General features: G+C 33.2%; 2 protein-coding genes and 2 pseudogenes across 2 annotated transcripts; 2 read left to right on the top strand and 2 right to left on the bottom strand.

The window, feature by feature from the left end:
• The first annotated feature begins 1,476 nt into the window (after positions 1–1,476).
• Positions 1,477–5,969, top strand: LOC142616933 (putative disease resistance RPP13-like protein 1; annotated as a pseudogene).
• Positions 5,970–16,710: 10,741 nt separating this feature from the next.
• On the bottom strand, positions 16,711–27,148 carry LOC142616932 (uncharacterized). Its single transcript, XM_075789671.1, has 4 exons — positions 26,746–27,148; positions 21,581–21,646; positions 19,689–21,056; positions 16,711–19,598 (listed from the first exon to the last, which is right to left on the bottom strand). Exons 1-4 carry the CDS (start codon positions 27,146–27,148, stop codon positions 16,711–16,713), a joined length of 4,725 nt encoding a protein of 1,574 aa, XP_075645786.1.
• A 4,643-nt stretch (positions 27,149–31,791) lies between these two features.
• Positions 31,792–36,424, top strand: LOC142616930 (putative disease resistance protein At3g14460; annotated as a pseudogene).
• Positions 36,425–50,091: 13,667 nt separating this feature from the next.
• Positions 50,092–53,092, bottom strand: LOC142616929 (uncharacterized). The gene is made up of 5 exons (XM_075789670.1): positions 52,714–53,092; positions 52,406–52,615; positions 51,474–52,072; positions 50,909–51,353; positions 50,092–50,510 (listed from the first exon to the last, which is right to left on the bottom strand). Exons 1-5 carry the CDS (start codon positions 53,090–53,092, stop codon positions 50,092–50,094), a joined length of 2,052 nt encoding a protein of 683 aa, XP_075645785.1.
• Positions 53,093–72,089: the final 18,997 nt, after the last annotated feature.

The raw sequence follows: 72,089 nt of genomic DNA, 5'->3' as shown, positions 1-72,089 counted from the left end.
GAGCACGTTCATGTTCATCCCCAGATTATATTTGATGGAGCAATTGCATTCCTGGATGAGTACCAAAGGTTAATGTCAGCTAACATTTAGTGGGAAGTCAGTGCTTAAATTCTTTTAGAGTTTTTAAATCCTTTAAAGTGACGTAGGGACAGCATAGGCGCACAAGATATTTTGCATGGGAATTGGCTTTCTTGGGAGCACTGCTACATGTAGCTAGTGGTTACCCCACGTCAATTTGCTTGTTCAGATTGACTGATACTTGTAATTCGGTCTATTATTCAGTTGAATAAAATTCTATTATCTTAGCTCAAAAAAAAAAAAAAACCTTAGGGAGTGTAACAAATTAAACCCTATAATTTTAACAATTTCAAACTAAATCTTGATGTTTCTAAAAATAATAAATTAAATCATATAGTATCAATACATAACAAATTAAACCCCAAGATTTGAAAAAGTACAAACCAAACCCTCAACTCTGGACACGCTGCTTAAATTAATTAAAATTTAATTTGTTATTTTCTGAAAATTCAATACTAGATTTGTTCCTTTTGAAACTATAAGATTAATTTGTTATACCCTTGAACTACTATAGGGTTTAAAATCTAATTTACTCAAAATTTGAAGTGTCTAAATTAAAAGGGTAAAAGGACTATCCACATGGTAAGAGGAGAATAAACCCATATATATATATATATATCTATATATTAAAAAAGAAGGTAAATACAACATATAAAACAAAATTTGTCCAACATCTCAACCAAAAATTATAATAATAATAATAATTTCCAACATTGTAAAAAGATGAAGGTCCAAAAAGAGAGATCCAAAATAATGAATTGGATATTATTCCAATGTTTGGCCGGCTCAATCTAAAGATTAATACTATTTGTTATTTTGTAAGTTTGTTTCAATGAAAGAAATATAAAATACAATACTTTTTTTAGAAATAAAAAAATTCTATAACTAGGAGATAAATTTTTTATATAAACATTATGTAAAGATAGTATTATGTGTTTTCTAGTGTTTAGGAGCATTAGAAAAAATGAGTTAAATATCTCCAAAAAAAAAAAAAAAAGAGTTAAAAGACCTTAATCCTTAAACCAAGTGAACACGGTACTATGATACATGTAGTTTCCCAGAATTTATTGAAAATAAATTCTTTAATCTTACCTATGTTTGGTCTAATTAAATACCATATGAATTGAATATTTTTTTGACTTGATCATTGGCAGCGATCAATTCGAAGCTACTATGAAGACCACATACTAAAAATCATATTGGGCGATCCAACCAAATCACTAAATAAATAAATCAAAATATAGGAATAAGAAAAGAAGGTTCCCATTAGATTCAAGGTTATATAGGAATAAGAAAAGAAGCAATTGTTACAGATTGCAGACACATTCACAAGCTCTTTTTTTCATTGTTGTTCTGGAATCCTTCCTTGACAAAGCAACAAAAAACAAAAACAAAAAAATGCTTCCCGAACTTGTGGGAGGGGCATTACTTTCTGCATTTTTTGAAGTGCTGTTTGATAGGCTGGCTTCTCCCCAGGTTATGGCCTTCTTCAGAGGCCGGGATTTTGATCAAACACTCTTTCACAAGCTAAAAACAGCTCTGCTGACTGTTAATGCAGTGGTCATTCATGCAGAGGAGAACCAGATCACGAATCTGGCAGTAAAAGAGTGGATCAATGAGCTCAAAGATGCTACCTACAATGCTGATGATTTGCTGGATGAGATTGCCACTATAGCTTTACGAGGAGAGTTGGAAGCTGAAGCTAAGGCCAATGGAAAACAGGTAGCACCTGGTCAATTCTCTGTTCTTAATCCGCGTAATCAAGAATCCATGCTGAAAAAGATAGTTGAAAGACTTGATTCTTTATCAAACCAGAAAGATCTGCTCAATCTCAATGGAATTGTAAGGGGGAAACCATCATGCATGTTTCCCACAACTTCTTTAGTTGATGAATCCAAAGTGTTAGGCAGAGAAAAGAATAAAGAAGAACTAATGGAGTTTTTGCTTGCTGGTAGTGTGCGAGAATTGGTTGTGATTGCTATAGTTGGGATTTGTGGGGTTAGCAAGACGACCATCGCTCAGCTCTTGTATAATGATTCAAAGGTGGAGGAACATTTTGAATTAAGAGCATGGGCTTATGTTTCAGAAGAATTTGATGCTTTAAACATCACAAAAACCATTTTTGAATCAATCACTCCAAGCGATTGCAATGTCAGAGACCTGAATGTTCTTCAAGTCAAACTAAAGCAGAAATTAAAGGGAAAGAGATTTCTACTTGTTCTAGATGGCATTTGGAATGTGAACTTTAGTAATTGGGATTTGCTGTCAAGACCCTTATCAGTTGGAGCCTATGGGAGAAAAATTATTGTGACAACTCGTAATCAAAGTGTTGCATCAATCATGCATGTTGTTGTTACTTATCCTTTGCCGCAGTTGTCATTTGAAGCCCGCTGGTCATTATTTGCAAAACATGCATTTAATACGAGAAACCCTGCAGAACAACCAACCTTAAAGAGAATCGGTGAGGAGACTGTCAAAAAGTGCAAAGGCCTACCTTTAGCTACAAAAACACTTGGGGCACTCTTGCACTCGAAAGTAGAAGTTGAGGAATGGCATAGAATACTGAAAAGCAAGATATGGGATCTACCTAATGACCAGAGTAACATACTTTCCGCTTTATTATTGAGCTACTATCATTTCCCTTCACATCTCAAACAATGTTTTGCTTATTGTTCAATTTTTCCTAAGGGCTATGAGTTTGAAAAGGAGAAATTGGTTTTCTTGTGGATGGCAGAAGGTTTCCTACAGCAACAAAAGGGTAATGACACAATAGAAGAGGTTGGAAATGAGTACTTTCGTGAACTATTATCGTGGTCATTTTTTCAACAATCGCCTCGCAGCAAGTTGTTCTTTGTGATGCATGACCTTGTGAATGATTTAGCTCAATTTGCATCTGGAGAATTTTGTTGCAAGTTTGAGGATGGCAAACTGCATGGAATTTCAGAAAAGGCTTGCCATTTTGCATTGTCAACCAACCGCCTCGATGGCCCTGAGAAATTCGTGGCACTTCAGGAAATGAAGTTTCTTCGAACCTTCCTTCCACTAAACTTTTCAAATCCTGCTCAATGCTCTGCCTTAAGCAAAATGGTAAGTGATTTATATTTGCCAATTCTGAAGTACTTATGTGTGCTTTCTTTTTCTGGTCAAGCGATCAGTAAGCTGCCTGACTTTTTGGGCGCATTGATTCATCTACGTTACTTGGACCTATCCCACACTTTAATCAGTGAATTGCCTAGCTCAACATGTTCTTTGTATAATTTGCAAACATTGTTGTTGTCAAGTTGTTATAATCTCAGTGTTACCAGAAAACATTGGAGACCTCATTAAATTACGCCATCTAGATGCAAGTGAAACCAACTTAGCAGAGATGCCAGTTGCATTTGGAAGATTAAAGAGTCTTCGAGTGTTGACTAATTTTGTTGTGAGCAAAGATAGTGGGTCTAGGATCAATGAATTGGGCAAGCTTTCAGATCTTCGAAGTACACTTACCACCTCAAAGCTGGAGTATGTAGTCAATGCCATAGATGCTTCAAACGCTGACTTGAAAAGTAAAAATTATCTTAATGAGTTAGTTTTCCAATGGAACTCTCGACACCCATTAAGTACAAACTGAAACAGAAGTACTGGACAATCTGCGGCCTCACAAAGATTTAAAGAAGCTAACCACTGAAAACTATGGTGGTACAAGGTTTCCCAATTGGTTAGGTGATGCCATTTTTACTAAAATGGTATTCCTACGTCTTAGCAGGTGCAAAGAATGTATGGTCTTGCCGCCACTAGGGCAGTTATCTTCTCTTCAAGAGCTCCGCATCTCAAAGATGGAAAGATTACAAAAACTGGATGCCAGATTTTATGGGAACAGCCACATGGGAGTCAAGCCATCCAGATGCATGTTTGAAAACTTTGTAGTTTGAAGATTTGCCTAATTGGGTGCATTGGATACCTTCTACAAATGAAGGCGAAGAGTTCCCTTCACTCCAAGAACTTCAAATACAAGGATGTCCTGAATTAATTGGGAGCTTACCAAAGCACCTTGGTTCCTTGACAAAATTGGTGGTTTCTGGGTGTTGGAAGCTTGAGGCTTCAGTTCCGAGGGTCCCAACGTTGAAAGAAATGAAGCTGCATTGTTTGGATGCTTTGGCATCCCTGCCTGAAGAATTGTTGGGAGGCAATTCTTGTTTCCAACAATTGGAAATAGTAAACTGCCCCTCACTCATTTCCTTTTTTGGAGGTGATTCTCTAACTACATTTAAATCACTTTCTATTTCTTATTGTAGACATTTAGAGTTCTTCCAACCTGAGCATGTGAATCACCAATTTGGAGTTCTTGAACGTTTGCATATATCAAAATAGCTGTGATTCTTTGGAATCTCTGCCATCAGGCGTATTCACCAAGCTTCAATATCTTCATATTAAGGACTGTAGGAATCTCAAGTCCCTTTCAATTCAAGATATGGTTCTCTCATTTCTTCAGGAAATTGAAATCAAGGATTGCCCAGAGCTGGAATCACTTGCTGTGGGGGGGGGTTGCATTCTTGCTTACCATGTCTTCTAAGATTGGAATTATCCAACTGTCCAAAGCTCTCTCAATTTTCACAAGGCAATTTGCCCCTTAACTTACAATCTCTGATTATTAGTAATTGCAACAATCACACACCTCGAAAGTGTACATTTTTAGATCCCTTAAAAACCAGTTATTTAACCTAGTTATTTAGCCAAGTGATTACTTAAGTAAATTATTCAAATCTAAGTTAACACAAGTAAATCATATCAAGTAAACAATGCGAAAAATAAAGAACACAACGATATGATAACCACCTAGGAAAATCAAACCGGTAAAAAACTTGGGGAGGATTTAACCTAGCTATCCTCAAGGTAAAACAAGATCCACTATGAAAGAATTGAAGTTTTATAATAGCGACTTAGGCTACTAACATCCTATTTCTACCTCGAGTAGAAAATTTACTACTACGACCTTATGATAGCTCCGAGTTAACAGATTACTTCTTTCTCAGATCCACAGCATCCACAAGTACACCCACTTGTGTTTCTCTTTAAGCTCTTAAAACAACAACTGAAGCAATCACCAAGCTCTCGACATCAATCTTGATCTTGATAACCCTAAGTATGTATGAAGTTAAATACCTCTAGATCTCATAAGAGATTTACACACACAGCATAACAACAACCTCTAAAACGTGGCTAGAGTTTTTCTATTTATATAAGACATAAAACATAAAACCCTACACGTCAAACAGACTTGGACTGAGTTAGAAAATTCTGCAGAAAAACAATCTACACGACCTTTGATCGATCGAGTCTAATTTTCAATCGATCGAGCTTTGCAAAAATTGAATAGTAATTTCCTGCAATTACGCGATTCCAACTTTACACAAACACATACTTTGAGCAGCCTAAATCTAGACAAAATATTTTGATCATGGTTTGCCAACATATACATATTGAAGTTCTAATACATTAGTTCCTAATTTCTTAGAACTTAATAGAAATGAATGGGGTTTACATGAAATGGTGTCTCTCACTTGTTTTGAGAGTGAAGGTGGCTGCAGTAATGTGAAGTTTTTTTTCCAGAAGAGGGTTTGTTGCCCAACACTCTCACTTCCCTTTGTATTAGCAAACTTCCAAACCTTGAAGTCCTCGACAAAGGCCTTCAGGACCTCACCTTGCTTGAAACATTGGAGATCAACGACTGTGAGAAGCTCAAGTCAATGCCAGCAGGGGGATTTCCCACCACTCTTACTTCACTTTTAATCACTGAATGCTTGTTGCTTGGTCCTTGTTGCCAAGAGGGAGGTGTCGAAAGGCCCAAGATTTCTCACATTTCTGGCATACACATTTTCCCGATTCCTGATCAAGTGAATGAACGCTGATGAAAGCAAAAATATGAAAACACTCAATTTTCTTGAGGTACCTTTCCTATATTGGATAGATGTTCTAGTGCATAGTTAAATTGTTTCAAAGTATTACAAATTCTTAACCATGTGAATGAATTTTTCTTTTCCTTCTCTGATCGGCAGTGGCCGTGTACAATCCATAGTAGCACATGATTCATCCTTCATTCATGGTTTGATAGATCTTCACCATGAAGCTACATATTGTGCACCGTTTTTAAGTTCAACCAGAGAAGAACAGAAAGAATACAGCTTGGACCCTTTTATCTTGGATCTATTCTTGTTTGGTGGGTATTCTCATATTTCATTTTGGAGTTTGGACTTTATGGTTATGTAATTCAATAGATTTCATGGTTATGTAATTCAGTAAGTCTAATTTATTTCCTAAGTTCTTCACAATTGTTGAAGTATGTTGTAATTCTTATTAATAAAAGTGATGTTGTAATGGGCTCATATCAAAGTGAAGTTCTAATTACAACTTGCCATGCTAGCATTTGTAAAAAAAATTGTGATTTTTAAAGGAAATTATTTTTTGTGTCCATAAAATTGCTCTATTTAACTGGTTGCGAGAAAACAATAAAGGTTCAAATTGACTTCTCATCCCTATATTTATGGGGTGTTTTCTTTTTAAATTTAACTAGTAAGTTGCTCGTGCGATGCACGGATAATGTTATAATGTTTTATGTAAAAAAATTATGAATAATTTTTTACATATATTATAGCATAATTGTTAAATAAGTTTGTTAGTATTGAGTTCATCATAAAAAGCAATAATTATAAATTGCATACACATTAATCATAATTATTTAGTTTAAGTAATGAACAATAAAAACACAACTTTGGAGGAATATTGTAAAGTAAAAGTTGATATATAATATGTCTTTTTCTTTCTCCTTAATTCTAAAACAAAATACACTTATGGATTTCTCACATCAACATCCAAATACCCATAGTCAATCACAGCTTTTAGAAAACCCTCAAGTCCACAACGTTTAACCTTAACATCAAAATCGTAATTCCAGTTGTCACTCAATATAAAATGCAAACCCCCTTCATTGGTTGTAGCCAACTTATACGGGTTAATATTAGATAGGACAACAATATTGGAGCTAGGTAAATGTCATTGAAAGATTGAAATAACATCATTTTAGTCTGTGTGTATTTAACATGGGATGACATGAAGGGCTATGTATAGATGTATATAAAGGAGTTTGGTAGGAATATATTCGAGAAAATTTTCCAAGGTGCTACTTTCTACATAAATATTTGGATAAATGAATGCTTGAAATTCAAATATTCTTATATAAATTTCACAGGTTTCTCGTTATTCTAAATAAGAAATATAGGGGAATGTGAAAGCAAATATAGATTTAAAATCTAATAATTTTCAATTGTTACAATTATATGTCCAATTTGATTGATCAATTCCCTAACAAACAAATGATAGAAAAAGGTAAAAAGGCTTCAATTTTATTCCTCAAACCTCCTCATCAGCCAAGGAAAGGATTTTTTTTTTTTTTTTCTATAGTGAAATCATAATTTCCATCACAATTGAAGGATTAAAAAACAAACATACTTTAACCATATAATCAAATGATAAAATTACAAACAAATATATATCTAAAAAATCAAAGAATTTAAATATATGAGTAACAAAACTTAGCTAGCAATGAAACAACAAAACTTCAAACAAATATATATGTGTCTAGAAAATCAAAGAATTTGAATTATATAAACAAAAAAAGATAACCTAGCGTGAATGATTTTGACGGTGATTTTCATCTCCTATTCCACTAAGCCATAGACACCCATTTTTTTTCTCAAGTTACTAAGAAAGTAGTTGAAGGAAAAAATTGGGGCTTCTAATCTGTAAAGAAGTTTGTCCTCATGTCAAACATTTGAGATTAGTGATTTTTTTTTATTAGACATACAAAAAAATATAAGAAGCCAAAATGAACCCTTTAGTATAGAGACAATAAGAATTGAGAGACGGGCACTATTGCACAAATGAAACCAAAGACATACACTTCAACAACAATAATATAATATTGGCGTAAATGCACTTTTAGTCCCTACATTTTGACGTTTTTCCATTTTAGTCCCTACATTTTAATTTTACCACTTTTAGTCTCTAAACTAATTAACGCATGTTATTTTCGTCCTTTCTGTCAGTCAACCAACGAAAATTGCTGAGGTGGCAACCAGAGACATTAAAATATTATTAAAAATGCCACATCAACATTTAATTTTTTTTAAAAATAATTTATCAATTTTAATTAAAAAAACAGAATTAAAAACAATAAGATCACAAAAACAAACCCAGATCCAACCCATAACCAAACACAAACTCAAATTTAAAAACACAAAAACAAACAAAAATGATCACAGCTCCGCACAAACCCAAAAAAATCATATAAACCCAGAAATCAAACTTTGATCCGTGCTTCTCATCCCAAAACTCTCTCCATAGCCTCTCATCCCCTCTCTCTCTCTCCATAGCTCATCTCAGACCCAGCCTCTTTCTTCCTCTCTCTCTCTCTCTGACTCCGTCTCTCATTCAGTCCTCACTCTCTATCTCACGGTGGTAGTGGTGTTTTTTTGGGTGATTTTTTGTGATGATATTGGTGTGGGTCTAGTGGTTTGCTTGCAAGATCGGCGAAGATTTGATGGTCTGGTAGTTTTGGTGATGGGTTTTGGCTATGGGATTGATGATTTGCTTGCAAGATCGGCGTGGGTCTATCGGGTTGCTTGCGAGACCGGCGTGGGGCTGATGGTCTAGTAGTTTTGGTGATGGGTTTGTGGTTGAGCTGGGTTTGTGTTGAGTTATTACAATATTCTTTTATGATTTTTCTGTGGTTGAGCTGGGTTTGTGGTTGAGTTGGGTTTGTGGTTGGTTCTGGGTTTGTGTTTGAGCTAGGTTTGTGTTGAGCAATCAAGTTTTATTACAATATTCTTTTATGATTTTTCAATGTTTGATTTATGGGTTTATATGATTTTTTTGGGTTTGGGTTTGTGCGGAGCTGCAATCATTTTTGTTTGTTTTTGTGTTTTTAAATTTGAGTTTGTGTTTGGTTCTGGGTTGGATCTAGGTTTGTTTTTGTGTTCTTATTGTTTTTAATTCTGTTTTTTATTTAATTAAAATTGATAAATTATTTTTAAAAAAAATTAAATGCTGATGTGGCATTTTTAATAATATTTTAATGTCTTTGGCTGCCACCTTAGCAATTTCCGTCAGTTGATTGACAGAAAGGACGAAAATAACACACGTTAATTGGTTTAAGGACTAAAAGTGATAAAATTAAAATGGAGGAACTAAAATGGAAAAAACCTCAAAATGTAGGAACTAAAAGTGCATTTACGCCTATAATATTTATGTAATTCTAGATTCCATCTATGCTTCTCACAATTTGGCATACCATCAGATTAAATACATTAGCATTAAAGCAGAAATAGGCATGATTGAAGCACTTACAGCATCCAAAGAAAGAAGAAATTATCAAAGCGAGACCAAAAGCGTTGACACACATATTTAGCATGGTAGGAATGATCCACAACATTGTACATGTACTTGCGAAGAGCCACTATTAAAGCTAAACATGAACAATGGATTTCAGATTAATTAATGTACTTAGTAGGAGCATTTGGATGAGGATGATACCAAACATGATAAAGCAAATCCAAACATAAGAAACAAAGGTCCAAATCATGCATGGAACGTATGTAAAGAAACATGAGGAGATAATAGCAGATTCGAGAACATTGGAAAAGGTGGCAAAAATGGAAAAAGAAAGAGTAACCTGACCTTTTGGAAATTGGAATCATAGACACACAAAGAGGTCAAGCAAGGCTTAGCTTGAGTGTGAAAGATATATAAATATTTGTAAGCGTGGAGAGCATGACTGTGGTGGATTTGAGGGATATTCAGCTTCTGCACTCATTCCTTAAAGCTTGAGACAAAACCTCTTGCATGACCAAACGGAAGGAAAAGAGGAGACATAAATACCAGAATAGCAAGAGGTGAAAACGTATTGTTGGGGTTAGTGATAAACTTTGGGAATACTATGATTTATTGAGTAATAATAAAAAGAATTTACTATGAACTATTGGGTAGAAGTTAAAAAACTTTAATGAAAAGAAGGTAAAAATACTAAACACAAAGTTAGAGTGCCACATGGCAGGAGCTCATGCACTCCCGCATGAGGTCTCTGCTTTTATATATATACTAGTGGAGTACCCGCGCAATGCGCGGATAATGTTATAAGATGCTATATAAGAAAGTTAAGTAGAATGTTAAACTTATTTGAAGTAATAACGTGAAAGAAGACATTTTTATCCATTCAAAAATATAATTGTAGATAAATTTTCAATTAGAATTTTTTTTTTTTTTTTGGGATAAGTAAATTAGAATCGCTTAATCTACTAATGGCATTCACTAATTAGTTACACGTTGCATCAATACAATTTTCCATAAACGTTACATCTATCCTTGGCTTCAGAAATTGTAGATGACTTCAATAAAGAAAAAGGGAAGCATCAACTCACTTGAAGTTATATAGGTGTAGCACTAATTGTCATTGAACCAAAAAAATTGTAGTTACATGCTGCATCGATACAATTTTCGATTAACATAACATTTATCCTTGGCTCCACAAATTGCAAATGACTCCAATAAAACAAATAAGAAGCACCAGCTCAATTGAAGTTAAATAAAGACATCACTATTTGGCACAAAGTAAAACAAAAGAAAAAATGTGTTGAACTTTGGAAGAACTGACTACTTATGCTACTTGTGATTCTCTTTCAATGTTTTAGAGCATTAAGCTCCACCACAGGAGATTTATTTGTATAGAAACAAAAGAAGACAGATCAAATGAGAATTAAAAAATAAAATACTTAGTGGAAAAATAAACACCTGGCAAATATAGTCATTTGTTCTTACTGACATAATCTTTATGGAAAATTAAACAAAAGAAATGGTCTAATAGAACCTAAATATTATCACCCAAGACAAACCCTATAGTTTAGGCCAAATGAGTTCATAGCAAAATGATCAAATGTATGGGAAAGAGTGGAGACAGAAATAGCAAATGTCAAGAGGTTAGAAGAGATTGTGTAGCATTTCAGGCATGCTAAAATATAGGTTGAAGAGAGTATACTAATGTGGCACTATATAAGAAAGTCTTACTGGCTAAAAGAATGTGGAAAGTCTTTCAATTCTGTGTGCCACTTGGAAAAGCCTGGTTTTTAAAGGAAAAATTTAAGATATTGAATTGCTATAGATACAGCAGAAATTTATTGAAAGCCAAAAGCACTTTTGCTAGCTTTAGGAACTAATATATCCTCTTGCAACAAACCTTGCATACGACCTAAGCTGCATAAAAGAGGCATATAGTATTACAGCATCAGTAGTACCTTTTTAAATGTAAAGGAAGAGCAAGTCAAACAAAAGAGCTTGACTGTCCTACACAGATTGCACTTGTAAAGCAATACCAAACCAAAAATTTTGATAACACAGTTTTATAGCCACTATGCCTGAAAAAGAAATCATTAATAACAATCATTAGTGAAACTAAATATAACAATTATTGCAATATATTTTCTTTTTCTTCAAAGTAAAATACAATCATCATATCCATATCGTTCTTAGTTTTTGTCATCCTTAGCATTAATGCACACACTTTACATTTGTCACATATATTCTTAGGTTGAAGGACATAACTCTTAAATATTCCCATCTAGGAAGTTATTTTCTGCTTAAAATAAATATTACTGGATAATATGGGGTGTCACTTTAGAGGCTTCTAAAGAAACTTGAATATAATTATTAACCCTAAGCACATCTCATTTCATAGACTTAAGATAATTTGCTTCCATCTACATGGTAAAAGTCTGCCATAAGCAAGACATATATAATATATATGCAGATTATGGAAATCGTTTTAAAAATTCACTTTACATTATCCTTAACCCTTAACAGTTAAAAAAAAAGTATTCACCTTTAAAAAAAAAACCGCTTTCTTATCCAAAGGTAAGTTAATTTGTTTCCACCTGTGTCAATTAGAGGCTGATACATCATCGGCATGAGCAACAATAAAGAAAACCCAATGAACGCAAGCTATGTATCTGTAATTGTAAGTGCTTTCGATCAACTTTTCCCAAATTTAATTGTTTCTAGTCCCAAACAAAATACTGAACAAACGAAAATAAATTATAAATTCATCAAGATAGAATATAATTAATCAATTTTCTTTCAAGCATTTTATCAAACATTATGGATTCAAAATAAAATATATACCTACTCTTGAGCTCTTTGCAATTCGAATCCACTACAAAAGTTTCACCTCCACTGGCACTTTGATCCAATCCACATAGATACATAGGTTTACGCTGTGATTGCATGTGACATGAAAGAGTTCTTCCTCACGGATCTTTCTACATGCCCAACAAAAGCAAATTATTGAATCAACCCAGTCTTAGCCTTAGGATCCAAACAGTATCAAATTTGACAATTTCCCTTAATCACGTCCCCATGTAAAATATTTAAACCACTAACCTAAAGACCAAGTTATAAATTATAAAAATGGTGTAGATCAGAAAATATCTCAACCAATAAAGATATCAAAACAACACAAATAGACCACTTTATTCAGCAAAAACCCATTACCAAACAACAGCAAAAAAAATGAACAAAACAGAGTTAGTATTTTGTACCTCTTAGATACAAATGAAGGTTTTGATATTCATTCCTTGGTGGCTGTTCCTCCTTCGGTTTAGTATTTTGTACCATAACCGGTAAAGTTGAAGCTTTGATTTTCCCGAATCTATGTTCCTATAAACATTGCAGACCAGAAACTCAATACTTGAAATAAAAAAATGAACTGAAAGAAACAGAGAGAGAGAGAGAGAGAGAGAGAGAGAGAAAAGTATGCGTTAAATTGAAGGGGAATTGAAGAGTTAAAAGAGAGAAACAGGTAGCAGTCAAGAGTGAGAGAGATAGTTGAACGTTTCAGCTTTTAAGATGAGTGAAAAGATGTGAAAGAGCTGTAACACGGTAGTTAGGTTATAATTCATTAATTGGGCTTGGGGCTTTTTAAATGTCAACCCATTTTAAAGCTACCTGCAATCTTAGAGTGCCACGTGGCAGGACTTCATGCATTCCTGCATGAGGTTTCTGCTTTTATATATATATATATATATATATATATATATATATATATATTGATATTGATATTGATTCTTGATTTTTTTTCCCCCTTGTTTCACTTTAATCCTTGAATTTCTTGAGATGGTTTTCATTTTATCAACATTGTTTGTCTAATAGAAAATGTTGACCTAACTAACATATTATTTACAAGTCACTTAATTATTATAAAAAACTAGTAAGTTGCCCATGCGATGCACGGATAATGTTGTAATAATTTATGCAATTTTTTATGAAGAGTATTATACATATATTATAACATATTTGTTATCAAACTTTGTTAGTACTGAGTTTATCATAAGAAGTAACAATTATAAATTGCAAACATATATTCATTATAATTATTTTGTTGAAGTAATCGGGAAAAAAGAATCAACTTTAGAGTAATATTGTATAATAAAAGTTGATAAAAGCATGGTAACATTCCATATTATTGATATTTATTTTGTGATGTAATAAAGAGCTTGAAAAAAGTTGATAAAAGCATGGTAATACATTCCATATTATTGATATTTATTTTGTGATGTAATAAAGAGCTTTATTGCGAAATTTTGTTTTTTTGTTTCTTGAATGCTTTGTTTTTTGAAGTATGTCGACGCTTGTAAAGCATGTTGAGGGGTATGTTATCATCATCTGTTTCTTCATCTTCAACGTTTGAAGTTTGGTCTATTTGTTCAATTTGTGAGCTTTTATCATTTTCTCCTTTTGTTGCATCATTTGTGTTGATCATTGATGAAATGACACTGGAAGATTCTTGGCTGGATATTACAAAGTTTGTGCCGGCAGATTTGTTGTCGCTAAGATTTTGCATAGGTATCTGCGTTCATATTAAATTTTAGCATGTTATTTACATCAGTATAGCGTAGAGAAAGAAATAATATAACATACTGGCTTGTGTTTTTTTTTTTGTTCCATACCTTTTTCTCATTTGAAGGTGCATCAAAAATCTTAGCAACTGTGTAATTTTCAAAACCATCCTTCAGATTGAATTCATTCAAGCGAAGTAGAAAAATGTATTTTCTTCCTAAAATTTTCTTAAGATCACATGGGATTCCATCTTCAATATCTATCTGCATATTAGGAATATTAATATATATTATAATCTATAGTTTTACAATAAATTTAATAATCTAAATAAGTTGTACCTCAGTTTGTTTTTCAGCAAGATCTTTTGCAGATTTATTTAGGATTTTCTCAGCATCTCGATCAAATATGACAAAAGTTGTCTTGTCAGTTGAATCAAAAACTTCAATTTGAATCCTGTATCTGAAGTATTTTTCAATTGTATAGTAATTATAGTAAGATGAATATGTTTATAAAAAAAATTTCAAACTTGGTAGTTAATGTGTGTGCCTCTAACCTTGGGATAGGCAAATTTGTTTTTGTTTCACATTTTGCACACCAAAATGATCCTGATTGTGGTTTGACCTTCTTTCCACATAACACGCATGAAATGTAATACCAACCCATTGTTGTATCAATGTTGCTTATTGTTGCAACACAATAGCAGTTAACATCCTGCAATGAATTTTGAAGTTAATATGTTTTTTTTTTAGTAAATGATGTATTATTATATTTTCATGTAAATGAGGAGTCTACTTTGAAATGATTAACAAACCTGTTTTGTAGGATCCCATGCAATGCATTTGAGCTCTGGTATTGTCTTCATATTGCTTGAAGAAAAATCCTCCTCTGGAAACTGTTTTGCTTGTATTTTTGGTATTTCTTGTATAGGATTGTGTTTTTTACCATTCCTATCATTGAATTTTTAAAAATGACAAAAGAATGTAAATGTTATTTTGTGAGATAAAAAATGCTATTTATCATTTTTTTTTTGTTATTAATAATTTTTAAAATATGAACCTGTCAATTATTTCAGCAACCTCAGGAATCTCAAGATTTAGATATACTTTTGTTGCACTTGTTGATGACAAAGAGAATTTGCCTGCAAAAATTGCAAAATACATTATAATAAACAAAATCGTATTGAATTGAAATTGAGAAAAAGGAAGACATGTTTTAATGAGCATGAAATTCTCTAAAAGTATTATTAGATTGATTTGAAAATGAATAAGATTGAGTATAAAAAATTTATAATTAGTGATTACATTTCCCATTGTAAAATTTATGGCCTAAGATTAGTAACTAATATACTTATTAACTTGATAACAGTACTAAGCACATTAAAATTGATAGTTGGTAACATTATTTACTTATACTTACCTCCAAATGATTTGACAATAGTTGAAGTTGCAATTAAGACAAAAGGTCCTGGATTGTTCTTATATACATCTTCATCGATTTGCCAGACAGTTGTTCCCCATAGCGAAAGCCTAATTTCTTTTCCCCTGGTATAGTTAAAATCATTAAGAATTTTTTTTTTGTTATTATTATTATTTTTTATTTATAATAGATTTTTCTATATAAACATATAATGACATCAAAAAATTTGTCTTACTCTTTCAAAAGCAATTGCAGATTGCGCAATTTTCTTGGTGCGCCATTAACTTGAGGGTCTTCAACATTTCCAACTGCTACCAACTTTCCAACAACATCTATTTATATGCAATTATCTAGTTAGGTTATTTTTAATCATTAATTTAGGATACAACTATATTAGAGGAATTGTGAAATAGTTGCAGATTTGTATTTACCTATTAAATATGTGTAGTTGTAACATTGGTTCTGGATTTGGTCATAGTCAGCAAACTCAAAGCAATATTTTTGGATTGAGCTCATATCTTCGTTGGACTCCATGATTGTAGTAATGGTCATGAACCAAATTTTGATATCATTGTGCACGGGTCGAAACTCGCCTTTAGTACTCTCCACCCTAAAATTCTTGATGGTATAAACACGGCCTTCAAGCAATTGTGGTCTAAAAGTTCGTGCTTGATTTTTCCGAACAATTGCATGTATTGTTGAGCCCTAGAATAATGAGAAATGTCAGTGTGTTCTATTATTCTTCTTGTGAATATATAAAATAGCCATGGATGTTGAATTATATGATGAGTTGGTAAAATAATTATTTAAAATAATTGAATCTACATAATAAATTGAATTAGCACAATATAAATTGAGTTCTATACTTACCTCTTCATCAATAAGTATCATATCAAGGCTTATGAACTCATTGTTCTTTGTGTTGATTGCATCCCACATACGAAGAACTCTGACCTTGATTGTCCAATTGTCTCTATCCGTTGAAATCTTGCTCAAAGGAGTCCAACACATTGCCATTTTGACTTGGTATCAGTAGTTCTGCAGCTATTCCCACAGTTGAATAGAGAAGTTGTCATAAAAAACATATATAAAAGTAAGTAAAATTATAATAATCATCAATGAAATAATTTATTTTGGTAAAATGCAGAATTGACTATGTTTTGCATTATCAAATTGAAATGTTTGTTTGTTAAAGAAGTTTGGAACATGAAATTTTTGTTTTACAAAAAGTATAAAGTAATAACTAAATGCAGTTAGAAACTTAGCAATGAATGATGAACTTTCTTCAATGAAGTTTCACATATTTATATGTATATTTCTAAAGACCTCTTTATAGACTATATTTTTAGTCGTTGAAGAGGTTTTGCCATCGTCATCAATTATCAAGAGTTTAAGACCATTCCTAGTAGTAACTCTAGAAACAGCAACATATAATTGCCCATGACTGAAAACCGGTTTAGGCAGAAAAAGTCCAACATGTTTTAGTGATTGCCCTTGGCTCTTATTTATAGTCATGGCAAAGCAAACAGAAATTGGGAATTGTCTTCTCTTTAAAACAAACGGCCATTTTGTGTCTGATGGAGAGAGTACTATTCTTGGGATGAAGACTTTGTTTCCCACATGTGATCCAGTTATAACTTTAGCTTCGATCACCCATTTGGATAATTGAGTAACTACTAATCGAGTCCCATTGCATAGGCCAGCTGATTGATTAATATTTCGGAGCAACATTATTGGAAGACCAACTTTAAGATGTAGTCTGTGATTTGGTATGCCAGGGAATTTCAAGGAGTTTAAGAATTCAACTGGGTAAAGTACATCTTCATTCTGAATGTATCTCGAAGCCTTGCAAATTGAATCTGCACTAAGATATGTCTCCTCATTTGAAGCAATCAAGTGTATGATGTAGTCATTGATTTCATTGACTACATCATTTGTTGGAGCTAGAATAGATCGCTCTTCCAAGTATTTTCCATCTGCATAGTTGTTGTGAAGATTTGGATATGTTGCAGCCACAATGCTTTGTATTGGATCATCTCCAACATCAATTAATAGGTCAGGAGGTATGACTATATTTGATTGGTTGTCAACTTCACCAAGCTCTCCGTTACCTAATTTGAGTATCCATTCTGCAAAGTTGTTGGAATCAGCATTAGGTTGTTGGAGACGCATATTCTGTGTTAGTACAAATACCTTGCAAAAGTTCCATAAATAAGATCTATTCACTGATGCATCAACAATATCTTCTCTATGGCCTTTAGCAATAACTGGCAGTATTTGTCGAAAATCACCACCTAATACAACTGTCTTTCCTCCAAAAGTTTTATTGGCACTGTTTATGTCGGTAAATCGAAGTAGATCTCTCAATGAACGGTCCACAGCCTCAAAACAATTACGATGTGCCATAGGTGCTTCATCCCATATAATAAGACTCGCTTTTGTCATTAACTCAGCAGCATGTGTTCCTTGTTTTATACCACAAGTCGATTCCTCTGTCACAATGATAGGGATTTGAAATCTGGAGTGAGCAGTCCTACCACCAGGGAGTAGCAAAGCTGCTATGCCAGAAGAAGCTACAGCAAGCACAATTTTCCCTTGTGAACGGAGGCAAGCAATTAATGTTTTCCAAAGATATGTTTTACCAGTTCCTCTATGACCATAAACAAAGTATAAACCACCACTATTGTATGCCACATCTTGAATTACAGCATCATATATTTTTCTTTGCTCAACATTTAACTCATTCAAAAGTTTTTTATGTTCTGCAGCCAATTCAAGCCTATCAAAATCCAACTCTTCTTGTAGCAATCGGTTGTTGTTTTCTCTAATTGTCGACACATTTGGATATTTGATGCCATCAAATTCTTTCAGAGATCTTCCACTTTTTACTAATATTTGTTCAATTTCAAAAAGAGCATGGTCTTGTATTTTTTCTTCTATCAAATGTAAGTTGTCATACATCAGGAGACGTTTTTGCCTATATAGTATATCATCAGACAACAACTCCCAATTAGCCATCCATAGTGCATGTGGGTCTGTCACTTCACAAAATAACAATAGCGTTGCGAACAATTCTCGTAGCTGCCTTCCTGAAGCCCAATTAGAGGCTTCTTTGATAGCATCATCCCATTCGTTGTCATCATCTAAAAGGCCATGAGCATAGCATGCTGCTCTGTATGTTGGATACACAACATGATTAATAGTCCTGATTTCCTCAAAAGACCTTGCACCTTTGACCACATTAAGGAGCATTCGAAGATAGAAGCGGTCACCACTTGCAGGATGAGCATGAAATATCCTCCCTATACATCGGCCAGATTTCCTTGGGCGCCATTCTCTTTGTTTTCTATGCCAAACCCACTTCGTAGGGAAATCACAATATGTCAAATTTCTTGCTGTATCATACATTTCATTTGCCTTCATCCATTCAGTGAACATTGTTTTTGTTATATCTGGTCTTTCTAAGACATTATCCAAGTAGTCTGAATCTTTGAATGTAACATTCTGCTCATTCTCAATATGGAAGCTTAATCTCTGTACAGCAGGCTCTCTATATTGGATATCAAACTCAAAAAGTCTCCAGCATGCTTCAGAAGCTGAGATATATCTACAATCTAGATATGTTTTGATTTCATCAATGTTTGTTATATGTTGCGCTTCACTTGTAGCACCTGTGTGTAAGTTTTCATACAAAACAAATGTTGCTCGATCAGAACCCTTGTTAACATACTTGAATAAGTATTTGATGGACTTGGAACGGTTGCACCACTCAACATTAATGTGAGCCTGGTATTTAACTAACAGGTCAATGTTGTATGGCACCACAAATCTGTTATCAAGCACAACACCATTCTTCTCAACTGTCATCCCATTATCTCTTCTCCTATAAATTGCGTAACCATCTTCATCTATCACAGTGTCACTATAAAACTTTTTTGGAAAATGCTTCCTACATTTATTGTCAACCATGCATGGAGATTTTGGGTTGGCAAAACCACAAGGTCCATGAATCATGTACTGTGAAATGACTTCATAATCCCCTGGATTTGTAATCTTATCTGGTATTTCAGCAGAAATTATCTTGTCTATATCCGCAGGCGTGGGGTGTTTGTCATCTGGGTATAGGTACAAAAGAATGTGAGCATGGGGGAGGCCTCTTTTTTGCCATTCAACTGTGTAGATAACTGTATTCACACAAAAAAAAATGTTACAATAATTAAATAGATGAAACCATTAAGAACAACAATCAAACAGTAATGAGTTGTATTTTAGACCTGCAATTACTTTTCCAAAATGCTTGCCATGTTTTAGATCACGTAGTAGTTGATCCAATTTGATCTTAAAAACTCTTGCAATGATATCTGGTCTATCTTCAGGCCGTTGAGATGGAATTAAGGAAAGGAAACTTTCAATTTCTGGCCATTTAGGGTTGCATGTGAAAGTTATAAACAAATCCGGGTACCCAGCCCATCTACAAATTGACATAGCATCTTGGTAATTTTGAATCATATATCTCGGGCTTCCAGTAAAGCTTGAAGGAAGAACAACTCTTTTCCCAATAGATGAAGGAGTAGTGTCTCCTCTAAATACAGCATCCTTTATTCCAAAGTACACCTCTGATCTCAGTTGAAGTTGATGATTCCTGACCCAAATTAGTCGGTACTCCTCAACACATGTGTAAGCATCTACTAAAAATTGTTGTCGCAACCTACGACCAAGAATCAATGTTTCACCTTCATTCTCACGTTGTTGTAATTGATATGCATAATATTCTTGCATAGTGACATATTCTTCTGTCAAAGGTGCAACACCACCAAGACCTTTTTTAAGTATTTCATTTCGAAATCCATCCTCACCATACGGAAATAACAATGGATATTGCAAGGCCATGAATTTTGGGTGTAGTTCATTTATCCGCTGTAACAATCCACTTCTTTTCTCAACAATAATATCACGATGGATATTTACATCGGTCAAATCACCTACAATTATAGCAGCAACTTCAGAGCAAGTAGGCATGTTTTGTTCCCTACCATCACTTGATCGCGATCCAATTAATCGCAAGCGTACATTGTGCATATCAGAGTCCTTGAACCTATCCCTTGCCATACGGAATGTCTTAACCAAGACATTGTTCTCATCAAGCATCTTCAATAATATTTGAACTATAGCAATGTCAAGGTCATATTCTGATTCCTGTCCAGCCAAAGCACTTAGTCTATAATGAATCTCTTTTTTTGTGTCATATATATACAGCTGTGCAAAAGATGGGTCTTTTCCAACAACTGGAAGTAAGGACCCAATTCTGTGGTGGTTTTGCCCATTCAATCGAAAGATGTAAGGGCCTCGTCCTTCATTAGCATGGACATCAACATTTCCTCCCATAGAAGTCATTGCAAACATGGAGTTGAACCTCCTTATATTAGCCTTGTAATGTTCTGAATGTTGTAGGAGTTCTTGAAGCTCAGGAGGTGGTGATTTCAACAAAGGTAGCTTCACCCTACCCTCTCGACAACATATTGAGAATTTAGGATTCTTTGTGTTTTTGGATTTACGATTCCTCTCTTCGTACCATAATATTGCATTACAATATTCACACACACAGCTTGGTGGGCCAAAGTTCCACTGCTCTGTAAATTTTCCTAGATGATAGGGAAAAATGAAGCATAATTAGATGAAATTGTGTAATTGAAATATAGAAAATACAAAAGCATATGTAAAAAATTAATATTATTTTCAATTCATTAACAACCTAGTTTAGCAATAGTTTTATTTGAAACATAGGTGCTGAAACCAACTTAAGGGGAAAACAGTTCCAAGTAATGTTGTAAAAAATGGATTTTAAAGCAAATTTTGAAGAGAAATAGAAATAAGGTAAGTTGAAAATATATGAAGGACTTTTATCAAAGTAACTTTTAGAAAATGTATACACAATTAATAAAGTATTTAATATACATGGAGACACAATTTTGAACCTATTGTTGGTATATTGTCATTGATGCTATCTTGAAATAGTATTTTAATTATTTAAAAGTATTTAATTGTTGTTTTTAATATTTAAAATTACAAATAACAGTACTTTAATGTGATTTTGCATGCATGAAAATGAGAAAAATGGAAAATAACAATGAATATAAAATTCCGAAATAGTAGTTTTTGCACTTACTTTGTGTGCTGTTTGACCTTTTACTCAGGTCTATGTCAATTGGTTTTCTATATCGCATTCCCAAACCTGAAATATAAAAGATGATATATTCAACTTATTAATATGCAATACTAATCGTAACACTTCAAGAGAATTAAGGAAACATGAGGATTGACAGCTATAAAAACTTCTGTCTAACTGCAAATGGAAGTTAAGTAGACTTAGGCTATAATTGGTGGCTCAGACAAATTCCACAAATCAAATGAGCAGGTTATACTTCAAAGCTTCTAAAGGTGGTTTTCCATGTTACAATACCTTTATGGATCTAATATTCGTGGAGTAAAGCAAGGTTTGATTTTGAATTTTTTGAATATCCAAAATTTCAAATTCTTCATCACTTATAGTTAACAGTGTTAAGGAGAATGCAAGGTATGACCAATAGACCAAAAAAATTGGTGGCTACAGAAGTTGTTTAAAAATTACACTTTTCTACGATTGGGATAACTCCATCAAAGTTTAATATAAAATGAGTATCGAGGCTAGAAAAAAATATACATATATAAATGTGTTTCAGTTGTTTATCATTTTAATAAAAATAGCAAGCAATAACAATAAATTGTCAAGGGAAATCATGGCATGAATAATAGACGACAACATGAGCTAGTTCTATAGAAGGTAGCAGGCCTTTGCGGTGAAACCTATAACCTTTATGGGCCTAATATTCATAGCTAGTAATATGCAGAGCAAGAACAACCAATTCCCCGAGTTAATAGTACACAGTCATATATAACTACACACCATAACTGCCCCAATAATAATAATAATAATAATAATAATAAACCAAGTTAAGTGTGATGCTTCTATTATGTATGGCTGTTGTAGGTGAGGTTAAGTAGTGTATTCAAATGTGAATTTCAGCAGTCACAGCACAACTATTAATAAATATTCTTATTTAATTATCTAATTATCATTGATTATAAGCAAAGTTTGATTTTGAATGTACTTCAATGTGAAAGTCATGACGATTAGCCCTACTCATTATGTAATCACCTTCAAATATATCAAACATAATATTTCTGAATCAGTATAAATTTTGCACATGTCCCAGCCATATGTTATTTTCATTGCTAATAATGAAAGATTCAATAACTTCAATGCCAAAAGACAACATAAAACATTATTAGGATCTCACATAGTATGAGGTTGCTCTAATTTTTTTTTTGATAGATCAATATAAGTTTAAAGTTTCTTATACATAAATGCCATTAATTAGAGGTGTGCTACTAAAACAACCAAAATAATTTAAACTGATAGGACTCCAACAAACCTTCCATTTTGCAAAAGTATGAAACCATCAAAAGACTTCCTATATTTTGTGATCATAACTCAAACTACCTTTCACTTTAACCCACATGAGAAGGACAACACTATTTTGCTGCAATCCAATGCCCGTGTTTGTATTCATTGTTATATCACATATCCATTCATTGAAGGTCACTATGTTGAATACATCATAGGCATGTTAAAGTATTGACTTTAGATAAAAAAATCTCTTGCTAATCAGCAAGAAAATATTGAAGGGCAAATTTTTGGACATCAACCTCATGACATGACATTAGAATGACGCAATGTTTCCTAGAGCAGTTGAAGGGAATGGTGTGAGACCAAAGACTGCAGTGCATAAAATACAAAACTAATAATCAATATATATAGTAAACTGTCAATGCATGAAGAAGGGCATCTTATACATTTGATAGAAACATTTTTCCTAGATATATATTCGATGTACAAATTAATTATTACCTTTTGCATTGGACGCATATGAAGCATGGACAACTCCTAGTAGTCTCCAACTCACTTGTTAGTCATTTACATGTATATATATGAAAAATTGTTTCCCTCAGAATGTTATGCCAAACACAATGGAAAACTCAAATTCCAATTAATGGAATGAATGCGTTGAATGATCATGAGCTGTCAGAATCTAAATTAAACCAATCCCATTGCTCATGAGATTATTAAGTGTATTTATTTATAATTGCCAAGGGGCGATCAAGAAAAGAGGCCATTAGGGCAAGAATGAGCTTCTGTTTTTGTTTCTTTTGAATGAAATTACGAACACAAGGCTGGGTGCCAAATAAAATAAATTCAATAATTTGATATTATCATGAAACAGAAAGAACACAGAAAGTTGGGAAAAAGAATTTTCTGCACATTTCAATGTCTCTCATGAATTGTACATAACAAATACCGATATATAACCTATGAACAGTTCTCCATTTGAATGGGACCTGTAACAGAGCAATCTCATGATCTACCCTAAATGATGATATCAATAGAAAGGGGAAAAAATGGGTACTAACAAAAATGAAGGCAACAAAAAGAAATGAAGGGAAAGAAGATTTCTGGGCTAAAGGGGGAGTCTATCCTAGCCTTTCTCTTCCTTGCACCAATCAACATGATGGCATTAACAACAGTACCTTCTATCTTTGTATATTTCCACCTTATTTCAGAATATGCTCTAAGAAATTAGGCAGGACTCCCCTGATGGAAAACCAATAATAGTATCCTTTTCTCAACCAAAAAATAAAGGATGGATTGCTATGTTACAGATTGAAAGAATGAATCTCATGCCGTGCTAGTGATGTTAGTCCTTATCTGCAACAGTGCAGGGGATGACAGCGAATCTGGACCTTTCAAGGTTTGTCCCTTTGACCAATTTTCTTCTTGCATTCTCAAATAAATCTCAAAAAGAATTCCGAGCCACAAAAAAACTTATATGAAACCTGTATCACTCGTGTCTTTTCTAGGCCCATCTATCTTGTTTAAACCACCTCTACCTGATAGACTACGACTCCAATATGTGACAGTTCCTTATAAAATCATTAGAGTAATTGACATACTCGGTCCAAAATGGCCGGAGATGCTCAAAGCCAATCTGCAACCATGGTTTTGACTGGCCATTGTAGTGAATAACTGCAGCCTTTTTCACACTCTCAATGTTGGTGTTGCTCTGATAGAAGTATTAATCAAGAAATATTAGGTAGAACTGTAGACGTATGCACACAATCTTAGCACAACTTAAAAACGCTTGCACAGTGACTTTAGTTTCACGAATTTGATAAAAGAAATTCACAAATTCTTAAAATTGAAACCATAAATATCAAACCATGTCTAAACCAAAGACCATCATAAACACAATTATGCAGAAAAATTACTGCAGAAAATTCAAAGTTTCTTATGCATAAATGCCATTAATTAGAGGTGTGCTACTAAAACAACCAAAATAATTTAAACTGATAGGACTCCAACAAACCTTAAAGACTTCCTATATTTTGTGATCATAACTCAAACTACCTTTCACTTTAACCCACATGAGAAGGACAACACTATTTTGCTACAATCCAATGCCCGTGTTTGTATTCATTGTTATATCACATATCCATTCATTGAAGGTCACTATGTTGAATACATCATAGGCATGTTAAAGTATTGACTTTAGATAAAAATAATTATTACATAATCAGACATAGATAGCAAAAATAAAAACCAACTATTAGGTAGAACTGTAGAAGTATGCACACAATCTTAGCACAACTTAAAAACGCTTGCACAGTGACTTTAGTTTCACGAATTTGATAAAAGAAATTCACAAATTCTTAAAATTGAAACCATAAATATCAAACCATGTCTAAACCAAAGACCATCATAAACACAATTATGCAGAAAAATTACTGCAGAAAATTCAAACACCAGGAAAAAAAATTTCAGTTTCCCTAACAACCTTTCCGCCTAATCCACATTTCAGGTTTTTTTTTCCCCCCTCATTCTCTCTTATGTATTTTCTTTTTTAACTCATAATTTTAGCTAAATTTTTAAAAAGAGGTTTTTCCTAAGGACTTTCTGCCTCTTCCACATTTAATATATATATATATATATATATATATATATAAATATTATAAAATTCTACCAAAACCCATTATGAAACACTGAAACACTACTACAATTATAAGTACCATTTTTTTTCTTTGTTCTTCATTCTACAAATCCACACGTCTCTCCCACTTTATCACTTTCTCTCTCTTCTTCAAATTACAAAAAACAAATCCACTGCTTCACATCTATTCCCAAATTCTAACCAATATTAAAGGAAGACAATCACACAAAACTTAATTACAATAGTATGAAACCATCAAAAGACTTCCTATATTTTGTGATCATAACTCAAACTACCTTTCACTTTAACCCACATGAAAAGGACAACACTATTTTGCTGCAATCCAATACCCATGTTTGTGTTCACTGTTATATCACATATCCATTCATTGAAGGTCACTATGTTGAATACATCATAGCCATGTTAAAGTATTGACTTCATGGTTGAGTCATGTGACAAACATCTAGCATTTACCGTGTCATACACTTAGCATTGAATTCTAAAACAATAGATAAAAATAATTATTATATAATCAGACATAGATAGCAAAAATAAAAACCAATTATTAGGTAGAACTGTAGAAGTATACACACAATCTTAGCACAACTTAAAAACGCTTGCACAATGACTTTAGTTTCATGAATTTGATAAAAGAAATTCACAAATTCTTAAAATTGAAACCATAAATATCAAACCATGTCTAAACCAAAGACCATCACAAACACAATTATGCAGAAAAATTACTGCAGGAAATTCAAACACCAGGAAAACAACACTAATAAATCAGAGTCACACTACGTTGTTGGAATCACACAAGATAAGACGCAGCAAGAAAATGATTTAAATTACATTTTACTATGGCTGGGATAACTCCATCACCATTTAATCTAAAATGTGTTTCGAATTTAAAAAAAAATACATATATTAAATGTGTTTTACCCCTTTATCATTTAAATTAAAATAGCAAGCAATAAGAATGAACATTATCAAGGGAAATCAATATATCCAGCCCATGAATAATAGATCACAAAGTGAGTTGGTTTTATAAAAGGTAGCTTTCATTTTAATAGATCCCTGCTAAATCACAAAATAATTTAGGCCATTTACACTACCCAGAAGACAATTAATCATGCAATAAAAAGCCTAAACGAAGATTCAATACACTTTTAGGCATGTGACAACCAAAGAAATACTCCAACCAAGCTAATTACTATATCAGTACAATTATTCCAAATTAAGAAATTAGTACCTGTAAGCTCAGTTGTAGGCAGATGCTTATCCAAGGCATTGGCATTTGTAGGCAAATGTATCCTGAATTCTTTCAAAGTAGTTGTAGTAGCAACATCACCATTAAGCCCAACAACCGAGTGAGAAAAAACATTTATAACTGAAGGGGTTGATCGCCGCAAACATTGAGCATTTGAACTACTTTCCCGAGTCCGGTTAAGGTTGAGTACCATTCGCCTGTTGAGTCTTGCTCGCTTACAACTATCTGTATCATAGATCATTGCTATGTCTTTAAGCTTTTTACTCCTATGGCTTCCACCTCCAAACTTCTTTGATGACACTATGTTGGTGGAATGCACCTTGGCCATCCTTTTCTTGTACATAATCATACGCCTTCTTTGCCGCGCAAGTCTTGCAGCCTCCATTCCCCCCAATAAATTCCTCTGCTCAAAACTGTTAAGGGGTCTCGTGGTTTTCGAAAAGGAATTTGAAATCAATTGTAAATACTTCCTTTGTTTTGTTTTATTTGTGTTTTCTTTTTTTAGTTCAACAAACAAATCAATATTGTTTCTGTGGGTTAACAACTATTGAATTATAAATACTTCTCAAAGATGGCTAAACTAAATAAACAACAAATCAATAAACAAACTATTGAAGAGAAGCATGAAATTAACAATGAATGTGAAATGAGATGTAAGATTATAGTGGCATAACAACGATCATAGTATTTTAGGATTCAAAAATAAATTAATAAACGAACTATTTAAGAGGAACATAAAATTAAGAAACTAAACATACCTGTGTGAAATGAATTGTGATAAATTATAGTGGCAAAAGTTTTGAGGCATAAGGAGACAGAGATATATAAAAGAATAGATTTTACAACATGCAAAACAAACATTAAATGAAACTAACTCTTCAATTTCATAAATCAGGTGGCATTTACCTGGTGTTAATTGCATTGTATAATTGGTTGGAAGGGGTTGCATTGAAGCACAAAATACTAAACGGTGAAATCTTTTAAGCTCCAGCATTTATGTCTTCAAATAGTCACTGAGTCGGAGTGGAAACCGTTGTTTTTAGAAGTGGAAGAGTGTTTATACAGATAATCACTGAGTTGGAAGGAAGAAGAGAAATAGATGATCGCTGTGACTGAAATTCTTCGCTGGGTTTCATCTATAGGTGGGAAGGAAGAAGAAGGTTTGTGTGTAAATTAAAGGCTTTAATCTATTGAACTGTGGGGTGGGTCTTCCTTGGTGTGGGTTACCCTTTGACTTACACGTTGGTGGGCTGTTTACAGTTGGCGTGGCTTAGCCTTTGACGGGCACATTGTTGGAAAATCAGATTGTAACCTTTCAGCTACACGTTGGTGACACCTTGGTGGGGGTTCAAAGTTGGGGAGGGTCAAACGTACAGCCTTTCAGCTACTTGTTGGCCAATATTTATGAGTTGGGCTTTTAATCTACTCTGACAGCTACATGTTATGAGTTGGGCTTTTAATCTACCTTGACTGGCCAATATTTTTCAGTTGGGCTTTTAATCTACTCTGACAGCTACATGTTGGCCAATATTTATGAGTTGGGCTTTTAATCTACCTTGACAGCGTAGTGTTTTTTTTCAGAAAAATACAATTGTGACAGTATGTGACAGTAAAAATAAATTACCTTAAATTATTGGGTTGTAGTTAAAAAATTTAATGTAAAAAAAGGTAAAAAAAACTAAATGAAAGTTTAGAGTGCCACGTGGCAGAGCCTCATGTATTTTCGCTTGAGGTCTCTGCTTTTATATATATATTGATTGATTATTTAAATAATAATATTTAAAGTGCTATGTTGGTGCTTGGATGACAAAAAATGTATTTTTTATAAAATGATAAAAATATAAAAGTACTTTTGAAAAAAATTCCTTTTCCACTATTTTCATGGTAACCAAACATAATATCTTTACTCTCCCACTTTATTGGCAATCAAACACAATACTATCAACACACACTCCTTATATGCAAATGATTTTTGGTGAAGAGAATCATCACACCTCCTCCTTATATGTAAATCCTAACACCAAAATCGTCCCTTAGAAAGAGAAATCAAACTCCGCAGGCCCAACAATGGGCAACCTAGACACGCAAACCTGTGAAAGTTTGGAACCAACCTAGACATGCCCAATTAGTTTTGTTGGGTGTGAGGGGTTTATTTATTTTTTTGGGCTTGACTCTTTTTTTCATTTTTTTTTTTTTAAATTTTTTGAGGTTTTAGCCATCATATATTAGGGCCACAAAATTTCACAAATATTAATGTGGCTTGCTATGACCACTATTACCATTACCATTACTATTACTATAGGATAAAAAATAGTGCAATCGTGTGTTTACTATTCATGTGAAAGTAATATTAATTTTATCAAAACCTATGTATTCCTACTCCTAACCTGAAACTAGTCATAGCTAAAGTAAATCAATTGCAAATTGCATGACTTGGCTGCAAACATCTTACCAGACACTCCATGTTAAGCTCAGTGTTAGCAAATTCCATGACTTTTAACCTTGTTTGAGTTGTAATATTTCAATTTCAAGCACAAGATCAATTGTTCAGGAAGCAGCTCAAAGAAAAAAAAAAAATTGACTATTTAATGTCTTTTGTGTGTGCTACCATAGAAAGGTCAAAAACCTCAATTTTACCACAACTTGTGAGTACAAAATGCGAATCTAAAGACGAAGTTCATATTTGGCAAGCAAAGCGAAAGCCACATAGCATTATCACAATACAATTTCTATGGAGTCAAACCTTCAGCATGGCCCTTGAAGTCACGAATACCGATCATGTGGAAGGTTTTAGATTAGAAGAGTTCAAGGGGCTCAGAGCATATTGATGACCTAAGTCCACAGCAAAAAAAAAAAAAATATGGTTATTGTTGATGACCTAAGTCCATAGCAAAAAACCTATAGCAACTACATCTTAACTATAAGAATTGTGTTACAACTAACCCAATATAGCGAATATAAAGTAGTTAACGCTATTGTTGTAATATTTGCACTACAAGTAAAATTATGACTATTCTATTGGTACTGGTAGATGAGGCAGCTATGATGCACGGACACGGACACGGACACGGACACGACACGGACACTGATACGGCGATACGGCAATTTTTGAAAAACAAGGACACGACACGGCATGGACACGGCAATTAAATAATTAATTAAATTTTATATTTAGGCATATTTTTAGTCATAAAATACGTTTATGTCTAGAATTTAAATTATCTAAGAACTACAAATAAGTAAACTAACACTCAAAGTAGTACAATAATACACATAAAATGTTTAAAGTACAAACCAAAAGTTTAAATAAGCTACATTCAAAAGCTATCATATTCATTTTCAATTTATACTTTCAGTATTTATTTTAGTAAAATCATCTATAATATTTAAGTTTAACTTTAATAAATTAATAAAACTATAGAAATAACAATATTATATTATAACAATTAACAACATTATATTTGGCACATAATGACAATAATAACATTACATTATATCCCACACTCACAAAGTGACAGTGATAGTGGGATTTAAAAAAAAAAAAAAAAAAAAAAAAAAAAAAAAAAAAAAAAGCAAAAGCACGTTGTGCTTATAAATAGTCACTTATAATAAGTGACTATTTATAACTGATCCGTTCACCCAATGACCCAAACGTCACCGGCCAAATATCTAAAAGAAAAGAAAAGAAAAAAAAAAACAACAACAACAGAGAGAGAGACGGGACGTTAATGGAGGTCGGGGACCTGATGTCCACGCCGAGAGAGAGAGAGAGATCGGGAGGGACTGGGCACGGCGGCGACGTCTATGGAGCTCGCCGATCGGCCCGATCTAGCTCCGGCGATGGACAGAGGGCAACGGCAGCGGCAGCGGCAGCGAGCAGAGGTCAGAGGGAGGGTGGGTGGGTTGAGAAGTGAGAAATTGAGAATCTGAGATGTGGGTTTCGGTCTGACTTGAGAATCTGTGATTTTCTTCTCTTTTTTCTTTTTTTTTTCCACTGCTGCCGTGTCGGCGCCGCGTCAGAGCCGCGTCGGCGCCGCGTCGGAGCCGTGTCGGTGCCGTGTCGGAGAAGCGAAAAAAAAAAAAAAAAAGAGACACTGCTTGGACACCGGAGTCCGGCGAATCGTACCGGTTCCGGTGTCCGATACGTGTCGGACACCGACACGATGCCAAAAATGGCGTGTCGGTGCAACCCAGTGAGGCAGTACCAATAGAAATTCCTTGAGCCTCTTGGCATTAAGGATGGAATGTTAAGGTATTGTAATAACGACCAATTTTTTGGAACCAGTGGCCAGAAAATCACAAGAATTGGTATACCATCATTGAAAACAACGATTGATTCATGATCATGGAATATTCCTTTATCAGCACAATAGAGCTTTGTCTTCTTCTTCTTTTTATACTCAAGAAATTTGCTAGCTATCACAAAGAAACAATGGTAAAGAAACAAAATAAGGATGCAATTAATATATAAGATTTCTAGTAGTTATCGCTAGTTACCTGTGGCTCTACAGCACATTGTTTACTGGTCATGAGCTTTCTTCCATCTTGATTGATTCTTGCTGCAAAAGATTTCAAAAGCTAAATCCTCTCTACAAAGGAAACTCGTTTTCAGGAAAGATGAAATGTTTTAGTATTGAAATAGCAGATAACGTTCAAAACCATCGGCCAGAAAATGATAACAACTGGTATACCATCATAAAACAACAATGGGAACATTATCATGAATAATCTCTTTGCTTACTGTACTAAGAAATTATCTTTCAAAAAAGTATATACAGGTGAAGAAAACATAAAAGGATACACAACCAGTCTATCTCATTGGCTTGTTGAAAGCCAATAACTAGATTTGATTTCTAGTATTTACCACCAATCAGCTCTGAGTTCAACCACTTTGTTAACTTGTTATTAGCTTTGTCATTCTTCTGCTTGATCTTGCTTCAAAAAGCTTTCAAAAGCCAAAGTTGATCGATCTCTTTCTTGTTTCTCTATTTGTCTATCCCTGTCTTTCTTTCATTAAAATTTGGTGGCATGGCTGACTCGTTGATGGGAGAGGCAATTCAGGTGCTATTGGATAGTTTGGCGGCTTCCAAAGAAATCATTGACTTCCTCCGAATTCATGAAGTCGACAATGGATTGCTCAAGAAGTTTAAGACAAGGTTGCAGTCTGTTACTTTGGTGCTTAATGATGCAGAGGAGAAGCAGGGCAAGAGCCAGGAAGTTAAAGCTTGGCTGGACAAACTTCAAGATGTTGTGTATCATATAGAGGATCTGGTAGATGAGATCTCCACTGAGGCTCAGCAGCATGAGTTTGATGCAGAATCCCATGGCGAGATTGGTCCAGTTGGGGGCATTCATTTATTAGGCAAGTGGGTTAAGAGCTGGGAAGCATGGATGCGGCGTTTGGGCCGCCGCACCCGCGTCTGACACGGCCCAACGCGGGGACGCGTAGGCGACGCCGCTACCTGCGCGTTTGTGCCGCGTCGAGCATTAAAAATATAATTTTTTCAGTACGATTCATGCTGATTCACCCCGATACAGCGCCGATTCGGGCCAACGCGCACAAAATCGGGCCTATTTGCGCTGATTTGGCCCGAATCGGTCCGTATTGGGCGCAAACCGATATCAGTGAAATCGGCCGATACCGGCCGAAATCTGCCGATACCGGCCAAAATCGGCAGATACCGGCCGAAATAGGCCGATACCGGCCGAAATTCAAAAAAAAAAAAAAAACAAGTGCATCTTGGCCGAAAAAAAAAAAAGAAAAAAAAAAGGTGCAAATGCACCGTTTGGAAAAAAACCAAGACCCAGCCCTGTCCCTCTTCATTTTTCTTGCACCTCTCTCCCACTCTCTGCCTTCACTCTTCAGCTAGGATCTCTCCCATTCTCTGTATTCTAGTTATTATTTACTATTGCTCTTAAATTTGGTATATATTTATATAATGTGAAAAAATTATGTTTAGCAATATATTAAAAATATAAATAAAAATATTTTTAATAATTTTTTAATTGCCGCACCCCGCCGCACCCGCACCCTAATTTTTCAAAAATTGCCGAGTCCCGCACCCACTTCCGCACCCGCACCCGAATCCCGAAACGCACCCGTGCTTCATAGGTTAAGAGCCACAAAAAGGGGATAGAAAAAAGATTGGGCAGATCCTTGTCAGGCTAAAATCCTTAGCCAAGCAAAGAGATGAGCTCGGTTTGAAGAAAGGAATACAAAATGAGATGAAAGTCTCCCAGCATGCCCACATGTCCTTCTGTTGATGACTCTGAAGTATTCGGGAGGGATGATGATAAAGAAGCAATTTTTGAACTGTTACTGTCAGATGATGCAAGTGGTGAAGAGTTGTCTGTGATTCCAATTGTGGGTGAGGGTGGGATAGGCAAGACTGCTCTTGTTCGGCTCATTTACAATGATGATAGAATTAGAGAACATTTTGAATTGAAGGCCTGGGCTCATGTTTCAGATCATTTTGATATGTTCTGTGTTCATGGTGACGAAGGCAATTTTTGAGTTGTTCACTATGCAATCTTTTGATCTCAAAGATCTCAATTTGCTTCAAGTTAGATTGCAAGAAGGTGTCCGGGGAAAGAAATTTTTACTTGTTCTTGATGATGTTTGGGCTGAGACTTACCATGACTGGGAATTCTTACTATCTCCCTTTAAAGGAGCTGCTAAGGCAAGTCGTGTTATTGCTACCACACGCATACAATCTGTTGCATTAATGGTGGGCACTGAAAGTGCTTATATTATGAGAGAATTATCGAATACAGATTGTTGGTCATTGTTTACAAAATTTGCTTTTGGAGACCAAGACTTGAATTCATATCCAGAACTAGGAGTTATTGACAAAGAAATCATGGAGCTATTTGGCGGTTTGCCTTTAGCATTAAGAACACTTGGGGCTCTCTTGGGCCTTAAGCTACAAGTGGAGGAATGGGAATCTGTACGAAAGCACCTAATACATTTTCCAAGTGAAAAACGTGAGGTTCTTAGTCCATTAAAACTGAGCTATGATCATCTTTCTGTACATCTAAAACGATGCCTTGCATATTGTTCAATATTTCCTCTAGAATATGAATTTGAGAAAAAGAAGCTAGTCCACTTATGGATGGCAGAAGGTTTTTTGCAACTTCCTGGGGAAAATCGAAGCATGGAAGAGGTTGGTGATGAATACTTTCGTGAATTATTATTGAGGTCTTTTCTTCAACGATCAAATGGCAATAAATCATGTTTCATGATGCACGATCTTATGAGTCATTTAGCCACTCTTGTTTCTGGGAAATTTTGCTTCAAATTGGAGTATGATGATACCTCAGGCATGAATGCGTGGACCCAGCATTTGTCACTTTTCAGATGCAAATATGATTGCCCAATGATATTTGAGGCCATCGATAAAGCCAAGTTCATAAGCACCTTTTTGTCACTGGATCATGAATCAAGTCATTTTAGCAGTATTAAGCTACATAATTTGTTGTCCAAACTGTAATTCTTATGAGTGCTTTCTTTATCTCACTATCATATTATCGAGCTACCTGTTTCACTCAGCAAGTTAAAGCATCTACGGTATATGGATCTCTCTCACACTGCAATCAAGATTTTACCAGAAACAGTATGTGCTTTATACAATTTACAAACATTGATACTGTCAAATTGTCATTATCTTACTAAATTGCCAAAAAAAATGTGGATGCTTATAAACTTGCGTCATCTTGATATTATTGGAACTGACTTAAATGAGATGCCAAAAGAAATCAGTAGATTAGGAAGTCTTCAAACACTTTCTAACTTTGTTGTCAGTAAAAAAAGTGGCTCAACAGTCAAAGAGATGGGGGGATTTTGAATCTTCATGGAACAGTCAGCTGAGGCAGGCTTGGTAGAGAAGACACAACTTGATGAGATATTTTTGGAATGGAGTGGAGACACTGTTGATCAGGAAAATGATAGAGATGTGCTTGAGCAGCTTGTGCCTCATATAAATTTGAAGAAGCTGAGCATTAGTTTCTACTATGATACGAGATTTCCAAGTTGGTTGGGGGATTTTTCATTCACTAACATGGTTTTCCTATGCCTGAGCAGATGCAAGAATTGCTTATACTTGCCACCATTCGGACAGCTACCAGCCCTAAAAGTACTCATTATTGAACAGATGGATGAAGTAAAGAGGGTAGGTCCTGAATTTAGTAGGATGGATAAGTCAAATCAGTCTTTGGAAACTCTAACATTTGAGGGGATGTTGGAATGGAAAGAATGGGTTTCATCTGATGTGAAGGTGGAGAATTCCCTTGCCTGCAAGGGCTTTCTATACAGAGGTGCCCCAAGCTGAGGGAGAACTTACCCAAGCAATTTCCTTCAATAATAAAAGTTGAGATCTCTGAATCTCAAGAGCTTGTGACTACACTTATGACACAGGCCTCAATTCACAAAAGGCTTTTACATTATCACGATAAGGTTATGTTCGTAAGTGACGATAAAGTTGTGTCATTCTCTGAAAAAATGACCATCTTTACATCTGAAGATGTTGTAGAATCCTCACTGCCCATGACTGAAGGTGCTACAGAATGCCCCATGACTCAGACTCAAACCTCGAACAACCAAGATGGAATGCAAGGCCTCTCCTCTTTTGAAGGCATGAAGTTTCAGAAATATCACAACTGTTGGAATTGCCACTAGGGCTGCAAAACCTCAAAATTGAAGGATGTGATACTCTGGAGTTCATACTTGAAAAAGTGATGGACAGAATATCTTCTGTCCAACATTTGTATATCATTAATTGCTGTTCTCTCAAGTCCTTTTGAGGCCATCCACCTGCTTCCCTAAAAAGTCTTTATATCCAAAACTGCACGGAATTTAAGTTTCTCCCACCTGCAGAGAAAACAGACCAGTATGAAGAACTGCACGGAATTTGTGCATAGGGAATAGTTGTGATTCCCTGATATCCCTCCCATTAAACTTCTTTCCAAATCTTAGAACTCTTTCTATCTGGGATTGTGTAAATCTAGAATCCCTTTCAATGCCAGAGGAAATTCAGGAACTCTTTCTATCAGGGATTGTCCTAAGCTAGTGTCTTTTCCAAAAGGAGGATTGCCTACCCCAAAATTGACATCCATTTGGTTCTCCAATTGCAAGAATCTCAAGGAACTGCCTCATCAGTTGCACATACTCAATTCTCTGCATTCAATGTTTATAAATAATTGTCCAGAACTTGTGTCACTTTCAGAAGCAAGTTTGCCTTTAAAACTAAGTTTACTCAGTATCACTTTCTCCAACAAACTCATGCTTGGGAAGGAGTGGGTTTTGCGTAAGCTTGCATGTCTTAGTCGGTTGGAGATTGAAGGCGGATGTAAAAACGTGGTGTCATTTCCAGAAGAGAATTTACTACCCAACAGTCTCAAATCTCTACGCATCAGCGAACTTTTAAATCTCAAAAATCTGAACTACAAGGGGCTTCAACATCTCACTGGTCTCAAGACATTGGAGATTAGTTGCTGTAATAGACTCCAGTCCTTACCAGAAGAGGGTTTTCCATCCTCCTTGTCTTTTCTCTGCATCAAAGAGTGCTCTTTGTTGAAATCAAAACTCCAAAATAAGACCGGAAATGATTGGTCCAATATAGCTCACATTGATCGCATAGAAATTGATGAGGAAGTAATCTCATAAGCAAGTCTTTCAGCAAGGAACCTTTTCTACGTTTAGATTAATTAGATGATGTCCCGCACGATCCGCAGATGCATTATAATTTCACTTTCAAATAATTTATAACTAATTTTTATAACCGATATAAAATATGTAATCTTGTGGTATAATATTTAAATAATTAGCTTCAATTATCTTATTTATTAAAAAAGAAACATAAATTACTATGCATAACATAACTAAGAATATGTATGTACTGCGTGAGTGAATTCATGATTATTTAATTATTTAAGTTATACGCACAATTATTATTTTCACATCCTTTGAAAGAGAGCAAGCATATAATTGATTTGGTTTGTGAGTATTAACCTAACTCTTATTGTTTTTTTTTTTTTTTGGAGAAGAAACCTAACTCATATCTAGCAATGAATGGTTGCAGATAGATACCAAAACTACATATTTCATCAACATGGGGCAAAAAACACACCTTTAAATTGCCAAATCATTATGAAGTAAATTACTCCAAGTATTTTTTGAATCTTATTAGCTAGCTACAACAAAGATACTAATTGTCGAGGCCACTACATGGTATTGATTTTTTAACAAATATACCCCAAAGTACTCCTAAGAGTAGTAAAGTCTTGTATGTAAACCACCAAATTATGCCCAACGCATTAATTTCTCAATCATTGTATCACTATGGAATAGAGTTCAGAAGGAAGATATTTTTGTTTAACCACAACCATCTTTATAAAGAAAATGAAAGAGTGAAATCTCACCATTGTTCAACTTATTAATAGTAGTGTAATGATTCATTTATAATGAGTTTTTAGCATCCTTGAAGCTTCTAATACACACTATCTATGGCCAAATTCACTAAGAAATATATCCTTTGGCACCAAGACCAAGTCTTCTACTTGGAACTCTCATTGTGTATTTCTCCAGAAAATACTAAATACATACCAAGAACTAATACTCTAAAAATGTTCCACACTAAAGGGACATTTTTGCCACCATGAATTTTCAATCCAAATGTTGCAAATATGTCATTAGTTATAAAAGCATTGCCTATGTAGTAATCAAACACCGTAGCTAAGGCCTGAAAGAAAATTTAAAAAAGGAGACTGTGAATTTTCTTTCATAGATCAACTTTATTGCAATCATGATCCAAGTTGGAGAACTAATAGATTCATAAAGAATTTCACATAGTCAAGAAAAGTAGCGGTAGTGACAAAATTTGATAGTAATTTTTTGAAAAATACTCAAAGAATGCCGTATGCTAAGTTGCAACTTCTACTTGGAACTGGTTCATAGTCTAGAACTATGATAATAACATAAAAATTAAAGAATTAGTAGTTATACTAATTTTTTAGGCTGCTTGACAAAACTTAAGAGGATAAAAACTAATTGAAGTGAGATAGGCATGCCAAGAGGATAAAAAATTAATTTTTTAACCTTCTGTGGATAGGCATGCCAACCCTTAATCTTGAGCAACACCTGATACACAACTGATTGAAGTGAGGTAGGTGCAAACAATGCAATCATTGGAAATTTGTTTAAGTCTTTGGGGACCATGATCCAACCAAGGTAAAACAAATAATAAAAAAGTTCAAAGATTGAAAGGATAAGAACTAAGATTAACCATTTCAGTTTATAAAATTTTTAAAGAGCATATGTATTAACAACAAAATTGATAATATGCATCTGGCAAGCTCTAATATACCTAGAACAAAAAATTATGGAAATTTCTAAGGCAACCGTTAAACACATGAAAATTTTGAGTAGGGAAGAGGATAGGCAATAAAAAATAGATAGAAGGAATAAAACAAAAGGAATTTTTTTTTCTTATGGTGAAGGCTCCAAAAATTTGGCTAAGAGATGAAATTGTTTTACTTAAGACCAACTATAACATTATTTATGTTGGGTTCTACTTCTTGCAAAATAATGACCAACTGTTAATACACTACTTAACCTCAACTTTAAAAGCCATACATAATAGAAGCTTAACACTTATAGCTTGGATTTTTTTTCGCAGTTATGGCATGTAGTTATATATGATTTTGTAGTATTAGTTCTTACTCCATTGCATTTATAGCGATTATAGAGTTTTGCAACTTTGGGAATTGGTCGTTCTTGGTCTGGAGATTGCTAACTATGTATTTTAGGTCCATAAAGGTGTTCTATCAGGGAAAGCCACTTTCAGAAGCTCAGAAGTATCAAAACTCATTCATTTGATTTGTGGGATTTGGCTGAACCATTAGATATAAATTTACCTTGATTAACGATCATCAGAAAATCTTGTGGCTTCTTCAACATACAGCAAAAGTCATCAACACATATGCCTCTGCATATGTTGTATTAAATACACTACCTTAGACTTCTAGTTATGTACCTACACTTATTTTACATCACTAATGTCAAGGACCCAAGATCACAACCAATAACCTAGAGCCCTAGAGAACTCTACCTGCACCAAGAAAAAAAAAATCAACTTGAGTCGTTACTTTCTTTTTGACACTGAAATATTTGTTTCTCAGATTTTATATGTCATGAGCAGATTATGTGTTTGGCTTCAATCCTAGATCTATAGGATCCATTTGGATTTACAAAAATCTAGATATGGATTAATAGAAATTGTGTTTCTTTGTTTCAAAAAAAGAAGTTTCTTACTGATTTCTTTTTTAAAGAATTTAACTACACCATAAAAAATTTATAAAATAAAAAAACCCAAATCATTTTTTAAAGAATTTAACTACACAATAAAAAATTTATAAAATAAAAAACTCCAAATGAAGGTTCTCTTATTACCTTGACAGGTCGACCGTTTGGCTTGAGGCTGATCTTTTGGGTCGGACCTATATTCCTGGCATCATTCCAAATATTAAAAGACCACATAGAAACCCAAAATTCAAATTCATTTAATTTTGAAAATTTGCAGCAAAAATATTTGAGATGCTACTTTTAATGGAACAAAAAGGGAATCTTAGGGAATAGAAAAGGAACCTTGACAAAAAGGAGAGTTGGTTACCAACTTTTTTCTAATAAAGCAAGGAAGGAGTGGGAGATACCCTTTACATGTAAACAGTGGCCTTTCCTCCTAAGTTCAAACAATCCAACTGGCAGTCTTTTGGCGCATAGGTAATACTTTTCTCTCTTTTTTTTTCTTCCTAAAAGCGGAGATGAGAAAGAGAAATAGCATCACAATTTAGTTTTAGAGAAACAGAGTGAGATTTTAGGGACCGGTTGAAATCAATGTCATGCCAAGCATGGAGAACATCTTCGTAGTGGAATTGAGGCCCTTTGAAGTCATTCAAAAATCCTATAAGATTGAGATTCAAACACATAGTTTAGGAAAGATTGGTTTTTTGACCAAATGTATGGGAAACAGAGGAGATTGAGATGGAAATAAGAAGGGTTAGAACTCAGAATAGCAAGAGGTAAAAATAAATGACCTTGTGTAATTAAGGAGACGTTTGGTTTTCCTAAGAATGTGCTTGAAAGTTTAAGCGTTATTTTATAATCAATTGAAAACCTTTAAACATGATTTTAATCTTTTATAGTCAATTGAAAGAGAGGAGTGAGGTGTAATAACTTTTAACCAAAAAAAAAAAAAAAAGCTGGATGACTTACCACTTGGCAGAATCTCAAACTCTTCCGCATAAGGTCTCTGTTTTTATATATACTAGTGTTTAACCCGCGCAATGCGCGAGATCATTTTATGATGGTAAAATAGGGAAAGAATTGTTCATAAGAAGATGAAATATAATTTAAAACGTATATTAAAAGTTAAATTTTATGGATAAAGCTTATGTATAGTACCTTAGGTGCTGTTTCTTAGGTTACCTTCTTAAGATTTTGTCATGTGACTATTTAACTTAAAAAATACACTTCCATCAATGAGAAAAAAGCCACATCACAGAAACACAATCGAAATGCATAGTATTCTCTCATTGTAACACAGACATATATTTAGCTCCCTCTAGAGCTTTGGTGTGATTCCTAATTGACCAAGCCATCTGTTAAATCTAATGATTTTCTATTATATTTTAGGATGTGAATTTTTAAGTCAATTACCAATTTCTTGCTACCCAATCTTTGTAGCTCTAAGATAAATGTCTACTCATAAAAAATAATTAGTATCTGAGAAAGTAAATATATTCAAATAATTTAAGATAAATATTTGAAGTGAATATTTTATATCAAAATTTTTAGTTAAATAAATTTAATTAAATAAGTATGTAGCTAATGTATTAGAAATTATAAATTTTTAAATAAAAAATTTTAAAATAGTGCTCAAAATGTCAAATCCAAAATCAGAATTTAAAACTAATTTATCGTCACGAATTTAATATTTCTTAAATCTTAAGATTTCTCTCTCTCCATTTCTTTTATATGTATTATCTTTTTATTTTTTATTTTTTTTTGAAGAAAAGCAGTAATATATTTTTATCTAAAAATTCTTGGGACTTGCAAATGTCCACAAAGCAATTGGTTTTACAGAAGATTTACTCAATCTGTTTGTTGGGAAAGGTCCTTAAAAGATATTTCTTCGATAATTTTAAAATATAAATATTAAAAAAAGGAAAAGGTTGCAATGTTTGGTTGTTAAGTGAATTAATCATAAATTCCAGAATTTTGTTGCTAATATGCCAAATTCAAGACACATTAGTATCTAGATTGGCATGGCAATCAAATTGGATCATTTTGCAAACTTTAAACACACTATTAATTTAATCTTGCGAACCTATGTGGAAACTACAAAGTTGAAGTGCAGGTAGAAGCATGAACACAATTTTCCTCAAGGCATATATATATATATATATATATATATATATATATATATATATATATATATTCACACTCAAAAAATATCATATTCTTTATACCAGTACCCACATTTACTATTCCACACCATCCAACTGATTGCTTTCACATGTTAAAAACATCGGGAAAATAGCACTAAGTTGAAAATTCCATATGATCATTGACAGACAAATTTTAAAATGGTCTTTAACCATGATTAGATGTCCATATATTATTGGTGCAGTAGAATTTTTAGCAAATTAAAAGAAGTATCTGTAAATCAATCAAATCTTTGATACCCCTTTGCAGATTCAGCTTTGTGGTCATGCCACATTGGCTACTGCACACAATCTTTGAATGTATTCTACAATGTTAAACTCAAAGAATAAGAGGTGTCCTCCAACCAAACATGATCTACTAAATGAATTACAGGCAATTTTTATCAACTAAATAGCAATTACATTCACATTTCGAGATACACTTTTAAAACATTAACTATGCTCATACATTAGTTATGCTCCTGTTAAATTACAGCAGCTAGCATCACTGCTATATATTCTTGCATCAGCTTGGATCACAGCACCTGTGTTGCACCAACATCATGAGATAACACTAAAAGCTATACCAATCAGCAAAAGTGAGAGTACATATCCTATGTGTGGTAAGTACTAAGGGGCGTGCCACAGTGAAAACTTCTGCAGAAACAGTCAAGATTATAGTTTACTTGCCAAGTTAAAAAGGAAAAAACCGCTTCATTAATTAATAAAGATTTCAGTTTACTTGCCAAGTACAAATAGAGGCATCTTTGAATAAAAACATGGTGCTTTGGTTACCAACTGAAACTTGACCTCAATGGCTTGTATTTCACCTTCCTCATTCTTGAGTCGACCTCAAATATCCTAGAATTACTTTGACGCAAAATAACAATAATAGACAAAACAGAACCCAAAAAATTGGAAAAATAAAATGAGAAATCAGGTTACCTTTAATCTTGATTCAATAATTTTTTTGGCATAATGACTCCTAGAAATGTATTAAATAATTTAAAATATAAGTGACTGATGGGAAGCCAAAACTTTTTTTCTAATCAAAACATAGTCAGTAAGAAAATTGAGTCTTAAGAATGGAAAGTGGTCTCTACCATATTTAGATGTACCAAAATCAAGACTTCAAAATATGTTAATCCAGTAACAAAAATTAAATCCAAGCTCGTAATTATAGCATTTGGCAATCATAAGATCATAAAGCATTGTCTTCTTTTTTTCTTTTTTTTCTTTTTTTAAAATTTTAACTGTAATGTAAACTTCTAGTCATATCAAATTTAGGTATAAACAGCACTTCATGTGTGGGAATCACTATTTTTTTTTTTTTTTTTGTAAAGCATAAATCATGCATTTTCAACGCTTACAAAATATCACTAATAGAACTCAAAACCATCAAAAGCAAGACAATGTAATCATTGAGTTAGACTGAATTGGAAAACCTCACAAACACAAATAAGCCAACTTGATTACAAAACATAGCAGACAAAAAAAATCAAAGAGAACTCTATCTATTTGGCTATCGGAATACCTAGTGAATGTTACAAATCTAATATGATAATTAGTAAAGGAAATATGACAGTTGCAGTAACTTAACAGTACATTCAGTTTACTCTTCTAAAAAAAAAAACAATTAACAATACAATGAAATACATAAAGACTCGTAGAGTAAGGTAGTATATACATTAGAGTTCATTTTTTTTTTCTTCTTTGATGCAATTTGCTTAGTACCCTTTTGACATTTTTTAAGCATTTGGAGCGGCATTCTTTCAGGTCTTTCAACAGATGTTTCTCCTATTTCTATTTTTGGACTGGCTATGTACTTGTCCTTCCTTGATTTTCTTACAATTTCCTCCATTGTGTCCTGCAATAATTTGCATTCTTATGTATCGGTTTGATATATATAGTAAATTATGTGTAGACTAATGCTTGAATCATATAGTAAGCAAGGTGAAGTAAGAATGCTTTAATTACCTGATGTTCTTCAATTTTACGTGAGTCATTTTGTTTATGTGAAATTTTTGTCTCCAAAATCTTTGAAACCGTGTAATTTTCTTTTCCATACTTCAGATTATATTCATCAAGATGCAATTGGAACAAATATTCATTGCCAATTATTTTTTGAATCTCTTTTGGTAAAATATTCCCATCTAATTTCAAAATCTGTATGAACAAAGCATCATACAATTATCAAAATATGTATATAAAACAGACAATGGTGTGTGTGTGTGTGTGTGTGTACAACATTGGTAAGAAAGTATTAAAACTTCAATTTTTAGAAAATAAAGATATAGGACTGACATTTATATATGAAATTACCTCTTCTTGCATCTCTGCAAGTTCTTTTGCAGTTTTTGATATAATTTTCTTAGCTCCTTTGTCAAACAATATGAACGTTGTTGAACCGGTCTCATCTTGTACTTGACTTGTATTCTATAGCTATTTTAAATACAAAGTTGTTAGTAGAATATTATATATATTTTATGTGTGTTTGAGAATTTACAAAACATTCTTTTTTTTTAATTACCTTGGGACTGCAAATTTTGGCTGATTTTTACAACGTTCACACCATAGAACTCCTTTGACTTGTTTCACTTTCGTCTTGCATATAAGACATGCAACATAATACCATCCATATTTGTTGTTAATATTAATGATTTTGGCATTGCATGTTACCAGCAAGTCGTATAATTCAAAGTTTAGTCAGTTTATTAAATTATATCTTATTATGAAACACATAAACAGTTACTAATTATGATAAATTCATAAGGTAAGAGTATAGTTGATACCTTTTTCTCTGAGTTCCATTCCAAGACCTTTATTTCAGCAACTGTTTTTTTTATTATGTAAGGCAAGTTCTCCATCTTGAATTTTAGGTAGTCCCTTTGGTAGTATATCTTTTACGGTTATGTCCATTGTGGTATATCTAATAAAAAATTAGGTATAACTCATTAAAAAAATAACAGAACAATTTCTATATGTATATATATCAAAACAAACTGAAATAAACATTTCTTTCTTGAAGATATCTGCTAGTCTCTCTCTCTTTTTTTTAAAACTTCTACAACATCTATTTTATACAATTTTATGCTATCTATCATTTAAGGAATATCACTATGTAGGTACACCCTCGAAAAGAAAAAGTGTAATAATAGTTACTTGTTTCTAATTTCTGCAGCTTCTAGAATGTTTAAATTGACACATAGTTTTGTTGCAAAAGTGGATGATAGCTGATAGTCACCTACAAAAAAGTTGTAAAATTTATAAGCATTATAGATACATAAATATTATGTATTTGATAAATGAGTTAATCAATTGTTACCTCTGAAAGTTTTCACAATAGTTGAAGTGACTATTACAATAAATGGCCCTTTATTTTTTTTGTAGAAATCATCATCTATTTGTTGTGTAGTATTTACCCACAAAGTTGTTTGAACTAATTTGTTCTTGAAGTTGTATATGTAAATTTGAGTTATTTAAAAATTATAACATATGAATTTAAAAAAATGTATATATATCTTACTCTTCTAACAACAGTTGAATGTTTCTCATCTTTGTTGGACGTCCTCTTGTTTTGATCTCCTCAATGGCTCCAATGTAGTCCAATATGCCAATCACATCTGGTAAGAACACTTTTTTTTTTTTAAAGTAAGAGTCAGTATTAAGATATGAATTGCATTATTTTTTAGCTCTGTAAAAATAGATGCTTGGCTTGTAAAGCAATTAAAATTACCAGTCAAGTAAGTAGTGTCATAGCAACGGGAAGCTATTGTTCCATAATCAGCAAATTCAAATTGGGATTGAGGAATTGAATGATCAAATCCGTTGAATTTTGAGACCGAAGTTATAGAATTGAAAAGTATTTTGAGTTCGTTATGTACTGGACGATAGTTCCCTTTATTTTCTTCAACTAAGAAATTTATAATTGTATATATGCTCCCTTCATTTAGTTGTGGACGAAAACTTTGAGCAAGATTCTTTCTGATGCTTGCATGTATCAATGTTCCCTACGAACATTTTAAATGAATTATCCCTTAATCAATAGGAGCAGTACATAACAACCAATTTACATTGACTGGTTGCAAGTTTTAATAAAATAATATTAGTAAAATTTATTCTAAAAGGGAATCAATTATGAATTTACCTCTTTGTCAACCAATATCATATCAAGGCTGATCAGGTCATGGTTGTTTGCTATATTAATTGCATCCCACATTCGTAAAACTCTAACTTTCAGTTTTGAATTATCTCTGTCCCTTGATATTTTTCTTCAAAGTTGTGTACTCCATATTCATTTCAATTTGTATTATCTGCACAATTTAAACATCAATTAAATTTGTATATAATCATGGAGTAAAATCTATCATTTGCAACATAAGTGACAATCTAAATTATGTTTTTTATTCTTCATTTATGTTCTTATACCAATGACATACATGTCAATTTAATCCAAAATAAAGAATTAGGCTATTTCAATGTTTCAGTTTGATTTACGCAATAAAAATCTGTAAAACAAAAACAATATTTAATCAATACAACAATCAAATAAAAAGATCTCAAGAAATTGAAAAACTAAATGGAAAAATAGAGAAAAAAGTATCCAAACTTAATACTTATTGAGTAATGCAGCAAAACAGAATTTAATATACAGTAAATAATTCTAGGGAAACCATAATTTTAGTTTAAGGAAAACCATCAACAAATCTATACTCTTCAGTATTCGACAAAACATAAAGACATTCGGAAAAGAAAAGTGAAATCCTAATAAAAATATTTTTAATTGAAAAAAAAAAAGAGGAGAAAATTAGAACTCGTATGTTTTTCAATAGAGATAAAAGAAGAATCCTAGAAAATTAAACTCAATAGAGGGAAAATGAACTGTGAACAGTTATAAACAATTGGGAACGGTAATTGAATAGAAAAAAAGCATGCTCACCTTTTTAATAGTCTGTTGTTGCAGAGAAGTCTTCTAAATAGTTTGCTGTTGCAGTGAAGGAATGGCGGTTGAAACAATTGAGGGAGGGATTCTCTATTTGTGTGTGTGTGTGTTTGGCCGAATAAATGTACTGGTTGAAGATTTTATGTTGTGATTCGTCACATGAATAAGTGCACCACTTGAATGAGTGATTCATCAATTTTGGGCTTGATCAATTTATCCCAACGGGCCCAATTATGGTTCTCTTCCAAGGCTTAATTTACTTCAGTAAGAAAAAGTGTATCATGCAATCAATGACATTTTATTCCCATGAGTGAGGCTGGGCTTGAGATTGGCTTTAATTGTATATGATATTCCCACATAACTCCATAGGTCTCATGCTTATTAGATGAAATGGATTGGGTTTTTTTAGCTTAAGGTATGGGCCTACTCATATGAGAAATTGGGAATTGTAATAAACCCACAATAAGAATAAGGTTGCACACTCCATAATAAAGGTTGTTAAATGTAAAACACAATGTCTACACATAAAAGATAATTAGTATATGAGAAAGTAAATATATTCAAATAATTAAAGGTAAATATTTGAAGTGAATATTTTAAAATTAAAAGTCTTAGTTAAATAAATTTAATTAAATAAGTATGTAGCTAATGTATTAAAAATTTTAAATTTTAAAATAGTTAAAAAGCTTAAAGTTGAAAGTTAAAAGCTATTCCAATATTGTGGGCATTTTCATATATGTCAAAAGAATGGCTAAAGCAACCTTGCTTTGTTTAGTCCTTTGGTCCAACTTCACTCACATATATTGCAAATCTCAATGACTTACCCAAAATTTTCTTAATTGATGATGTGATGATACTAACAGACGATACGAATCAGATTTGTTCTTTTTTTTCATTCTGAAAATCCGATTGATTTTGTTGTTGGCAAGAAGATCAACTTCAATAATTTGTTGTTTAACATGACAAATAAGCTGAAAATATTTAACTTCTAAGCGTGAATCATGTTGCTAGCCATAAGTACATGGCTGGCATTATAGCAGGGATATTAGGTAATTTTTTATTTAATTAGGTGGTATATCTATTATTCAATATCTATGAGAGGTAGTGTTGTATTTGGTAAGGAACTGAAGGATGTGACTTCTTTGGGTATTGATAGCTTAATTCGATAATAGAAAATATTTTCCAATATAGTTTCAGAACAATAAAGAATTGTGTCTAAAAAGTCCTAGTTTTGATATATATTTAAATCATATTTTAGGTGAATTTTGTTCCATATCATCATTAGCTCCGAAACTGTACTTCTGATGCAGTCATTTTTTTTTAATTATCTGTTCCATACAGTAACTTTTCTAATTGTGTTCTTGATTGAATAAATGTTTTGTGCAGACATACTATGATATTACTTCAGATAGTTATCTTGATTTCATGAAGAACTGTGGCTAGGACTGGACCTCGGAAGGATACAATTATTACTACAAAAAACAATTATTTGAATGTAGTTACAGATCTTGTTGCCAAAGTCCATGTATTTGAGTGTGACTATGCTTTATTAATATGGAAAAACTTTTCCAGAGCCAAAATACGTACTGCAACAAATCATATATCTTACTTATTATCAAAAACACTCTTCAAATACAGGGAATGAAAAATGGATTTCAACTCTGATTTTTTTTTTCCCTTTATGTCAGGTGACTAAATTTCATAACTTCTATTAAACACAAACTGATATTAATAGAAAATGATGAAAAAGAGAGATAGGAATATGTGTTCATAACACCCAAATGAACTCACTGAAAGTTGTTCAAACACATACCCAACAGAAAGAATGGCCTAATATACAAACCTATCACCCACAATCACTCTTCAAAAACAATAGATAAGGTACGATGGAAAACAAAGATAATGCTTTCTCTTTTTTAGCGCTCCGCCTTCTTTTGAATAGTAATCAGTAAGTCATTGGTTCAAATCCAATAATAAGTAAAACAGGCTAAAACTCCTGTTTTTGCTAGCATGACAAAAACGAACCCCTTACTATTAAAAATACACTATAAATTATATAAAAAACAAAATAGAAGCTCTCCCCTTTTACAATGAAACATCTCTCATCACCCATGTATGAATAGTTCAAGGAAATCTCAATCATGATCTAGATGCATCAATATACTTCCTTAAAATACTGATGGATGAACTCATGGAACTCTATTAACTCATTCTATAACCCACTGGTAGATACTTTTTAAGCAGAAAATCAATCAGGCATACAGATCATGATAGCATTTTTCAATATCATAATTACAAAATCAAACGGTACTAAAATATTTTTATCAACCAATCCAAAGAAATATAAAAAGCAATACAGATTCTGTTAAGTTCAAATAGTAATATAATAATTGATAAGAAGTAAATCACAGCCCAAACTCTAGCCATGGTTTAATAGTTTAGGAAGTTGAAGACATGAAGTTTGGATTTTTTTTTTTCTTTTCAAGTGAGGGAGGGGAGAGATATGAACTCAGGTTCATCCAACGGGAAGACAGGACAGTTCCGCCAAGCTACAAAGCTCGTGGCTAACTTTGATTTAATTTGTTAGAAATATTAAACATAATTAGTTGAAGGCCAGTTACCTGTAAGTCTCTAAGGTCAATATTGTCATGGGCAGGCCAATTTGAAGGAACAATGCAGTCTTTAATTTTCAAAGTTGTTTCTGATGTAATATTTGTAAACTCTTTTATCCTCTCAACAGAAACCATTCGACTTTCCACAAAGCAGCTCATGTATATGGCCCAGAACAGCACAGAGTTCAAAAACAATCCATAGGAGAGAGATAAATCAACATGTTCTGCATGAAGTAAGAATAAATTACATAGTTCATTTTCCTTTTTTTACACCAAGATTTTCTCAAAATTAGTACTCTTCTTCTTACTACTAAATCTTAGATCTGTTACTAAATCTGAGATCTTTTAGATAGATAATCCATTCAAGTATTGTATTACTTCTATGCTCTTCACTTTTTACTCAAACTTGTTTTAATAACTCAGATTTAAACAATCACAGCAAAAACAAACCTAAACAAAGCATGACCATAAAGCTTTCTCCTTTTTTTTCTTTAAAAATAATTATGTCAAAGAAAATGTTAGGAATGTATAAGTTAATTAAACAAAATAGTTATGAATGGAATCAAAAAGAAAAATAGTTATGAAAGGTTAAGATGTAGATATGGAAAAAAAATTTAGATTTCTGTATCCTTTTTTTTTTTTTTTTTTTCTTTTGTTTAAAAAAAATTTTAAAACTTACCTATTAATCAACCGAGATCATAACAGTATTGATCAGATCATGGTTGTTAGCTAGGTCAACTCCATCTCACATTCACTGATATCTGCTTCAAAGTTTTCTACTTCATTGCGATATGAAACTGAAATATTAGAACATTTTAAACATTAGTAAAGTTTATATATAATAATGGAGAAAAACCTATTGTTTACAATATAAGTGACAATCTAGTTTACATTATCAACAATTTGAAATAATTTTAATAAACAGTATGTGTTACCTTTAGGCAAATTATCGAATATTTCTTTGTAGACAATATTTTTTGTATGAAAACGATCACCATTATCGTTTCCTACAATGAGTATCCTGAGACCATCTTTACTTGTAACTTTGGATACAGCAACATATAACTGTCCATGACTGAAAACTGGTCTATCTAAATAAAATCCAACACGTTGCAGAGATTGACCTTGGCTCTTATTAATTGTCATAGCAAAGCAAACAGATACTGGAATCTGCCTTCTTTTTAGTACAAAAGGCCATTTGGAATTAGAAGGGGATAAGACTATTCTTGGAATAAACACTTTTTCTCCAATATGAGTTCCCGATATTATTTGAGCCTCCAAAACCCATTTTGATAATTAAGTGACCAAAAGTCTAGTACCATTACAAAGTCCATTACTTTGGTTTAAATTTCGAAGTAACATTATTGGCAGACCTACTTTCAATCTGAGTTTATGATTTGGAATACCAGGGAACTTCAATGAATTGAGAAATTCTATTGGATACATGAAATCTTGGTCTAGAATGTTGCTTGAAGCTTTACATAATGAATCTGCCCTAAGATATGTCTCTTCATCAACATTAATAAGATCAATCATGTAACCATTTATGTCTTCAACTATTTCATTTGTTGGAGCTAAAATTGCTCTCTCCTCTAAATACTTGGAATTGTTGAATTTTGTATCAAAGTCAGGATAGGCAGCTTTAATAATATCCTTGAAAGGATGAACACCAGGTTGAATTAGTAAATCATGTGGTATTTCAATCAATGCTTCACCTTCACTATTACTAAGTTCACCATCACCAATTTTCAATATCTATTCAGCAAATTCCCTTGCTGCAATATCACCAGGATTTTGTGACAACCTCATATTTATTGTTAGAATGAAAACTTTGCAACTATTCCATAATGATGACTTTTTAATTGATGCTTCAACCATTTGTTCTCTTCGTCCTTTAGATATCACTGGTAATATTTGTCTAAAATCACCACCAAGAACAATAGTTTTCCTCCAAAAGGTGTCTCCCCACTATTTGAGTTCAAAAAACGCAATATATCTCTTAATGACCGATCAACAACTTCAAAACAATTTCGGTGTGCCATAGGAGCTTCATCCCAAACTATAAGACTTGCTTTTGTCATAAGTTTTGCAATTTATGAACCTTGTTTAATACCGCAAGTTGAATTGTCTGTTAGATTTATTGGTATTTGAAATCTTGAATGAGCTGTTCTCCCTCCAGGCAACAGTAATGCAACAATGCTAGATGATGCAATTGCAATGACAATTTTACCTTCTGAGCGCAATTGGCATATAATGGTTTTCCAGAGATAAGTCTTTCCAGTTCCTCCATGCCCATAAACAAAATAGAAACCACCTTTATTCTCTGAAACAGAATCAATTACTTCATCATATATATTTCTTTGATCAATATTAAGACTAGCAAGAAGTTTAATATGTTCTGCTGCCAAAGAGTTTCTATCATAATCCAATTCTTCTTGTAATACTCTATTGTTACTTTGTCTAAGAAGTAATGTATTTGGATATGGTATTGTTTCAAAATCATGCAAAGACCTGCCACTCTTTATCAAAATCTGTTCAATTTCACATAGTGCATAGTTCTATAATTGGAAGTCATCAAGATGTAGGTTGTCATATCGTAAAACTGTTCTTTGATGATGCAGAATGTCCTCATATAACAACTGCCAATTTGAAATCCATAATTTATATGGGTCTGCAACCTCACAAAAAATCAACATTGTAACAAAAAGTTCTCGCAGTTGTTTTCCTGAAGCCCAGTACGATGCATGATTCAAAGCTTCGTGCCACTCTTTATCATCATCAAGCAAACCAAGTGCATAACATGTTGATCTGAAAGTTGGATACACAACATTATTTATAGTTCTCATTTCCTCAAGTGATCTAGGTCCTTTAATAACATTGAGTAGCATCCGCAAATAAAACCGTTCTCCACTTGCAGGATGAGCATAATAAATACGCCCAATACATCTTCCATATTTTCTTAATTTCCATTCTTTGTCTTTTTGATGCCAAACCCATTTAGTAGGAAATTTAGAATAAGTCAATTCCCTTGCTTCTTTATACAGTGCATTCGCTTTCATCCACACTGTAAATTTGCTTTTTCCGATATCTAGCTTGTTCACAGCATTATTTAAATAATCAGTATCTTTAAAAACAACTGGTTGCTCGTCCTCATTGTGAAGACTGAATCTTTGAACAGCAAGCTCTCGATGGTGAATTGCAAATTCGAATATCCTCCAACAGGCCTCTATGGCAGACACATATCTACAATTTAAATATGTCTTAACTTCATCAGTATCTGTCATATGCTACATTCCAGTAGAACAATCAATATGTAAATTTTCTTCAAGAATCAAAGTTGCACGATCAGGTCTTTTTGTTATATATTTAAATAAGTACTTGATAGATCTTGAACAATTACACCACTCGACATTTATGTGTGCTTGAAATTTCACCAATAACTCAATATTGTATGGAACTATGAATTGATTATCAAGTTTGACTTCATTTCTTTCAACAAATCTTTCATTATTCCTTCTTCTATATATTGGGAAACCATCTTCATCAACAGTGGTTTGCGAACAAATTTTTTTAGGGAAGTGCTTTGTACATTTGTTTTCAATCATACAACCTGCGCTTGAATTAATAGAGCTGCAAGGACCATCAACCATATATTGTTTGACAGCTTCATAAACTAAAGGTTCTTCATTCAAATCTGGAATTTCTGCTGAAATTATTCTGTCAATTTCTGCTGCTGTAGGATGCTTGTCATCATGATGTAGAAAAAGTAAAATGTGTGCATGAGGTAACCCTTTCTTTTGATATTCAACAATGTAGACAACTGCCACCAAACAGTAAGTTAGTTACATTTATTTAGATTAACTATTAAGCCAAGTAAAGAAGAAGGAAAAAATATTTAAAATATAAAGTTTAGAATACCTACAATTACTTTCCCAAAGTGTTGACCATGCTTTAAATCAGTTAAGAGTTGATCAAGCTTTATCTTGAACACTCTTGCAACCACATCAGGCCGATCTTCTACTTTCTGTCCAGGTTTCCTAGATAGGAAAAGATCAATTTCTGGCCATCTTGTGTTGCAAGTGAAGGTAATAAATAGGTCCAGATAACCTGCCCATCTACAGATCACCATTGCATCTTGATAGTTTTCAATTATATACCTTGGACTTCTAGTGAAACTTGAAGGTAGAACAAATCTCTTGCCTGCAGATGCAGGGGTGGTATCTCCTCTCATAACTGCATCTTTCAATCCTTTATACAATTCTATCCTTAATTTGTCTTGGTTCTCTTTTACCCACATAAGCCGGATTTCTTCAATACATGTGTAGGCATCTACAACAAATTGTCGAAACAATCTACCACCCTATACCAAAGTATGTCCCTCATGTTCACGTTCTTGCAATCGATATGCATAGTATTCTTTCATTGTAACAGAATCAGTTGTATTAGATTTGATTCCATCTACATTACTATACAAAATGCCGAGCCTAAAACCATCCTCGCCATATGGGAACAGAAGGGGATATTGTAATGCCATGTATGAAGGATGCAGCACATTAATACGTTGTAACCCTCCTTCTTTTAACTCAACAATAATATCACGATGTGCATTCTCAGCACCAATATCACCAATGATAGTTGCTGCAATTTCTAAACATGTAGGCAGGTTATATTCTCTTCCATTTGTAGTTCGGGAGCCAATAAGGTGTAATCTTAAACGGTGAACATCAGTATCAAAGAAACGGTCTCTAGACATCTGAAATATTTTCACCAAAGTGTTTGATTCATCAAACATTTGGACCAATGCATCAACAATAGATGGATCAAGGTCACTATTAATTTCACCATTGCTAAAGACGTTCATTCTATTTTCAACTTCATTTTCAGTATCATAGAAATATAATTGTGCAAATTGTGGATCCTGACCATCATTAGGAAGAAGAGTTCCAATTCTATGATGGTTTTGGCCATTAAGTTTGAAAATGTAAGGGTGTTTTCCATTGTTAATTCTACTATCTACTTTACCACCCATAGATGTCATTGCGAACATTGCATTATATCTTCTGATTAGAGTTCTGAACATTTTAGATCGTTGACTACCAAGAGGATCTAAAAGCTCATCAATAAGAGGAGGTGCTTTCCTAAGCAAAGGTAACTTAACCTTACCCTGCATACAACAGAGAGAGAATTTTGGGTTCCTAGGCCTCTTAGATTTGACTGTTCTCTCTTCATACCATAAAATTGAACCGCAATGCACACATACATAAGAAGGCGAGCCAAAATTCCAAGGTTCAGTAAATTTTCCTGTATGAATTTTAAAATATGAGAACAACAATAATGATGTAAACAAAAATTAATATAATTTTTTTTTTCCTTGTAGATTTAAGTTAAGTCATTTACTTGGAAATTCTTCGTAACCACTCTCATTTTCTGATTGTTGGAATTGTTGAGGTATATCACAATTATTGAATCCATCTTCTACCAAAGTATCATCTGTACTTATGTTCAATCTAGTTTCTTCATATGAATGATTCATGCCAACATCAATATCTAATAATCAAATGTGAATTGAAAGTTTTATTTTCAAATTTTTATGAAGAACTGTTTAAAAAATTTATAAGTATAAAGTAGCAGAAAGAGAAACGAACCTCTTGGCGCATAAAAATCCATATTTGTACCAGGTGAGTGCATCATAGAGCAGTCATGTGTTAATGTTGTTCTATCTCTCTTGTTTTTTTTTTTCCCTCTTTTCAGCAGTGACCATTCCCCTGGATTTCCTAGCCTGGGTAAGTTTATTTTGTAAACTGTTTTTCCTTTCATACCTTTTTCTGCTGGATCACCTCTCAAACATTAGCATCCGTCTTTTTAATCGCGCTTGTCTTGCATTTTCCATTTTTATTTTCAAACAGTCATAAATGAGCTGCTATAAACTGAGATCCTATAAAACATGTGATAGTGTGTTATATAATTAATTATAATTATTTAAAATTCAGAAAACATGGCAATAAGAATCAAGATTGATTACACTAAAGTTCCTCAAATTTTTTAGAGTTTACTTCTAAATTACACAGAGATAGATTAGATTATACACACATCCAAGTAATGGAATTCATGGCTTTTCACCCACTATTAATTTAATCTTCTATTCATAAAATAAATAAATAAAATTAAAGCATCTATAAACACTCAATCCAAAACACTAAGATACACACAATAAAAATAAAATGAATAAACAAAATAAACAAAGCCGTACAAAAATTAAAAGAAACAATGTCTAATAAGCACCAGTACAAAGCTTAAAAAAACAAAGGCTAATAAGCATTCTAGTAAATCAAAGGCATATATCAATAACGAAATAATAGTAAAATTAATTATCAAGAAGAAAAACAACAAAAGTGATCAGAGAAAATGCAGTTCAATCTGCAAAAACTCAGTAATTAACATTTAAAACCAATAATTTTACTTACTAAAAATTACAAAATAACTTTACTTCTCAAACATTCAGTTCTTAAACCATCCATCTTAAAAATATGGCTACTAACAAAACATAGAATACAAAACATCGGTGATTAGAGATGGCATCACAAAAAAGGTTCTAATAGCCATATATAAAAGAAAAGCCAATAGGAAATAACAAAAAACTATTTTAAAAGAGAACAAAGTAAAAGCATTGTTAAATATTATGTGAACATGGAACATTTTATGAATCATATACTTATTTAGAGCAGCCCAAAACATGAAAACCTATAAACATTGAAAAAATAATGGTAAAAAATCAACCATTATTTAACGACAAATATGTTTTTTCCTACACATATTCAAAAGCTAAAACCCATGATGCCACCAAAAAAAAACTTTGAATTATGTTAAATCAAGAAGAAAGCATCTAAATAAAGAGTATAACACATCAAGTAACAAAATGCTGACCATGGGTGTAGGTGCAGGAGAAAAGAAGCGAAATAGAGTGGGTGTGAAATTTATTATTGGAAAGAGGGAGAGGTTTTATTTTGCCATTTTTTCTTTTACCAACTGCCTATCCCTATGAATGCAGATCATATAATGACTTAGATTGTCCTTGATGACAGTAAATAATCGAAGATTATAATCTCAATCCAAAACATTGAAAGAGAGAGAATAAACATCCGGATTTTAATTCAAATTCAAATTAAAAAAAAATAACGGTGAGGATGTGAAATAAGTAGAAGGGAGAATTGGCTGAAGAAATCAATTTGTAAAGACAGAAGCTAGCTAAAACATGCAAATCAAAGCCAATTAAAACAGGATTACAGTAAATGAGCAAAATGTAATTTTAAATATGAGATAAGTAAAAACAAATTCAGCATTCAAGCAAATTGTATTAAACTGTAAAATGGTTTTATCTTTCAATTATCTTGTCAATGTTCCTTTTGAACGAAGAGTTTGGTCTGTTTTTTCAATAATCAGCACATATAGAGGTCGATCTGATTTATAGATGGCCTTTCATGATTCTAGGGTTCTACTATTGTTGTCCATGCCATAATCATTAATATTCATAACAAATCAATATTTAATCCAATATGTGAATATGGTGGAGGTACCAAATGCAAGCCATTAAAAGCATAGCAAAATAAAAGTAAAAAGTCATGACAGTTTAACAATTCAGTAAAATACAAAATAAGAATACATTGAATTAATAAAAAATGAAGAAAAAAGCAAATTAAAATATGCAATTCAGAGCCTAATCAAAACCAAACAGATCAACGGAGAAAATTTAATTCAAATTGTGAGATAAATAAAGGGATAATCAGACTATCTAAACCTCTCAGTTTGATGCAGCAACACTTCTTGCAAAATACCCGTGTTGTACCTAGTAAAAAACTCAGCATTCAACAAAATGAAAGGGTAAGAAGTTTTTAAAAACTGCAGCAAAGAAAGATGAAAGAGAGAATACAAAAGAAGCGGAAGCAAACATTGTAATATGGTTTGAGCTGCAAAAAATATGAACGATTGTTTTAGTTTTTAACAATTTGTTGGCTATTTTCCATATGATGATGGCAAAAAATTTGGCTTCCATTAGCCAAGGATATATAAAATAAATACTTAAAGCAAAATTAACATCAAACAGTAACACTTTTTGACACAAAGTGAGAATTCTTATGGGATTAATTAACAATTCTGGGGTCAAAGAAAGAAACTCTTCAGTCGTAAATATTTGAAATTCATTTTCAAAAGATGATTTCTATTGAAAAAAACTGCACTGATTTAGTTGTATATCGATCTCAACTAATGGGAGAAAGGAAAAACACGAATAAAACTTGTGGAGAAAGAGAGAGAGTTATTTATAAGTCAGAAAAGGATGATATAGGTTGAGATCAAAACCTTTCTTTTTGATAGAAGCAATCAAGACCTAAAATAAAAGAGCACATTTGTACTTGCAAATGAAATGCTTCCCATCAAATCAACTAAATTCCAACTTACACATATTTCTTTGAGAATTACCTCAACTTGTGGGTTTTTGCTTAATTTGTCTAATTATTTAAGCACTTGACTTAATTTAGTTTAGTTTGGAATCTTGGACAAATGCAAAAACAAATACTAAATTGCCTAAAAAAATTGGACCTGCTACAGTTTTAATCCGAATGTATAACTGCCCCACTTCATTTTATATATAATTACTATAACGAATCATTAAACAGATAAATACAAAAATAATAAAAAATTAGAAACTCTCTTTCAAATGATGGCAGGTTCATGCATATTAAAGGATGCTTGGGGTTTTCACAATAATTTTGTATGTTATAATAGCTTCTAAATGCCACAAAATCTGAAGCATTTAGATGATACTTGCAGCATTTACTGGACAGCTATGGTATAAAAACTACAAACTAATATGGAAGGGAAAATATGCTAATTATAATTTTGGCAATTTAGCAGAAAGATAGTCCACAAAAAGTAAAAACAAAAAACAAAAAAAAACAAAAATGTTTTGAATTTGCATACACTTAGGTTTAATTTGATTAATCTAATTAAATTACTTTGGAATACAAACAGCTACAAAATTCAATGAAACAATCAACAGAAATCAACCAATTTTCCGTATTTTTCAATTCAAACAAAAAATAGACCTACCTAAGCTATGTGAACGAGATTGAACGGAACAGCGTGAGCTCCGCCGCACCGGATTATACCCTCTCGCGAGAGAAACATGTGTGCGAAACAAGCTCCCACAACTCTGTCAACAAATTTTAGCTACCGATTTAGAAAAATTGAAAAACATATTAATTAATAAAAATTAATGAAGCTAAAAGCTTCATTAATTTTTATTAATTAATTTTTTTCCCTTCTTCCCTTTCTCCGTGACGCAGTATTGGTAGGTGATTTCTTTCAGAGAGAGAAGATGTTAAGCGTACTTTGATGAAAAGAGATGGCTAGGGTTTTTTTAACTGTAATGTTTTTTTTTTTAAACCGGGCTTTATTTTTAATATACCAAAAAAGGCAGTCAAACGGCATTTTAAAAAAAAAAAATCGGTTATTTAATTTATATCTTTTTTTTTAATTGAAACGTGGCAGGGTCTAAAAAGCCAAACGTTGTAATGTGCGGCTATTTTTTAAAAAAGCTGTATACATGGCAGCATTTTAAGGTACCTTAAAAGAGATGGCTAGGGTTTTTTTAACTACAATGTTTTTTTTTTAACCGGGCTTTATTTTTAATATACCAAAAAAGGCAATCAAACGGCGTTTTTAAAAAAAAAAATCGGTTATTTAATTTATATCTTTTTTTTAATTGAAACGTGGTAGGGTCTAAAAAGCCAAATGTTGTAACGTGCGGCTGTTTTTTTAAAAAACTGTATACATGGCAGCATTTTAAGGTACTTTTTTTCTTATTTGTCAACACCTCCTTAAATGTAGGAATCAACTTTCTCTCAGCTTCGGCTATTATATAGAAAATATAAATATAGATATAGATAATATATATATATATATATATATATATATATATATATATATATTGATGACAATTTGAATTGGTAGACATAAATTCAATTTACTGTACATTGTGAAATAGCTATTGCACTTGCTAATAATCTTTTCTTTCTATCCTGCATAATCTTGGGCTATTTTGAAGACTTGTTAGGCCAACAACAATTGCTCAAGTTTCTACATTAAGTTCCTCTGCAATTATTCATGTTGCTTTGTTTCGAGATCAGTCAATAGTACATGTTGCGGGCTTCCCAACTCTTATTTTTTCTGAACAAGTTTGAAGAATTTATTACTGTTTCTAAGGATTAAGTGTCTTCAGATCAAAGCGGTGTTCTGATATGGGGGAATTATACGGTTAGAAGAAGGCTAACAATGTGGGGTAGATTTCTAACTGGATTGTGCTATATCTTGGAATTGAAAGATGCACATGTATATAAGTTTTTTTTCTTTCTTAATGGGAATACATGTATATAAGTTTGTGGTATATCTTAGAATTGAAAAACTAGTTTTTCATATAATTTCCACAAACATTGAAAAATAATTTCCACAATATTTTTATATGTGCAATCAAACTATGTAAAATGAAAACGATTTACTGAAAATTCTTTTAGCATAATGAAAACATTTTACAGCAAAACAAATGAAGTGTTAAGAGTGTTTATTTGCTAAGTGTGCGAGTGTCTGATGAAGGATTATTGATCATTTGGATTTTATTTATTTCAGCTTATTAGTTAATTAAGATGCTGATTTTGTGATTAAGTAAATGACTTTCTTATACTCTAATGGAGACAAATTTGCATGATTACATGTGTGTTCCTAGACTTTCTTTTGAACATTTTTTCAATCTCTCTAGTAACTTGAGTTTGTTCAAGGAATCACAAGACCACATCCTTTGTAGGAGTAAGCAGCCTCGCCATCACAATCACATCGCAAAACTATCTCGAGTGTTGCTATCAAAGTTGCATCGTAAAACCACCATGCTACACCATCACAAGTCACAACTACGACCACGGTAACAATCTGTCGTTAACGACACACATGAACCAAAGTCACTTAGCCCACAAAGTAATTGGGTCACAAAAAAATTTGAAGGCCCAGAAGGTTTGGCAGCCTAACTTCTAAGAACAGTAAATTTCTCCCTGAACTTTAACATTGAAAGGCCCAATAATTTAAAGTGGAATCAGCCTGTAAGCCCAGTAGCCAGTTTCAACACACGTAACATGACTTAGGCCTTGTTACAGCAAGAACCAGCTTGTAGCCTTGGTAAGAAAGCTTGACTTAGGCAGGAACAGAGTATAGAATCTATATATTATGATCCACATGATTTAAAAGATAATTGATAGATTAAAACAAACTAGATGATTTCTTTTTTGGATAAATTTCACTGACATACTTTAAGGTTTGAGCTAGGATCAAAACTTTTTAAAACTGATTAATTTGGTCCCTAGAACCAACAAAGTCTATAAACAATTCGTTATTTTTTATCAACTGTTTTATGACTAAATTGACTTTAAACTTTAAAAACCAAATTAGTTAACCTTTAAAAGTCTCGATCCTAACCAGCATTAATTCAAACCTCAGGATATATTAATAAAATTTACCTTTTTCCTCTCTGAGTTATGTGACCCACCAGGTGTAAGGCTTACTCAGCTTTGAATGGGAGGAAGCACACACGCGAGATGAAAAACTCGAAAATCGAAGGAAAGAGCAATGAGAGCAGTAGAGTTATTATTAACTGAGTACTAGTCAGTGAATGCAAGATTGGAACGAGCTTGCAGGTGCAATTAATTATAAAAAGTCTAAAACTTTATCATCACACGCGGTAGCAAGGATAGGCTTTCAGCGATATACTAGCTGGAAGGTGGAATGTAAGATGTGAACGCAATGCTGCAGCCCTTTGTACAGTAAGACAGCATAGAAATTATGCTTCCTTTTCTAGGTCCCAATAAAAGATGCTTTTCGGGTGATGGACTATTTGAGGTCTATTCTGAAAACGCAATAAGAGAATGAGGAAGCGGAAATGTTGGACAAAAATGTAATGGAAAAGTAGAAAACTTTAAGGGGTCATGAATGAGTGAGAATTGAAAAAGATACTATAAGAGAATGAATTTGAAAAGTTGAATATTAATGAAAAAAAAAGAGAGGAAAAGTAGGTACTAATTAAAAAAATCATTGAGAGAATTGAATAATTATTTTCATATAAAATAAAAGTAACATTAATAATTAATAATTAATCTCATGTGACAATAATCTAAAGGACTTGGTTTAGGTCCAATAAACTATCTAAAGGACTTGATTTAGGTCTAGTGCATCGAGTGTACTGGACCTGGTCAGATAATAACACGTATTTAAAAGTGGACATATGTCATCATCTTAACAAGTTCAGTACTACTGGACACTGAACCTAAGTCTAACCCTAATCTAAACGAGGGATACTTCCTCTGCCAATGAGAGTGTCATTGCCACCGTTCCCAATGTCAACCTAGATCTAGAGAAAAAGGTCGTCGTTTAGATCTACAACTTTCTTCCATTTTGTGCTTGTTTTTCTTTGATTTGAATTATTTAATATTATCCCTTTGTATCTGTGTATGATATTGGAGCTCCAGAGGTTGGTTGTGACTTGTGAGCTTCAGAGTTATTTTGTTCAGTGAATGTACTGAGTTTGATCTGACTTGTTTTGTAACTTTTGTTATAAATAAAAATTTTGGATTGAACCTGTAAAGAAAATTTTGTTCAAATCTATATGTACTGGGTTTGTGTCTTCCCATTTGAAAATATATTTAATTTTATATTTTTCTGGGCTCATGTTCCCTGGATTCATGTTCGATTTGTGTTCCCACTTCTCAAATCTGAATTCATGTTATTTTTTTGTTTTTAATAGTTTTTTTTTAAATTTATTTCTCCAATATTGATAAATTTGAGGTGGCTTCTAATGTCAATAAAAAAATTTATTATTATTTTAGTTGCCACATCAACTTCAAGTGTGCCAACAAAGCACACCGTTTGCCACCTGGACATTTTTCATCATAGTGACTTAACGTTAAGGACCAAATTGATTGTAATTTGAAAATAATAGGGACGAAATTGATTACTATCCAAATGTAGGAACCAATTTGATTATGACCTTAAAATATAGGAACGAAAATAGTGTCTTTTTTCTAGATTTTTTCCAAAAAATTTATAAATAAGATATGTATAAAAAAAATTAAATTATAAATTTTATTTAAATACACTTAAAAATATAAAAATAAGCATTTGGGGGAGGGGGGGGGAATCCACTTGGCTAAAATCAGGCTATAATAGCTACTAAACAAATCCATAAACATGCAGCAAAATTGACTTAGACATGGTGTGAACATGGGCCGGTGGCGGAGGCTAGGGGGACAGGGCCCCTACCTTTTCCAAATCCTCCCCTCCCTCCTTTAAACAATAGGGACCAATAACAGTCACTTAAAATTGGAGACCAAAATTGCTCAATATGCAAACTTTTAAAGACTGATAGTATATTTCGGATATATATATCTTGTGAAGCTCTAATAATAATGAACCCAACAATCTCCACCAACAGAAACAAAAAGGAAGGCAAATCTCCTGTAACATTTTTTTATGTACCACTCTATATTTCACCAATCACAACTTGTCATGTATTAATTTTATTTTTCTTATAAAATAACTAAAGTTGAAAATGGAAAAAAAATCATACTGTTATGATTTTAGTGTCCCACATAGATTAAGTGTTTATAAGCTTAACCATGTGTTTATAAGCTTTTGGACACTCACCCTTTGCAAGTTGGTTTTCAAATGTGAGTTCTACTCATAAGTTTCTAACATTTAGTATCAGAGCCAATTACCACCCCGAGTAATTAGGTGTAGCTCATTGTTTTTGTGATAAAATGAGTTGCAGTTTTGTGATCGGATCCCAAAAAGGAGCAACCTAGAGGTTAGATCAAAATAACTAATAGGTAAGTGAAGCCACCAAAAGAGAAAGGGCTACCATCAAGTCAATGTCGCTAGAGTGAGCCATCGTGAACGTCGGCTGTAGAGTGTGGTGGTATGTTATAATCCTAGTGTCCCACATGGATTAAGTATAAGTTTAATCATGTGTTTATAAACTCTTGGACACCCTCCTCTTACAAATTGATTTTCAGGGGCGGCTCTACATAGAGTTCAGGATCCGTGACCTGGAAAAAGAACAATTATTATGTACAAATTTTAAAAATTAATAATTTTTTATCCTTAAAAAAACTCTGTGACCACCCTAAATTTTTTTTAAGTCCAACACAATAAAATTTTGGACAAAATTTGATAACAAGCTTAGTTGTAGACTAAGACTAAAACACTATTCAATATTTTTTTTATTGAATGTGAATTTTAACAAATCCACCATTTAATTGCACTTTCTTCTTAAATCCTCCATATTTGCAAAATTTCAAGAAGATAAAATATCAATAGTTATGTCGTCAATCAAATATTTAAATTTCGAAATTTTGTAATCTAAAATTATACATAAAAAATAATTTTATGGATCAAATGGTAAATAATATTCGATTGGTATGAAATTTTGACGTGTTTTAAGAACATAGAGAACATGTAATTCATTTATTAGATTTTCAAAATATGTAACAATCTTAATTCATTTAGTGACAGTGACTACAACTAAGTTTGTAGCAAAATTGTGTTCTAAAACTTTGGTGCCATTAACAATATATTAGGTCTTTACAAATAAAAAGAAAAAGTCCAAGAAAAATTTTATTTAACTAACTTTTGAAGAGATGTAACTTGCAATATTGATAATGAGACTATTATGTAACGATTTCAAAATAAAAAAATTTGTAGATAGAAATTGTAAGATTTTATGTATTTGTGTATGTGCGTACACGTGTGTTTTTTTTTTTTTTTTTTTTTTGGGTCAATGTATGAAGTTTTCTTTTTATTAAATTTTGTATAATTTAATTTTCTTAATGATTACCCTCAAAAAATTTTCAAGAGCCATTATTGCCGGTTTTCAATGGTGAGTTCTACCCATGAGTTTGTAACACATGCACATAGCAAGTTATGGTTGGTGAAATGTAGAGTGGTATACAAAAAATGGTACAAAGAATTTGTATTCCAGGCCACATTTGTATCCAATCAATATAAAAATAAGTAAAATTAAATAAAAATTAAGGCCGCTTGTTTTTAGTGCATGGGACTAATTTTAAAGTGAGGATCAAAGAAATATACTCACGTACCAAAACAGTGTGTATTAAGTAAAAACCTTAAGGCATGCTAATAAAAGTCACTTTTTCTATCTCTTGGCTTCTTCGTACTTTTCGATTTTAATTTCTTAATTTCTTACTAGCTATTTTTCTTCTTCTTGACTCTTTATTATATCATTGATAAGCTGCTCGAGGCAAGCTGGAGAAGGATCAGTAACCCTTGGGAAGGTAATCCCAAAATATATCATCCTTATCTCCTAGTGTATCCCAAATATGGTCCTATAAGCGACCATATACTGCAACCATGTAATAAGTGAATGATTTTTCCCGTCGTAGTTGCTTCTTGCTAAATTGCCACTGGATATATACTGTCCTGTAAGTATGACAAATCCTTTCTTAAAAAGTGTACTTCTCTATAGATAAATTCCCCCACAAAGGGTAGTACCATTGAACTATTGTATATGCATCTAAAAGGCATGCAGTGGGCTGTTGGGGAAGGAAAACATGGTAGCTTGAAAGGGTGACTCAAGCAAAAGTTAAGGAATCTCACTAGGTTGAAAATGTTGGGTATGTTTTAAAATTATGCCCCAAAATCAAGACGGCTGAAACCGTAAATATAGTTTTTCCTTCTTATATGTGTACCAATTGTCTAGATATATAAAATATAATATAAGATGTCTATCAAAAAAAAATATATATTGCCTATGTAAATTAGTCCTAATTCTAAAAGGTGAAAAAGATAGAAAGCTTAAACTTTTTTTTCCTCTTGTTTTTTGGGCATCTTGTAACGAGTTCGAAACTCTGTTGGTGAGTGTACTAACTACTAACAGAGTTGTTTTTATATCTTAGAGAGCGACTGTCTTAACCATTTTAACCAAAAGATTTTCTAGTGGATATGAAATCGATCACTCAGCATAATCAATATTCTGTGCCTCAGCTAAAAAAATTGATAAGTTCCTATGTCTCTAAATTTTGAATTTTATATGCTATACTGAAATATATATTGGTTCACACTTGTTGATCTTAATTTAATTTGAGCATATTCAAATATCTGATTTTGTTAGTTAATATGTGCAATTTCCGCACAAATTTTCCAACAGAAAATTAGTGAGGACAATTTAGGAAAAAAATTTGAGAATGGGAAAAGTACATGAAAGAGAAGACAACTTCCTCAGAAGATCTCTACTTATCCAAGCCTATTCCAACTAGGATTAGAGGAACTGTACTAGCACACTGAATATTTTGCATCATGTGTGCCAGGGCGGTATATACTCCATAAACATCCCTCACGAAAAGATAGTCCGGAACGATGCTCATGCATAACAGCATAAACCATAGAGATAATAAGCACGAAGCACCGAGCGTTTTGGGAAAATGCTAGGCTTCAACCATTTCATAAATTTATATTTGAATTGTTTTTCTTTTTTTTTTTCTTGTCATAAGTCACACATTAATTTATAAGCTCTATATAATAAAATTTGTAGTATCCTTAGCATTACTCAAACAACAAACTTATGTGGAGGTAGACATGGCAAAATGGGCAGGTCGGGTCAATCGGGTTGCGGGTCAAACAAGTCATGGGTCAAAACGGGTCATTTTAAGCGGGTTAAAAACAAGTTCGAGTCAATCAAGTTGCGGGTTGGGTCGGGTTGACCCGTATTTTTCACATGAATTTTTTTTTTTTTTTTTTTATATATATATAAAGAAAACAACATGTATTTGCCATTTAGAAAGTTATGCAACAAATTACTTGATGTAAAATGCATTATTTTGAATTCGCCACTTATATCAAAAATGAATTTAGTTAAACTTATTAATACTTATTCAATAATTTTAAAATTATACAAATCCTAACATTGCTATCTAAAACAAAATAACACAAAATTAAGTAAAAAAAATGCATAAGTTTTATTTCTACACAATATCAAATCCCAAAACATAAAACAAAATTACAAATGATTTATTGGATAACTCATTTGATAAAGAATAAAAACATATAAGAAATTTACCATCTTGAAAATTAATTTTATAATCTATTATCAATTGTGGTTGACACTTTATTTCAATTTGAGATATACATTAAAGTTTGACTGCTTACTTATTTATACATGGTCTTTTTTTGAATATCATATCATGGTTAAGCAACACATACTCTAAGAAATATCATAATTTATTTTGAAAAGCCATTTATTTTGGACATAAATTGTTAAAAATAGGTCTAAGCTTTCATAATTTATGCTAATTTGATACTTTGACTTCACTATTCTCAAACTTGTGAATGTTTCTCACACATGTCTACAATTTTAAATCTATGTTTTTAACTCTACAGATTATCTTGGCATGCACTTTGCTATTTGGTATCTAAAAATCTTTACTAATTACAAAATACTCAACCACATGCATTTATCTTTCAATTAATTTGCATACAGTTACGTAAATGTATTAATTATTTTCTTAAAACTCACAATAAACAATTAAACTAATATTGTCTTAATTTTATTATTTTTTTACCAAAAAAAAAAAATGGTTCGGGTCGGATTGGGTCAGAAAATTTTGACCCGTTTTGCCATGTCTATGTGGAGGTAAAGAAAGTAGTATGTGATCAAAATTGCTTACAATATAAACATAAAATTCAAATTCATAAAGAACCTTATTCTTATCTACTTTAAAGAACTAAAAGTTATTTAAAGACTAACATAATAATTTATCCCACCCTCATCTATTTCACCGGATAATAAAAATATAATCTTAAAATATATGAAATATATAAAATAAAGACACATAACATATATACCTCAAAACTTTGAGGGAAACAATATTTTTCGTATATTTATTTTTCACAATTACCAACATAGCGTGTTGTAAATTTGAAATTAATGCATGATATAAGTAGTGTGAATGACAGATCCAAGTTATTAATAATTATGAAAAATATTGTAAAAAATATTATGAAAAAATACTTTTTAAACCTTAGAGTTTTTGGTATGTTTAATTTGAATCTTACATTTTCAAAATGTTTCATTTATAACTCAAAGTTTCTAATAAAATTATTAAACATTGCATGACTAGCTGGTTTAAATAAAGTTTAATGAAAAATATAATATTTAAATAAAACTATATAAATCTATAAGATTTAAAAGAAATGTTTTTAAAAACTTTGAAATTTGAATCAAACATTTTAAAAGTTTATTGTTTAAAGGAGTACTTTATCGAAAATGTAACTAAATGAATATTTCAATGACTTGCTCATGTACTTGTGGGCAATTGAGGAATATAATAACTAGACTCATTACATGTGCTTTGCGCATTCAATAATGCCTTTTATTTATTTGTTTGTTTTTTTGGCTTAGTGTTATAAAGCTTAGAAGTGATATATAAATAACTGTGTGTATTTTTTTTTTTTTAAAAAGAATGAGGTAAGGTTACATGGAATAATATTTAAAAATGAGATAGATAAAAGTAAGAAGTTGATACTCAATGGGACATTTGAATTTATAAATTGAGATAAGAATAATGATAAGTAAAAAATTTTGAGAATTGAACAAAAAAAAAAGATAATATACGTTAGTGTGGATGAATAGGGACTTGTGATAATTGTATAGAATTTGGATAAAAAAATTTTTTTGAATGTTTTAAAGAATTAAAAAAAAAAATTTCTTTTGTACATCAGATAGTATTATCATTTTAACCTTTTTTTTGTTTTTCTGTAAGAAAAAAATTAAACTAAAGGGCATGTTATTTCAAAATTTGTATAAGGATATATTGGTACGCCAAAAATTAAAGATGAAACAGAGGAATCCTCTTATTAATAGTATAGATTAATAAATAAATACATGTTATTCACTTTTGTTTTAAAAAAGGCTAAAATATTATTTTGATCCTTAAATTTTATCAAATTTTTTTTTTTAAAGTTTAGAGCCAAAAATAGGAATGAAAAAGAAATTTCTTTCAATAGTTTAGAGATGAAAAAAAAATCTTTTTTAAAGTTTAAGGATGGAAGTGAAATATTTTCAATAGTTTAAAATGAAAAATAAACTTGTAAAAGTTTAGATACAAAATACAAACTTTCACTATTATTAAGGTACAAAATAGCAGTCACACAAGCTGGGCTTGACTTAGAACCGTGTTTGTAATTCAGTGGCTGCTGTTGCTTAGCTTTAATCCATTATTCTGTTTACCAAAAAAAAAAAAGTATTTTACCAAGAAATAATTAATATAGAATTTTTTATAGTCAAAATTAGCTACAAAATTGATTGTAGCTTTAGGCCATAACCTTACTCAATATCTTTTTATTGGAGGTGAATTTTGAAAAATCTACCATTCGATTATATCTTCTTTTTATATATTTTATACTTATAAGATTTCTAGAAAATTAAAGATCAATAGTTATTATGGGGGAGTAAAAATGCTTAAATAAGCATTTGGGCTTTGGGCTTAGTTAGTTGGCATAAGTCTGTCCAATCAGAGTTTTCTAGTCTCACAGGTTAGTCCGCACTATAATGGTCCAAGGAGTAGTCCGAGATAGAGTATCTCCTCGGACAGGCTCAGTAAAGGCCATGAGACTTGCTAAACGGTTTAGAGACAGAATTCTGAAAGATCTGTTGGGTAAAGGTGTGATCCAAGCACCCGTTGGAAGCAAGAACGAGTGAGAAATATTTGAGGAAAAAGCTGCTACCACCGCATTAAAGGCCCTGCATCTACCTCCCTGGCCGCATTAATGGAGAAATGACCTCTAAACAGTAGTATTCAGCCTTCCAGCTATTATTTAAAGACTTTAAGAAGGTGGTGGATAGGATAAGTATCTAAGGGAAAAATCTGTATTACACGTGGATGAAATAGAGAAAAAGAAGAAGGATATAAAAAGACGAGAGAGGAAAGAAGAAAAGGTCTCTCTTTTGGAAGTTAAAAAATTGTAATCTTTTGCTTAGAGAAAGAAAGGCTATACAAATTGTTCTCGGCTTACATCCGATGAGGGTTTTTTGTCACATTCATTTACTACGTGCATAGACTACGGCATTCTAGCCTGTTTATCAACTTTCCAACATCCTTAACCTAGGTTTCCAACCCATACTCTACAAATTTCATTGGATAAGGCTCTTTGGGCTTGAACCCATCACTCGTTTTGGGTCCGGGTACAAATTATGCACCTACAATTGGCGCCATCTGTGGGAATCTAGTGTTGAAGGAATTGGAACATCATGGCAGGCTTAGGTTCGCATCATGCAGAATCTCAGCGGTCCCAACGCGAAGATCTTTTTGAGCATCTTGAGCGTCGGAGGGATCGAGAGGGAAGCGTGCATTCCGTATACCCTGATGCAAGCCATTCACGTGGTGGAAGCAGTGCCACCCATGAGGATGATGCCAAGGCCATGCAGAGGGAGATTGACCACCTCAAGAAAAAGCTACACCGTGCCAGACGAAGGCGGACTTCACCCTCATCCAATCCTTCCTCAGGGGGGTCCCGGGGAAGCAGTTACAGTCTAAGGTCCAAGACTCCCCCTAGTGAAACCTTCTCTTACGAAAAAGATGACCTATTAAGTCGTAAGCATAAGAAGTTTCCCTCCAGGGGCTTGGGGAACGATGCTATGAGCCGAGCGTTGCACCAACTCTCCAAGTCACCCTTCTCACGTAGGATCGAGAAGGGAAGGCTCCCAAGACGGTTCACTCAGCCCACCTTCACCATCTATAATGGCAGGACAGACCCAGTCGAACACGTAAGCCATATTAATCAGAGGATGGCAGTACATTCTCAAAATGAAACCTTGATGTGCAAAATCTTTCCTTCTAGCCTGGGACCTGTTGCTATGAGATGGTTTAACGGACTAAAGTCGGGGTCTGTCGATTCTTTCATGGAACTCACCAGGGCATTCGCGTCTCGATTCATTACATGCAGCAGAGTCCCTCAGCCTTTGGACTCGTCTATGGCCATGAGGGAGGGTGAGACTTTGAAAGCATACTCCAACAGGTACTGGGAGATGTTTAACGAGATCGATGGAGATTTTGATGAAGTGGCGATTAACACTTTCAAAGTGGGCCTCCCAACTGATCATGATTTAAGAAAATCCCTAACCAAAAAGTCCGTATGGAGTGTACGTCGCCTCATGGATCGCATCAACGAGTACAAAAGAGTTGAGTAAGATCAACAACAAGGTAAGGGTAAGGCGAAGGTTATCCCGTAGGAGAGAAGGGATTTCAGGTGGGACAGGTACCATAACAATAAGCCGAGGAGAGATTTCTCTAGGCAATCTGGTTCAACCACTCCTCAAGTAGTTAATACTGTATTCCGAGAAACAGTGCACTAATTGCTGGAGAAATTTCGTAAGGAACCCTACTTCAAGTGGCCCAGTAAGATGGCGAGGGACCCTACGAAAAGGAATCAGAACCTTTTTTACTAGTATCATCAGGATGTGGGTCATACCACGGAGAATTGTCAGACCCTTGGGAACCATTTAGAGCAGCTTGTTAGCGAGGAAAAATTGAAGCAACACCCGTATCAACCCAACGGATAAGGAAATCATTCGGGTTCAAACAATTAGAAGAACAACTCATCTCGGCCGCCCTTGGGAACGATTAATGTCATCTTCGCCGCACCTGGCAGGACCAGTTCCTATCCCACAAGGGTGATGGCGGTGTCACATTCCCAGGCCGAGGAGTCTGGCTCGAGGCCGAAGAGGATCAAAAGGAGTACGCCTATTTTGGGATTCTCTGATAAAGATAAGGTTGGGACTATTCAACCACATGACGATGCCCTGGTGGTCACATTAAGGATAGGGAATTATGACGTCAAGAGGGTGATGGTCGATCAAGGCAACGGTGCAGATATTATGTACCCTAACTTATTCAAGGGGCTTAAGTTAGGGCTGGAGGATCTCACTCCTTATGACTCGCCGTCAATAAGTTTTGAAGAAAAGACTGTTATACCAAAGGGACAGATCTGATTACCCGTACAATCTGGCTCGAAAACAGTCGATGTGGATTTCATTGTGGTTGACGCATTTTCCCCATACACGGCCATCCTCGCTAGGCCTTGGCTTCATGCTTTGGGTGCTATCTCCTCGACTTTACATGTTAAAGTAAAATTTCCTTCGGGTGGATTCATTGAAGAAATTCTTGGTAGCCAATCAGTAGCAAGGCAATGCATATCGCCCACAGTACTGCATCAAGCCAAATCAGAGTCCTCGGCCTCGGCTGTGGAAGACTTATAGCAATTAACAACTCTGGATGTGCCCAGTGCGGTGACAGCAGAGGAGGCCAGGTGTGATGATTTGGAAAGATTTCTCATAACTGATGACCCCGAAAGGTTCTTCCAAGTTGGGATACGGTTACCACACCAAGAGAAGATGGAATTGGTGATGTTTTTGAAAGACAATATCGATGTCTTTGCCTGGGATCCCTATGAGGCTCCGGGGGTTGACCTAAGCTTTATTTGCCATCATTTGAACGTCAACCCAGCCGTTGTTCCTAAGAGGCAACCACCTCGGCGTTCTTCGAAAGAGCATTACAAGGCCGTCAAAGAAGAGGTGCTCAAGCTCACAAGGGCTGGGGCTATTAAAGAAGTTTCCCACCCAGAGTGGTTGGCGTACATAGTCGTAATGAAAAAGAAGAGTGGAAAGTAGAGAGTATGTGTGGACTTCACAGACCTGAACAAAGCCTACCCAAAAGACTCGTTCCCGATGCCTCGCATCGATCAGCTAGTGAATGCTACGGTCAGGCATCTTCGGATGAGTTTTTTAGATGCCTTCCAGGGTTATCACCAAATACTATTGGCGTTGGGTGATCAGGAGAATACTGTCTTCATCACTCCTACAGGGAATTATCATTATAAAGTGAGGCCATTCGGTTTGAAAAATACAGAGGCTACTTACCAAAGGATGATGACCAGGATGTTTGAATCGCAATTTGGAAAGACCATTGAGGTATATGTGGATGATATGGTAGTGAAGAGTAAGATAATACCTATGCATATGAAAGATTTGGACGACACCTGTCAAACACTTAGGAAGTACAAGCTGCGCCTTAATGCCTCAAAGTGTTCTTTTAGGGTGGGCTCCGGAAAGTTCCTAGGCTACACGGTGACTCATAGAGGAATAAAGGTGAATCTGGTATAGGTTAGAGCCATTCAGGGCTTGCAACCATCTC

This window comes from Castanea sativa, chromosome 11 (assembly GCF_040712315.1).
Source record: "Castanea sativa cultivar Marrone di Chiusa Pesio chromosome 11, ASM4071231v1".
NCBI lineage: Eukaryota > Viridiplantae > Streptophyta > Magnoliopsida > Fagales > Fagaceae > Castanea > Castanea sativa.
The sequence above is the reverse complement of the archived record's forward strand: the minus strand, read 5'-3'. Positions and strand labels throughout refer to the sequence as shown.

Coding starts and splice junctions, on each gene's coding strand:
- LOC142616932 (XM_075789671.1), bottom strand. CDS start 27,148: ATGGAGGCTGCAAGACTTGCGCGGCAAAGAAGGCGTATGATTATGTAC. Junction 21,647..26,745: donor GCCTACAACTGAGCTTACAG/GTACTAATTTCT, acceptor TTTATATTTCAG/GTTTGGGAATGCGATATAGA. Junction 21,057..21,580: donor AAGGTCAAACAGCACACAAA/GTAAGTGCAAAA, acceptor CCTATCATCTAG/GAAAATTTACAGAGCAGTGG.
- LOC142616929 (XM_075789670.1), bottom strand. CDS start 53,092: ATGTGGGTAAAAGAGAACCAAGACAAATTAAGGATAGAATTGTATAAA. Junction 52,616..52,713: donor CTTTGGGAAAGTAATTGTAG/GTATTCTAAACT, acceptor GTTTGGTGGCAG/TTGTCTACATTGTTGAATAT. Junction 50,511..50,908: donor AACAGACAATTCAACTTGCG/GTATTAAACAAG, acceptor GTAATAGTGAAG/GTGAAGCATTGATTGAAATA.